Consider the following 72,089-nt stretch of genomic DNA (forward strand, 5'->3'; position numbering starts at 1 on the left):
GCACACGAGCGTGTGCCTCCTGTTTCCTACAAACCATCATTCTGCCATTTTCAACACTTCATACGGGAAGGTCACACGGGAAGCTTCTTCCTATGTCATGCCTGTGTGACACTCCTGTCCTCAATGGTAGATGCTCATTGGCTAATTTTTCTTGTACTTTGAAGCTAAAATTTCTTCCCATCAAGCAAGCTTGCCAAATACATAAAAAGAAACTGAAAACAAAGTCTGACAAACAAATTAAACTCAATTTAAGGTGAAACCGATGTAAAACAAGCTTAAAAAATAAGTGCTACCAGTACTTATCAAATTCTCCTACACTTGAGCAATTGCTTGTTCTCAAGCAAATTGAATAAAATCAAAAATAAAGAAATGACAAACTCCCTCTCTAATAAATAGATTCAAATAATATCAAAGCTAATCATTCATCTAATTTCAATTTAGAGTTACTTAGCCAGTAGTCGATCCTTAAACAATATACCAACGTCTAGAGTAATCTCATAATAGCAAGTAATGAATATTAAAATGTTAAAATCTAAAGTTAGGAAAATGAGCATTCCTTCTAATTAACCCAAAATTTTAAAGAAAATAGAGATAAAGATTTTTCCTCTAAGCACAAAACAAATTCTCATGAAACTTGATAGCCAAATTTTCTTGCTGATTTCAAAGCATCCCATCATTTGAACCTGATTATATAGCAGCTTATTATCTTGGCATTGAAGGCCATGCAATTGCATTTTCAATCAACAAATTTGATGCTCAAATTCTATCGGCTTCTGGTCCTCATCCGTTCGTACAAAATTGTAGGTATCCAATCTTTATAAGGCTCACAGACAGAAGGTGGAGGGTGGAAAAAAGAAGATGATGGCCTATTTCCTTGAGGAGTGGCTAACGTACCCGGAGTATTAGGAGGAAAGATCGGTGTTTCAGTTGGTAGGTCAAAAGTGAAATCATCCTAAGGGGAATGTATGTTCGGTAAAATGCATTTGTCCTTGTCCATCTGCTATAAAGTTTCAAGGCCCATCAACTTAGGCAAACCATTGAGTGTCATTACCGAGAGTCCATCAAAAACCTGCAAATTCTTGGCTAACTTAGTGATATACATTCCACCACATAAACGCCCTTTGTCTAATTTCTTGGCTTGCACCAGAAAATATACTAATAGATATAGAGCCACGTTGCACCAAATACCCTCCTCTAAACACATAATGTAAAATAGGTCTTGTTGAGTGCAATGACCCCCACTCTCCCATCTACCCTTGATTATGGTAGTCAACAAAAAGTGCAAGAAACGCAAGGGAAAGGAATCGAAAGTGGAAGTCTTAGATTTGAAGGTCACATACCGTGTTGCGCTTAGCATCAATTTTGCCCAAACTCCTTACGGAGTGTGATTGCCGAAGAATTTGAAGGGTGCATGTTTATACTCTTCGAACACCACTTCTTCCTCGGTGTATATGCCCATTGCAATTGTGAACTCATTCACCGATATATCAAAATACTTCCTAGCAATCTGAATTTAATCGTCTTACCTGTGCGATCAATCCTTGGTCCTACTTTAAAGCGAAGAGTGCACAAGAATTCAGGGTGATCTCTCGAAATGCTGGTTTTAAAATCTCAAAAAATATTTTCCATGCTATTTGATTAACCCATCCTCTGAGTTCCTCTTCAAATCTAATAAACCTCATAAAATCCCAATCAAAGTGACGGTTGGGCAAAATATTTTTTTGGAAAGATTCTCAAACCTTGCTCGAGAGACATTATTTATGAATTGAACGGAGAAGTGGTTTCTGTCAAAAGAAACCAAAGGAGCAGCCGGAGGAGGATTTGTGATAAAGAACTCCCACTCCTAGACTATATGGTTAGGATTTGGGTGGGAGTTTTCTTCTTAGAAGCATTCTTCTTATGCCGGGTGCCATAGAGAAGAAACAATGGAAAAGATGAAAAGAGTGAAAGTAAAGAAAAAGAAAAAGAAAAAGAACGTGTGGAAGAAATGAGGTAATGTAGGTATATATGCAGCTAGTGAGAAGGGGTGAGAAGAAGTTTTGAAAAATTAGGGTAGAAAGATAGAGAAGGGCGGCTAATATAGGAGAGAAATGGAGTTTAAATAGCAAGTGGTATTCTTAGTGTTCACATGGCATGTGGGGCCTACGTGTGGTTACTTCATGTACACATGATCGACTAGCCACATGGCACAGCGGTCATTCCCTGTCTCGTGACCTGGGTATGGGTATTTCAGAGATTTCATTACACGAGGACATGTGTGTGCCACCTCCCGTGTTTAGAACGAAAGTACAAGGTATTGGTTAGTCCACATGCATGTCTCGTGTGTTGGCTGCGAATCATCTCTCACCAGCCTCTATTCCACATAGGAGGGGCACACGGCTGTGAGGCATAGAGTTTTAATTAATCCCTCGGACTGCCATGCCTTGGAGTTATGAAATCAACTCTCTTATTCCTTATGCACTCAATGGTAATGTGGAAAAAATCAAATAAACCATACAAACATATGTAAAACTCAATTGAAATTCGAAATAGATTGAATTGAATTAATAAGAAAAATAAAAAGAACTAACCAAAACTAAGACAAATAAACTTTAAACCTTAAACAACAACTAAAACTAATCAACTAACTAGCAAACTAGTATAGTACTAGTATTAAAAGATCAACAATCTATTACAATGGTTTCTTTGGTTGCCCTCTTCCTCTCTTAACCTTAGGAGGCTGCTGAACTTTCTTTGGACATCCACGTTCCCTCTTGGGTGTTGAAATAACAAGAATTCACTTCCTAAGATGACCTTGAGGTCTTAGGATAGGTGGGGATGTTGCTCTACCTTCCCAATCACTAGGTTCGTTAGGATCACTCTCTATGCTTGCATCAAAATTTGCATCATTATCCATGGTATAATCTTTATAAAAATATCTTTCTTGGAAAGCTCTCTTACGATGCTCGTTCTTCAATATTTCTTTCAAGGTGTAGACTGGTTCATCGATTTTTAGGTATGCTCTTTGATAAGCTAACATGTCAATAAACTCCTTGGGTCTTGGATCCTATGGCCTTATTTTCCTATAGAATGGTACCCATCTTCTAGAAGAGGATGAATGAGGTAATGGAAAATTCCACTTCACAATCTTATGTGGGTGTGGTATGGATTATCATGATCTACGCTTAGATTTAGGTGGTGATGGTGAAGGTGAGGTTGAAGAAGGAACATCATGTACTTGATTTTCTTGATTGCTCATGGCTAATGGGGAGAGGAAGAATAAAAAATAGTACAGGGTGATAGAGGAGATCCTATTTATAGAGCACTCCTAAGAATTATAATCCTAATTGGATTGATAATGTTTATTGGAATATTATCCGGATTCTAATAAAACTAGACTTTTATTCCTAAAAGAAAAGGAAAATAAAGACAATTCTAATACAACAACTAAGTTAATCCTAATTAACTAGGACTTTAAAACCTGATGGACTATAATTAAGTAAAGATGGTTCAAACACAATAAAAGACCAAACCTAAATCTAATGGGCTTAAAACCTTATTCCTAAAATAAAAGAAAGAAAAGAGAAATAACAATAGTAGAAACATAATTGAACAAGGATGAAAATAACAGTAAAATAAATCAATAAAGAAATAGTAGGTTGCCTCCTACCAAGCGCTTCTTTAATGTCCTGTTAATTAGACAAACTCGTGCCAACTCATGTTGACTCGAGAAGTTGTAATACTTCTTTTTCTTACTCAAACTCCCCTCTAAAATATTGTTTTAATCTATGACCATTAACTTTAAAATCTCCCTTTTCAGGATGAGTTAATTCAACTGTCCCATGTAGAAATACTTGCTTAACAATGAATGGGCCTGACCAACGTGACTTTAACTTAGCTGGAAAAAGCCGAAGTCTTGAGTTGAATAAAAGCACCTGGTCTCCAACTTGAAACTCTCTCCTTATCTTAATCTTAGCATCATGCCACCTCTTCTTGAGCTCCTTAGTTGGACAGGCATTTTCATATGCATGCAGCCTCCATTCATCCAATTCATTAACTTGTAGTTTTCTCCTCAAACTTTCACTTGCTAGATCAAGATTAACTTATTTAATTGCCCGAAAAACCTTGTGCTTAATTTCAACAAGTAAATGACAAGTTTTTCCATAGATTAATCTATAAGGAGTAGTCCCTAGGGCTGTTTTGAGCGCAATCTTGTACGCCCATATAGCATCATCCAATTTAGTGGACCAATCCTTCCTAGATCGTTCTACAGTTTTCTCAAAGATTATTTTCAACTCTTTATTAGTATTCTCTAATTGAACACTAGTTTGAGGGTGATAATGGACGGTAAATTTATGCATGACTCCAACCCTTTTTAACACTTTTTCTAGCTGAGTGTTACAAAAGTGCGTACCCCTATCACTGATAATAGTTTTGGGGATGCCAACCTGTAGAAGATCTTTTTTAAAAATTTCACTACTACTCTTGCATCATTACGAGGTAAAACTTGTGCCTCAACCCATTTAGAGACATAATCAATAGTCATCAATATATATTTTTTACCAAAAAAACTAGAAAAGGGCCCTATGAAATCTATGCCCTACACATCAAAATTTTGCATTCTAATATACCGTGTTGGGGTATTTCATTAGGAAACGAGATATTACATGTACGATGGCAACGATCGCATTCTTGCACAAATAATTGGCTATCCATAATATCCTCCAACTGGCCCACTATGGCAATAGTCGAGAATGCTCATAGTTTCCGACCATGCCACACACCTCCTTATAATCCTATATGCACAAATTTTAAATAGAAAAGGGTCTTCCCAAAAGTAATATTTTAAATCTGCAAAGAATTTCTCTTTTGTTGATAAGAGTATTCTCTCAGGAGTTTCCTTGCAACTAAATAATTGGCAAAGTCAACGTACCATGGTATTGAAGAAGCCACACTACCTGCTAGACCTGCTGCAACATATAACTGTTCATTGGAAAATGATCATTAATGTCCCTTTTATGTAGTTTATCCAGATGGGGGTTCTCAAGGCGTGATAAGTGGTTGGCTGCCAAGTTCTCTACACCTCTTTTATCTTAAATCTTCAAATCAAATTCCTGCAATAGTAAAACCCATCTTATTAATCTTGGTTTCACATCTATTTCAGAAAATAAATACCTCAAAGCTGAATGGTCAGTGTATACTTTCACTTTTAACAAAATCAAGTATGATTAAAATTTATCAAAAGTAAAAATAACTACAAGTAGTTCCTTCTCAGTAGTGGTATAGTTTGCTTGCACGCCAGTCATCGTTCTACTTGCGTAATAAATGGGCTGAAAGTGCTTTCTCTTCCTTAACCAAGGATGGCTTCAACTGCGAAGTCACTCGTATCACACATTAGCTCAAAGGGAACACTCTAATTCGACGCTACCATAATTGGGGCGTTAACTAGTTTGGCCTTTAGAGAGATGAAGGCTACCATACATTCCTCATCAAATATAAATTCAACATCCTTCTCTAAAAGTATAGTAAGAGGTCTAGCTATTTTAGAGAAGTCTTTAATGAACCTACAGTGAAAACCTACATGCCCAAGAAAGCTTCAAATAGTTTTGACAGATGAGGGAGGTGGTAGTTTCTCAATAGTCTCAATCTCGGCTCTATCCACCTCAATTCCTTTACTATAGATTTTATGCCCCAGTTTAATGCCTTCCTGTACTATAAAATGGCATTTCTCCCAATCCAACACCAGGTTGGTCTCCTTATATCTCACCAACACTTTCTCTAAATGCTCCAACTATTCTTCAAATGAATTTCCATGGACAGAAAAGTCATCCATGAAAACTTCTATAATATCCTCAACCAAATTATCGAAGATAGCCATCATGCACCTCTGAAATGTGGCTGGTGCATTACACAATCTGAATGACATTCTTCTATACGCAAAAGTCTCATAGGGGCATGTGAATTTGGTGTTTTCCTGATTTGAAGGGCTATTGGAATATGAAAATATCTTGATAAACCATCTAGAAAACAGTAGTACTCATGCCCGACAATCTCTCTAGCATTTGATCAACGAATGGTAAAGGGAAATGATATTTTTTTCTCGTGGCATTATTCAGCTTCCTATAGTCAATGCACACTCTTCATCTTGTCATAGTTCTTGTTGGGATTAGCTCATTATTTTCATTTACCACAACTGTCATGCCTCCCTTCTTTGGCACTACTTGTATTGAGCTTACCCAAAAACTGTCCAAAATGCGATAGATAATCCCGACATCAAGAAGTTTAATCATCTACTTCTTCACTACTTTCTTCATGTTAGGATTGAGACGCCTTTGACGTCGCACCACTGTATTGAACTCTTCTTCTATGAGAATTTTATATATGCAAAAAGAAGGACTGATTCCCTTTATATATGCTATCTTCAAAGCTATTGCCCTCGGCAGCCTTCTCAAGACTTCCAATAAGGCCTATTGATAATTTAGTAATGCAAAACTGATTATTACTGGAAGCTTGGATCCTTACATTTAAAAGGCGTACTCTAAGTGTTTAGGAAGCTGTTTGAGTTCTAAAGAAGGAGGATCTTCAATGGAAGGCTTAATTCTTTCCTCCTTGGGCATCTCTATAGGCTCAAAAAACTACTTTCTCATTGGCTTTGCTGCCTCAAGGTAGGCTAGCTGCTCCAGAGCTCCTGGCATCTCACATTTCTTTTGTTCCTATACCAAACATAACTCCAAAGGATCTTTAGTAATAATAAACAAAATATAATTTACAGTCTCACGTTCAACTCTATCATTACTAACATCCATGTCATAAAGTACAAGTGGATGTTTCATGGCATTAGGGATCTGAAATGTCACTTGCTCTTCCCCTACCCTAATAATGAGCTTACCATCATGAACATCAATGATGGCTCTAGCTGTAGCAAGGAAGGGTCTTTCTAAAATAAGGGAGACATCAATAGATTCATCCATATCCATAACTACAAAATCCACAGAAAAAATAACCCCCTGAACCTTAACCAATAAGTCCTCAATGATACCCCTAGGGTATACAATAGATTTATCAGCTACTTGAATGCTCATGAGTGTTGGTTTAGGTTCTCCCATCCATAATTTCTTGAACAATTTATAAGGCATAACACTAATGCTAGCCCCCAAATCGGCTAGTACATTATCAACATTTAGATTACCAATAAAGTAAGGAATAGTAAAAATTCTTAGGTCTTTTAATTTCTTTGGTAATCTTCTTTGAATGATTGTTGAACTCTTTTCTAACAATTGCACCATTGACATTTCCTCAAGCTTCCTCTTGTTAGAAAGGGGTTCTTTTAAGAATTTAGCATACTTGGGCATCTGCGATAGAGCTTCCACAAAAAGTATGTTAATATGTAATTGGTTAAAAAGTTTAAAAAACTTACTAAACTGTGCATCCAGTTTGTCCTTCTGAAGGCGAGCTAGAAAGGGTATTCTAGGTTGATATTCCTTCAAAAAAAGGGTAGGCTTTGCTTATACTTTATCCTCAATTTCAGCCTGTGTACCCTCTTTTTCATCATCAACCTTCTCAGTTATAATAGATGTTTTATCTATTTCATTCAACTTAGACTTTAGTTCTTTGCCAGTACACAATATAATAATCTTAAGCTCCCCCTTAGGGTTAGCTTATGTGTTGCTCGGCAGACTTTCTTGAGGTCTTTCACTCAAAAGCTTTGCGATCTGCCCCACTTTATTTGGAGGCATTCAAGAGGCGATTTAGGGTTCATCAATCAGATTTGGGGATTTTGAAATGTTCATCCAATTTGAAGGAAAAGGGTGTATCTATTTCATTTTCTTTATTCTTTCATTATAATTGATTTCCTAGTTGTTTTAAACATGAACATGAGTAGCTAGATCAATTAAATCCATTGGGATTTCTTTACTATGTTGGCTTAGTATTGAATTGTTGGATTGTTTGAGTTTAGTTTTGTATCCTTCTTGCTTTCGGTATTAATAAGATTATGCATTATTCATGAGACATTATGAATTTTGGTGTTTAGATTGCTTTGTATGATTGAGAAGTTCATTTGGCAGTTGGAAATTTGAATAGTAAGAACTGGTTAATAATCACATAGAGATAAGGATAATTAACTAGCCGGATTAAGAATTAACAAAGCTTAATAGAGGCAAATTAAAGCTTAATGCTAATTTAAGGATCAATCGTTAGGAAGAGATTCCAAGTTTAGGTTCTTGAGTTTAGGAATTCGGTTATCTCGAGAGAGAAACCGAATTCAGTAAAGAATTCATCCACGGGTAGCATAATTGGATTCATCAATCTGTTATCTTTTGTTTGATTGCCAACTAGTTTAGGTTCCCTTTGGGTTTGCTTTCTTGTCTTGGTTGTTTCATTTATCCATTCATTTTTGCATCTCACTTAGAACTCAGCTTGTAGTTATTATTAAATTTAGAAATTATTCATCATTCATTTTAGGCTAATATAACAGAGAACAAAGTAGTAATTCTGGGCTTTCACTTTTCCGAAGGATACGACCTTGATACTCGCCATTAGTGCTAAACTGCATCGATAGGTTCACTGCCTTAGATTGTAGCTGCATAAATAGCCTATCAAGTTTTTGGTGCCATTGCCGCGAAATGTTTGAAAACTAGAGTGAAATTTACTATTTGTTACTTTAGCCATTTTTATTCTATTTTATTTTATTTTATTTTATTTTTGTACATATTTATTTAGTTTAATTTTATTATTCAAGTAGTGAATGATAAAGGGGTTCAATGCTAAATTCAAACTCTTTGTATGATGCATTGGAAAATGGGATCAGGAACCAAGAGAGTGCTAAAAATTGGGATACCTGTCCAGCCTTAGAAGCTCGAGTGGAATCATTTTGCAGGGCGACCGATCAACTCTCCACTCTTATCCTTTCATCTCAAGTTTTTTTTGTGAAATTTGTTGTGGTTTACATTTGAGTAATGATTGTCCATTGTGTGGTGATTTGGCTCATTGTTCTTATAATTGTGAACAGGTGAATTATATGGGAAGCTGGCTAAATAACTCGTATGAAAGCACCTACAATCAATAATGGAGCACTCGTTCACCCTTTGGATGGAGCTTAGATGACCAAGAACCATCAGGACTTCAACAACTACATCAGCAGCCTAATCTTGCACCTTCAACTCAAGATGAAAAGTTAGTTTTAGAGGAGCTGATGATGAGGCTCTTTTCAAGTCTTGAGGACAGATTCCAACAAGTAGAGAGCGTACTTGAAAGTCAATAAGCCTCGATTGAGAACATAGGGCATCAAGTAGACTTGATCTTCAAGTTACTAGCTGTAGAACAATTGGGAACTCCATCAAACACCACTGAATCCGAGGAACATATGAGCGCCGTCACTTTACGTTCAGGTGAGAAATTTTCTAGTTTATCTACTATGTTTGACGATGATGCTTATGTGCAGGACAACTCCTTGAACATGGAGATAGAACTAGAAAAGGATGAAGCAAACATGATTCCTCTGCAAGACTACCAACCAGAACGTACAGTTGATGATGCTGAGTTGCAGTTATAGGAATTTTTAGTGGATTTTCCATAAGTTCCTTCGATGATGGAAGATGAACACGAGTTATCCAATGAAGAAGTCTTGGAGCAGCTCGAGTTTCTTCTAGCAAGTGAACCAAGCCAAGGACTGGAGAAAACCATTGACATTCCTGAAGAAATTGCCCAACCGTTTATCCTTCTAATTGGTGAAACTTCAGCTTTTAAATTGGAAGAGCCCCTAGAGCATCATGACTACATGCAACTATGTGAGGAACAAGTTTTACCCATCATATTGGCAGCTTGCGTAACAGTCGAGAGGAGAAAATTAACAATTCTCCCTCTAAGTGGATACTTAAAGCCATTTGCTTGGAAGAAGGATGGATGGTCGTCGATCACACCCGTTTTCTTTTTACCAAGAGTCTAGCTAAAAAGACTCGTCACATAAAAAAGAAGCACTTTTGGGAGGCACCCCAAATTTTATTTTTCATTTTTAATATTCTAACCTTTCGTTTTGAAACATTTTATTAGTTTTAGTTTTCATATTATATTTAATTTTTATTTTCAATTTCTATTACTTATTTATTTTTCAATTTCAGCTCTTGCCGAGGACCCACCGAATTTCCACTCCTTTAACCTCAACGGATGATCAGGGTAGCCCTCCTAGAACTTCTTTTTATTTTTTGCATTGATTTACTTTATTTATCATACATGTCATCTACCTAGATACTATTGATTTTGCTTTGTTCATTTGTACATCCCATGCGGGGTACCCACTTCGTTTTACACTGAGGACAGTGTGTTCTTTAAGTGTGGGGTGGGTGTGGGTAAACCGTATGTTCTCTTCTCTTTCCCATGACTTTTGGATGTGTCTGAAATTGCTATCACTGGTGTTGTCTATTTTTAAGATGTTAAGACCTATATTCTTCATGTCGTTTAAGCTTAGTTTGTTCTTTTGTAATTAATAATTTAATTCACATACTTGAAATTGGTTATCCCTCTTGAATTTTATTATTGGAAAGCAATTTCACTGTGTTTAATATGTCACTTTGGCCGGGTTAAACCGGTGTTGCTTGAATTCTTTGCAAATTTTCAGCCTTTATCTTTGAATTTTGATTATGCCAATCTCTTATACCATTTATATGATGATTCAATTGATAAGTCTGGGAATCAATTGCAAATTTATAGCCACATCAAACGTGAGTTTTTGAACCAAAATTTGAGTATCCATTGCAAATTATGCTTATGATTTTTCTTATTTGAGTGTGCGCTGTACTTACTGTTATTTCTAGAACTTGCTCTGTAATACTTGTTGAGGTTACATGAACTTTTGAATAACTTAAGAATTTACCACATATGGCCAAAAGCCTACCCTTTGTTTCTATTAGTTAGCCAGTTTTGAGCCTTAACCTTTTCTTCATAATTTGCACCTATACACTACACATATACTATTCTATATATTTATCTTTTCTTTCACCCTGTATACTGAATAATTATGTTTTATGCTTCTTCTTTTATGGAATCATGGTGCCTAATTTTGTTATAAATTCACTTAGTCTTTTTAATCATTCTTTGATGCTCCCTTCAATCCAAATTGGATAACTATTCTTATTGTTTATGTCACTAATCATGTAGCCCCTCTGTAAGCTGTTGTGGTATATATATATATGCTAAAAAAAAATTCAGACTTATTTCTTGGCTCTTTCCTCTTTTGGATTTAATTCTTGTGAGCATCCTTTACTTCAAATAAGGCTTAGTGAGTATTTTTGTTGATTTGGCATTCAGCTCCTGAAGCATTCATTCTAAATAATTACATGATTTTTCAGTATACTTTACACTTCTATCCAAATATTCTGACCTTTACCTTAGCCACATTTCAACCTTTGTAAAGACCCTTTGATTTTGGTATTCATTTATTCGCAGTAGCGAAGATGAGATTTATGAGCAAGCTTATGTTAAACAGGTTTTGTGCAGCTGCATTGAGGGAATTTTCTTATTTACCTGTAAACACTATGAGTGATTTGAGAGATTCCTGTAAGGCAATGGTTCCTAGTCTTTAATGCTGAGTTATTATATAAGCTGTACTTCGAGATGGTTTTACTATAGTTCTTCTTTGAAGGTGTATAATTTGTTTAGCTACTTGAGTTTCATTCTTTACATGTTGAATAAGGTTAAGTTGTGAACTTTAGCATGGATTTTGAGGGGTGATTGTTGCTTGTCATATATGCATTGAGTTATGATTGCGAGGAGCAAAAGCAAAAGCTTAAGTATGGGGTGATTTGATATGCATTGTTTTACACATGTTTATATGCTCAATTACTTCCATTTTTGTGCATAGTTATCTTGTTTTATGCCAGAATCACCTCCTTTCATGTTTCGCGGATGATGTATCAAGATTCAAGTAATGTTGATGAACCATCATCTGCATTAATGTAATCCATAAAAATTGAGCGAGCAAAGAGCTAGCATTTCAAGGTCGAAAGACCCGACCTGGACTCCACGTATGAACCATTAACATTTTACCCACAAAAGTGACCGCACAGCACACTATCACTATCATGCGGTGTGGTGGCTCAAAGACCTGCGTACCGGGGCGAAGAGAGAAGAGGTTGATTTTCGGACCTTGGAGGTTCAAGATCTATTCTTCGTCTTGTACCAAAGATTAGACGACAAGACAAAGCATTATTGGGAATAGCACTAAGACTACATATGTCACCATGTCAAACATTTATATAGGCAAAATTGAGTTCTTTTGAAGGTGGTTCGATTTTCTGACTTGATTTCACATATACATGCATAAGCCATCTTTTCCTCAACTTCAATACTCGACTTCAAGAGACTATTTCATCTATTGAAGGAAGGATTACATTGGTTTTAACATCTAAATTGAAGATCAAGAGGAGATTTGGAGGCATTCAAGAGGCAATTTAGGGTTCATCAATCAGATTTGGGGATTTTGAGGTGTTCATCCAATTCGAAGGAAAAAGGCTGTATCTATTTCATTTTCTTTATTCTTTCATTATAATTGGTTTCCTAGTTGTTTTAAACATGAACATGAGTAGCTAGATCGATTAAATCCATTGGGATTTCTTTACTATGTTGGCTTAGTATTGAATTGTCGGATTGTTTGAGTTTAGTTTTGTATCCTTCTTGCTTTCGGTATTAATAAGATAATACATTAGTCATGAGACGTTATGAATTGTGGTGTTTAGATTGCTTTGTGTGAATGAGAAGTTCATTTGGCAGTTGGAAATTTGAATAGTAAGAACTGGTTAATAATCACTTAGAGATAAGGATAATTAACTAGCCGGATTAAGAATTAACAAAGCTTAATAGAGGCGGATTAAAGCTTAATGCTAATTTAAGGATCAATCGTTAGAAAGAGATTCCAACTTTAGGTTCTTGAGTTTAGGAATTCGGTTATCTCGAGAGAGAAACCGAATTCAGTAAAGAATTCATCCACGGGTAGCATAATTGGATTCATCAATCTGTTATCTTTTGTTTGATTGCCAACTAGTTTAGGTTCCCTTTGGGTTTGCTTTCTTGTCTTGGTTGTTTCATTTATCCATTCATTCCTACATCTCACTTAGAACTCAGCTTGTAGTTATTATTAAATTTACAAATTATTCATCATTCATTTTAGGCTAATATAACAGAGAACAAAGTAGTAACTTTGGGCTTTCACTTTCCTGAGGGATACTGTTAAGAACCTCCAAGGATTAGAACCACGAACCCTAATGATTATGAACCCGTGAATTACTATCTTAGAAACCCAAGAACAAATTGAGTTTCAAAACCCAAGAACCGCTTAAATCAGATTGCAAGATATGGTTGATCAAGATCAGAACCTAAAGAAAACTAAGTTCTTTAAACCCTAACCCTTAACACGCCACAAGGATAGATCAATTCCTTGATAAGTGGTTTATGCATTCAACAAGAATTCAAGAATTCAAGCAAATATGCAAAGGAAACAACTACTATAATTTTATCAAAATTCTAATTTTCAAAACACAACTTAAGGGGCGTTTTTATAGCCACCTAACATAATAAACCCTAGTAAAACTATTAACCCTAGTCACGGCCATAAGAAAAATAGGCAATAACATTGTTCGAACTTAAAGAAGAGATTTCAAACCCAAATATTAGCCCACATTAGTCTTCATGTATTTGGACTTGCAAAACATTAAATAAAGCCCTTCGGATGTGTCTTTACTTGGGCCTATCCTAGCATGACCAATTGAGCTTCCTTGACTAGCCCAATCTTGCATATAGCCAATTAAGGCTTCTTGTAGCTTCTTGGACCTTGACCTTGTAATTGGGCCTTGTAGCATGCTCAATAGATCCTTAGCTTTATCTTTGGTTTTCGTTGCTTCTGTTCTCTCCATCAAGTCCATCTTAAGCTAAGCTTGGCCATGTCCATATCGACACCTATAGATGAATTGCTAAACGCATTGCAGCAGATTGCCTTAGATGTCATGAAATAGCCTCTCAATTATCCACACACGACAAAGTGCACCGATCGTATCAAGTAATATAATGATGAATAAAAGTATCATTCCATTGGGGACCTAATTATGAGTACTACCTTCAATCATATACTAATGTTTAGCAATAAAAGTGTTGTTTGGGTGTAGTAATATTTAAAAATAAAAAAATATTGAAAATAAAAATTTAAACAATTGGTAAATTTATCAAGGTTAAAGCCTATTTAGGTAGTGAATCCCCCTAATAAGTTAAGTATTTCATGAAACAAATAGCAATTAATTCAAATCAAGAGTTGAGTTGGCATTCTACAAAATTAGGTTTAAACCTGTCTTAAGTGATTAAACCCGTAATTCCTAAGAGGAGGGAGATGGATCTCTTCTCCAACCCACTCACTTAGGTCATGCATTAAGATTAAGAAACTATTGAACCAAAGGATCTTGTAGATCTATCTCTAGTATCCCAATCAATCCTTAATCCTTAAGATGTGATCAATTCATAAAAAGTTATCTCTAATCAGTTATAAAAATAAATCCCAACCAATATGTCGACTTATCAATTAAAATATATAATTAAGCGATCAAAGGAACAAAGCAATTCATGAGGAAGATTAATTGCATTAACTTTAAATCAATTCATATAAAATAAATTAGGTTTCATTGAAACCCAAATAGCAAGAACATTAGTTCATGGACATTACAATAAAAAAATAAAGATTAGGAAAAGAAGATCTCAAACTAGTCATGAAAGAGTAGAAATGAAAATCTTCAATCTTGAATCCTCAATATTCAAAATCAATAAAGGAAATGATGTTCTTCTTTTAGAAAATACCAATAAAAATCTTAAGAAATGAAAGTAGATTAAGTTGTCTAATTATTTCTCTCTCTAGACGGAACTCTCTCAAAAAAACCTAAAAGTTCGCTTAAATAGTGTGTTTTTAAGAATCGCATGGGGGCCACACGGCAGTGTGGCGTCCTTGACCAAAATCCACACTTGAAGATATCCTTTATCCAGATAGGAAGGGCACACGGGGGTGTGCCTCCCGTGTCATTCCTTGAACAATCTACTATTTTATGCTAACTCACATGGGAAGGCCACAAGGGCATGTGCCTCCCGTGCCCTGTAAACCATAATTCTGCCATTTTTAACACTTCACATGAGAAGGTTACATGGGAAGCTTCTCCCCGTGTCATGCCCGTGTGACACTCCTGTCCTCAATGGTAGGTGCTCCTTAATTGATTTTTCTTTTACTTTGAAGATAAAACTTCCTCCTATCAAGCAAGCTTGCCAAATACCTAAAAAGCAATTAAGAACAAAGTTTGACAAATAAATTATACTTAATTGAAGGTGAAATCGAGGTAAAACAAGCTTCAAAAGTAAGTGCTACCATATCAACAGGCCAAATGATGGTATTTTAGGGTTTTTATAAAAACTAACACCAGATAGACGTATACTTACCTTTTCAAAGCCTTTTTGCATGCATGTGATGTTTAAATACTTGACTTTTACCTACCAGGGTGATGTGGTATCGATCCCCTACAAAGGTGCGTGAGTGGTTTGATGAGCCGCCTAGAGCGTGATTTAGGACACCAACTTTGTCATTATGGCCATTAGCGCTGCTCGATAGAGGCACTCTGCCCACTGAGGTGATGGATGACACACACATACACACACCACATTGGTATTGGTAATCTGTGTTCGACTCTTTTCGCCGGCGTTTACCATCATCATTGGCATTTTCTGAAGCACGCGCCTGTGCCGCGGTGCGCGATTCACCATCGTGATGCTGGGGCGCTTCATTATCAACATACTCGAGTTCTTGTCGAGGCTCAAGAATCGCAACGCGCGTATTGCTCATACAATGCATCCTCTCTCACTACTAGGCCTTCCATTCCTCAAAAATGCTCGGGAGTTGATGGATAACGATAACAAGATAACTTTTCTGACCATCTCGCCGCACCCGCTAAAGTGACTCGGGGAACTCGCTAAGCTTTTATTATCTAGCTCCTCTCCTTTGACTGATAGGTCTCTTTTACGACTCACGTATCTTTATGATTAAATGGATGTCATCATTTGCAATAGTAAGAGGATTTATAGCTTCTGGCATGTGATCCACGTAATTTGCTCTAACTTTTTTTCTTTAGTTCCTTTCTTTTATACTACGTGTACGTGCATGCATCTTTGTTTTGAGTTGTGCCTTGATGTTCCATGTACTGGGGTTAAAGGGGCTCATAACCCATATGTACTTCACGGGCTTTTCAGTTTCGCCAGTAGGGCTCGAGTAGGACTATCGTGTTTAGAGTAGTTCTGAGTACTCCGTGATGATGATGTGGATCACGACTGACTTAGGACATAGTAAATATAATTCATTAGTTATATTCATGCTTTATTTATATTGTTACTTACCTTACTTTAAGTTTTGTTGATCGGTCGATGCCAACGGGAGCCTTTATATGTTGCCGTCTGACGACTCCTGAGGAGTAGAGGGTGGTACTACTAACAAGGCTTGCTTGTCGGGCTTGGTATCTCGATGAGAGGATTTATGGCTGGGAGCAAGGTCCTAACAAGCATTGAGTCCTTTTATCTCCTCCACTTTCCATGTTCTAGACGATGGATCTTGCCGAAGAGGAGCTAGCGAAGTGCCTGAATGGGTATGAAGAGCTCGAAGACTTCACCATCTGATCACAGCTGACGAATTACACCTTGTTCATCCTTCAATTGTTGGGGACTCTTGGCAATGACGCCATTGTCCAAGTATTTTCTTAGATTCACTTGGAGTTCTCTCTCTTTTTTATCATATACTACTCTTTTTATTCATTCATTCACAGCTTGTCCACTAGGCTTATGCTACTCGCGAGCCGATTGAAGGATGGTCCTCTCGATGCTCTAGGCCTTCCCATGTTGCAGGCTCATCTGCCAATGTGACTTCTGAGGCATCTCCTACGGTTGTGTCTTATTCCCCCCTAATCCGATGGTCTCATATTGGAGCCCACTTGGTGTGTTGGAGCACCGACTCGCTATGGAGCAGTATTATACTCCGGAGTTCATTTTGAGCACTTGCACCCATGTAAGCTTTTTCTTTGCTTCTTTATTTTCACATTTTAGTTTTCCTAAAAAGGTTAATAACATATATATAAATATACGTGCAGAGGGATCAGTTCGAGCATGTATATCGACTCGTCGGGGCTGCAAGGAGACAATTCTTCATTCTCGGGACCTAGGGACCCATAGTGCGAAGTCTGCGAGGTCGAAGTGTCGCCTTGATGCTTAACAACATCAGATCAATACATTGACCCTTCAGCTATCGGCCTTGCAAATCTAAATGGATACTGAATCGGATGACGAGATGGTTTAATTACCTAATCATAATGGCAAAATAAATCTAAGATATTAATCCTACAACATATTTCTAATTAAATCTAAAACCCTAATTAGCAAAATATCATATTTCAAAATCCTAAGTTCTTATTATCATATTCAAAACCCTATTAACATGCATATTCATAAAAAAACTAATCTAACCATATTAATCATAAATTAAAACCCTAATCATATTTCTAAAAGCAAATAATAAAATAAAAGAAAAGAAAAGAACGAAGAAACCAATTATGATGATGTTGGGTGAATGATGGAGGGAACCCTCAAGCTGTCACCGTGAATGTTGGATCTGCGAGCCTTAGGCGATGAGGATGTAGTTGAGTCAAAGATTGACTAGGAATCCAGCGTTGGATCTGGCTTAGAGAAACCTTGTGTTGATTTAAAAAAAAGTTTCCAAAAGTGATCTTTCTTCAATGGCTTGTTTTCTAAAATTGTTCTTTCTTCAGTGGCTTAGATCTTCTAAGAACGATAATTTTTTTTCTTTTTTCTCTGAATTTTCTCTCTATTTCTTCTTTCTCAGTGTCTCTCAAGTCTTAATCTCACTTACGGCTAATTTTCAGTTCTCGATCCTATCCCCAAATCCTAAACACCTCTTTCTATTTATAGAGGTAGGGTTTCAAAGGAAACCCTAGAAAAAGCGATAGATTTTTAGAAAAATCAATAAATATCTCATTTTATTTTTAAAACTTAAATAATTATCGATTAAAAGGATGATTATCATTAAGGAAACCTTCTAGAATATGTATCTAGACGTGAAATTGTCACAAAAAACCACGTCGGAGTGCAAAAATCTCAATTGGCTCTATGTAGAGTCGATTGGCTCTATATAGAGGGAGCTAGAAAAGTTCAATTAGGTTTCTAAATTTATAAAAACTATCATTTTGACCCTCAAACTTAATTGTTTATCACAACTAGATCCAAATTGATTTCAAAAAGATAATTCCAACTGGATTAACCTCAACCGTAGCCTCAGATTCGCCTTTCCTTCACCTCCCGAGACCCGAGATGATAGTAACTTTCATCATAGGATTTTCTGTTCTTCCCTCGATATTTAGATCCAGAAAAAGGGTGGTGACAGCAAGAAATTTTTAATTTTTTTAATTTCTTTTTTCATGGGAATCGCCCAATTATTTTTTCAAACATGTCAAATAGTAGTTCTAATAAGAAAGTATCTTTGTTATTGCAGAAATTTTCTGTTAGGTTTTCCTACACAGTAACACTAGGAGCAAAACCAAATTATTCTACTGAGACATTTTACAAGGTAATTTCCTATCTTTATGTCCTTTTATTCTTTTCCTTTTTTTGCTTCTTACAACTTACTCAATAGCATTGTTATGTATCATATGTTGTTGATTTGTTGCAAATTGACTAGATATTAACTTGTTTAACTATAATATTTTTAGCATTCATCGCAGTAGGCTTCATTAAGATACTTTGGAAGTATTAATGTGTTTACAAAATTGTATATGGGCAAGTGTTGAAGGTAATAAGAAAATTCATTTCATGTTAATTTTTTAAATTAATTTATACAAGATATTTACCTATCATCCTTATTTTTATTTTTAGGATCTTGTTTATGTTCAATTAAAGAAGATGTTGAATTATGATGTTTATTTCCATGAAATTGTTATTGAGTAAGTGTTATTTAAATATTTTTTATAATAATAATAATAAATAAATCTATTGTTTAATATTTAATATACTAATTATTTTTTTTTTCCAAAGGTGGCAGATAAGACTATTAAATATGGAGTTGGAAGATATACAAGTAGTAACAGACATTGCATCTTATTTGGATTTTATTATTTAGAATATTATTCTAAATTTTATTGAATATTTACTTGGGTTGTATTAATATATTAAACATTTAATGTTTGATTATATTTTGTCATGCTGTTGTTTTTATTAATTTTTGTTGATATATTTTTAAAATTGAATTATTCTTAAATGGGTTCAGTAAACGGGTACATTTAATTACCCAAATGTTCATATAAACGGATATTTAATGTGTAGAGTACTCACTGCCCATTTAATTACCCAAATATTCATAGTAGTAACGCGGTATTTAATCATATAAGATTCGTCGGTGTCCTATTGTAATGAACAATATAATGATAATTTTCGTGATTTGGGGACAGACAATTCAAATATTTGTCTTTTAATTGGGTTCAATGTTATGGATAGATCAAGCTTAAAGCATAAAGATAATGGGCTTGATGAAGAGGACCAACAAACAAGGAAGGCTAGGATTGTCAATGATGGGATGGACTTGCCACAAGGTCCAATAGCAAGGTCTAAAGCCGAGAAGCTACAATAAGCCTTAAATAGCTTCTTCCAAGCATAGGCCAATAAAGAAAGTCCATTTGAAGGTCCAAGGTCCACAACCATTGGAGAGCATCAAGATTAGACCTTATACAATCTTATTAAGGTCCAAATCCAAAGCGAACAGGGCAAGACCGAAATCCACGACCCATGAACTTAAAAATAGAATGAACTTTGTTTAGTGAAGGGATATTTTAGTCTTTTCATGTTTAAGTTGTCTTCTAAGGTTTTGTTTTAGTCTACAAAAACAAACCCTAGAAGAATTGATTGAGAATGATAATTAAATTGATATTTGTTTATTCAATCTTGCTTGAATTCTTGTATTCTTATTGAATGCATTTAACACTTATCAAAGATTTGATCCATCTTTGTGGCATGTTAGGATTAGGTTTTAAAGGCTTGATTTCCTTTAAGTTTTAATTCCTAATTGATCATTCATAATCTGATTTAGAGTTGATCCTAGGGTTTGAATTCAATTTGCTATAAGGTTTGTATGTTAGTATTATATGGGTTCATAATTGAAAAGGGGTTCGTATAGTCTACTCATATAGGTTCATAACATTTGGTATTAGATTTGGGCTATTCAAATCAGATTGCGTATCGTTATTTTCATGTTCTTTCATTAGTTTGTTGTTCTTATTCATTGAATTTCAGATTTCAATTTCTATAAAAAAAATAAAAAACAAAGAAAAAGAGAAATCTGAAATCTTGAACAAATTCTGATATCTTATTCGTTTTCTTGAAGTTCTTGTTATTGAATCCGAATTTGTGGATGTTTGATTGTTGATTTCATTTGTGCAAGTAAAGTGGAGTGTTTCTAGGCTAAAATCAAGGGAACTCTTTTTTTTAAGGGGTTATTAGTTGGCAAATCAGGTTAGGACTTGGATTTTCTAATCTAAAGGGGATTTGAATTGATTTTGAGGCTGTTTTAAGATATTTAATTAGGGAATACGAATTTGAAAGGAATTAACACCATATATATTCTATTTAAATCAGATCTAATAATTCAAAACCTAATTATTATCCCTCTTTATCTTATTTCTCTCTTACAAGTGTTCTTGGGCAGATTTCAAGCAACTCAATGCACACAGAGCATACTCAATCCTAAAACGAATTTTGTTGTTGCAATTGATTGCCAAACTGATCTATTATTGATGATACACTATTATCCTTTGGATTCACTAGCCCCACCCTCCCCAAGTCAAATTTCATCATCTACTAAGATTTTTGTGGTTACTTTTGTATTTTCGGTAATAATTCTCTTTTATCTTTGAGCTGTTTCGGGTTTGTTCTTCATATGTCCTTTATTCTTTAGTTGTTTTCTAGGTGTTTTAAGGTATTACAAGTAGGTTTTGTGTCTTTTTGATTGCTGGTCACATTACTTCTTACCTTTTTTATTGTTTCCTTTAACATTAATTTTTGTATCTAATTATTTTCTTTCACTTGTCCTTTGCTTCGCTTTGAGTTTTTGTTCATTAACTTATGATTTTCTTTCAAGCGCACCATACACTTACAATTTCTTCAATATATATGGTTTTGCCTTAATTAAGTGTTTGAATTTTGATTCTAGTGTGTTGCAATGACTGTGATTAGATTTTTTGTGCAGTGTTATTTAATTTAATCAGAATATTTGAAAACAAACTTGAGTGATGTGAGGTTAACCCGTGTGTGTATTTATTGTTTATGTGAAACACGAGTGACTACTTTCATTTTTTAGAGCAAACACGTGAGGGAGTGTGTGAGGTCCATTAAGTTTGTATTTTCTTGTGTTTTCTAACCCTTGTTGTGGGTATGTCATTCGGTTCTAATACTCATTATGAGACTAGAGTAACACATGATGGTATTCCATTAGCACAAATGCAAGCTAATGAGAGGACACAAAGGAACATTGCAAACCTTAATGACCGAATGGAAAGATTAGAGGTGGAGTTATGCAATGAAACTAGGAAAATTAAAAATAAGATGACTAGAACTTTGGAAGCTAATCAAAGAGCTTTGCTTGAAAAATTTACGACATTGAATAGAAACATGGGGAATAGGCAAGATGTTAAGGCTGAAGCACCGAATGTGGGTGTGAATGCATAAAATTTAGGTGTGCACAATCATAGGCAGCCCAAACACATACGGTATAATGAGTACTTTGATCAGGAGGATGATGAGTTTGGTATGGGCGTAGGTGCTAGAAGAAACCCTACTTTTGGTAGATATGGAGGCAATTATAATCGGAATGATACAACAATGATCATGTGGACCAAAATTTAGGTAGCATCACATTTATTGTTCTGAACTTTACTGGTAGAACTGACCCTGAAGCCTATCTAGAGTAGGAGAAAATGGTAGATCTCATATTTGATTGCCATAATTTTTCTAATGAGAAGCAACTGAAGTTAATGGTTAGCCATTTTACAGAGTATGCAATTTTATGGTATGACCAGATGGTAGTGAGTAGGAAAAGAAATGGGGAAGAGCCTATCAATAGTTTGGTGGCTCTTAAGTTTGTCATGAATAGGAGATTTGTACTTGTACATCACCAAAAGGAGTTGTATTAAAAACTCCAATACTTGAGACAAGGTATAAAAAGAATAGAGAATTATTTCAAGGAGATGGACATGTTGATGGCTAGATTAGATTTACAGGAGGAGATGGAGGCCACAATGTCATGTTTTCTTAGGGGCATGAACAAGGAGATTGTTGATCGCATTGAGTTACAAAATTATGTGGAGATTGATAAGATGGTACACCTTGCTATAAAGGTGGAAAGACAACTTAAAACGAGGTGGACAGTAAAGGGAGAGTCTAAATCGAATTGGTCTTCAAATTTAGGTCCAAAACGAAATTGGGGAACTAATTCCAATACCAAACTGAACTGGAGCAATAACACCAAAGGAGGTAAATTTGATGCTAAAAAGTCTGTTTTGCAGGATACCAAGTAAAAAGGAGTGATGATCCAAGGGGAACTATAAGACTGAGCCACATAAGCAAATAAACTGAGACATCAAGTGTTTTAAGTGCTTAGGTAGCAAACACATTGCATCTCAATATCCAAACAGAAGGACAATGATTGCTTCAGATTATGGAGATATTGAGACTGAAGGTGAGAGCGAAGGGGAAAAGATACCACAAGAGCAAGAGAGTAGTAATGATGGCATTGAAATGCCCATGAAAGGAGAGCTCTTAATGGAAAGATGTACACTTAATACACATATGAAGGATAAAGATGATATGGAGCAGCAAAAAGACAACATATTTCACACTAAATGACATGTATAAGGTAAGACTTGCAACATTATTATAGTGGTAGATGCACAAATGTTTCTAGTGTGTCTATGGTTGAAAAATTGGATTTGAAATTGATTCCTCATCCTAGGCCTTATAGATTGTTTTCGTTAAATAATTATGGTGAAATGTAAGTAAATAAACAGGTTATAGTGTCATTTCAAATTGGTAGATACGCTGATGAGGTGCTATGTAATGTAGTACCAATGCATGCTGGATATATCCTGTTAGGTAGACCATGACAATTTGATAGGAAAGTCTCACATGATGGCTTTCTTAATAGATATTCATTTGTGAAAGATGGGAGGAAAGTGACCCTAACAACTCTTTCTCCCAAGGAAGTGTGTGATGATAAATGTAAGATTGAAAAAGAGAGAGTAGAGGCTAAAAATGCAAAGAACATACTTGTACCACCTAAAAGTGGTAAGGGTAGTTCATTGAGCCTAGTGAGAAACCCAATGTGAAAAAGGATAGTTTCTTGGCTAGGGAAAGTGATATTAGGCATGCATTACATACTAATAGAGTAGTATTTTTGATTACTTGTAAAGATGTTTGTTTGAACACTACTAATGCACTTGATCTTGCCTTGTCAAGAGAGTTTGTTGATTTATTGCAGGAGTTTGGTGATGTGTTCCTGGAGAGATGCCGAGTGGTTTACCACCTGAAAGAGGAATAGAACATCAAATAGACTTCGTGCTAGGGGTTGTCATACCAAATAGACTTTGTGCTAGGGGTTGTCATACCAAATAGACTAGCCTATAAAAGCAATCCAGAGAAGACAAAGGAGCTTCAAAGACAAGTCGATGAGCTGATCTTGAAAGGGTATGTGAGGGAAAGCTTGAGTCCATGTGTGGTTCCAGTAATTTTGGTACCCAAGAAAGATAAGACATGGAGAATATGTATGGACTGTCATGCAATCAATAAAATAACGGTAAAGTATTGTTATCCTATTCCTAGGTTAGATGATATGCTTGATGAGTTCCATGGTGCATATGTGTTTACTAAGATTGATTTGCGTAGTGGATAACATCAAATTAAAATGAAATCAGGTGATGAATGGAAAACGACATTTAAGACCAAGTATGGGTTAATTGAGTGGTTGATCATGCCATTTGGACTTACAAATGCACCTAGTACTTTCATGAGATTAATGAATCATATCCTGCGTAAGTTTTTTGGTAAATATGTGGTTTTATATTTTGATGACATTTTAATTTATTCTAGGTCATTAAATGAACATGTCATGCATGTTAGGGCTGTTTTAGATGTTCTTCGAAAAGAGAAGCTTTATACTAATCTTAAAAAGTGTAGTTTTTGTTTAAATAGCATCAATTTTCTTGGTTTTATTATTAGTATGCATGGTGTGAAGGTGGATAGTGAAAAGGTAAAGGCTATTCAAGAATGGCCGAAACCTACTAATGTGAGTCAAGTGAGGAGTTTTCATGGTTTGGCTAGTTTCTACAAGAGGTTTATTAAGGACTTTAGCACCATTGCTGCGCCTTTGAATGAACTAGTAAAAAAGAATGTTGTATTCCATTGGGGTGATGCGCAAGAACATGCTTTTAATTTGCTTAAGGATAAATTGTGCAATGCATCTTTGCTAGTTTTGCCTAACTTTGATAAGACTTTTGAGATTGAATGTGATGCTAGTTGTGTTGGAATTTGGAATGTTGGGGTACTTGTTTGAGAATTGTCAACCTATATGTTTCTTTAGTGAGAAATTGAATGGAGCAGCCTTGAACTATCCTACATACGACAAGGAGTTGTTTGCTTTGGTTCATGCACTTTAAACATGGCAGCATTATTTGTGGCTAAAAGAGGTTATTATACACACGGATCATGAATCCTTGAATCATCTAAGAGGGCAAGATAAGCTTAATAGAAGACATGCAAAGTGGATAGAATTCATAGAAATATTTCTATATGTGATCAAGTACAAGAAAGATAAGGATAATATGGTTGCTGATACACTTTCGTAAAGGTATGCATTTTTTAATACTTTTGATTCTAAGTTATTGGGTTTTGAGTATATAAAAGAGTTGTATATAGATGATGTTGATTTTGGTAAAGTGTATGGTACTTGTGTTGATGGGAATGCATTTGATGTCTTTTATATCTTTAATGGGTATTTGTTTAAAAGGAACAGGTTGTGTGTGCCTCGCTATTCTTTACGTGTTTTGTTGATTAATGAGGCACATAGGGGTGGTTTGATGGGTCACTTTGGGGTTGATAAGACTTATTCTATTCTATGTGATAATTTCTTTTGGCCTGGTATGAAACGCAATGTTCAAAATATTTATAGCAAATGTATTGTTTGCATGCAGGCTAAATTTAAATTAAAACCCCATGGTTTGTATGCACCTTTACCTATTCCTGAAATGCCATTGGTTGACTTATTTATAGATTTTGTGCTTGGATTGCTTAGAACTAGGAAAGGTAGAGATAGCATTTTTGTCATAAAACAGATGATGCATGCCATATTGCTGATTTATTCTTTTAAAAAGTTGTGCATTTGCATGGTATACCTAGAACTATTATTAGTGATAGGGATGTGAAGTTTTTGAGTCATTTTTGGCGTGATCTTTGGGCTAAATTAGGTACTAAGTTGATGTTTTCTACTACTTGTCATCCAAACGGAGATGGCCAACCGAGAGGTAGTTAATAGAACTATACTGTTTAGCCGTGCTTTAATTTCTAAGAATCTTAAGTTTTGGGAGGATTTATTACCATATGTTGAGTTTGCATATAATAGGGTTGTTCATAGCACTACACATACTTCACCATTTTAGGTAGTCTATGGTTTTAATCCTTTGACTCCTATTGATTTAATTCCTTTTCTTAATAACAATCTTGTGAGTGATGATGGTAAGATTGGTTAAAGAGACCTGCACGTAAAGTAAAGGAGGATTGATAAACATAAAGAGAGGAGGGTGAACAAGGAGGCAAGTGTTTAAGCCTGGTGATTGGGTTTGGGTTCATTTTCGAAAGGAAAGGTTTCCAGATTAAAGGAAGTCGAAGTTGAGTCCAAAGGGTGCTGGTTCATTTCAAGTGGTGGAAGAATCAATGATAATGCCTAGAAGATTGATTTACAAGGTAAGTATAATGTAAGTGGTACATTCAATGTGGCTGATTTAACTCCTTTTGATGTAGGTGATGAGATTGAGCTTAATTTAAGGACGAATCATCCTAATGAAGGAGGGAATATTATGGATAGATCAAGCTTAAAGCATAAAGATAATGGGCTTAATGAAGAGGACCAACAAACAAGGAAGGCTAGGATTGTTAATGATGGGTGGACTTGCCACAAGGTCCAATAACAAGGTTTAGAGCCAAGAAGTTACAACAAGCCTTAAATGGCTTCTTTCAAGCACGAGCTAACAAAGAAAGTCCATTTGAAGGTCTAAGGTCCACAACCATTGGAGAGCATCAAGATTGGACCTTATATAATCTTATTAAGGTCCAAATCCAAAGAGGACAGGGCAAGGCCGAAATCCATGGCCCATGAACTTAAAATAGAATGAACTTTGTTTAGTGAAAGAACATTTTAGTCTTTTCATGTTTAAGTTGTCTTCTGGGATTTTTTTTAGTTTACAAAAATAAACCCTAGCTAAATTAATTTAGAATGATAATTAAATTGATGTTTGTTTATTCAACCTTGCTTGAATTCTTGTATTATTGTTGAATGCATTTAACACTTATCAAGAATTTGATCCATCTTTGTGGCGTGCTAGGATTAGGGTTTAAAGACTTGATTTTCTTTAGGTTCTAATTCCTAATTGATCATTCATAATCTGATTTAGAGTTTATCCTAGAGTTTGGATTCAATTTGCTATAAGGTTTGTATGTTAGTGTTATACGGGTTCATAATTGAAAAGGGGTTCGTATAATCTATTCATATAGGTTCATAATATTCGAGTTCAGATATCTCTAAATGGGCGAGTACCCTACCCATCTTGGAGTTAAAGCCTTGCTGAGATAGGCTATTGGATGGGATTCCTGCATTAAAACTGCTCATATGCCCACATCACAAGCATATATCTCAAGGATGAATTGCTTATCAAGATATGGCAAAGCAAAGACATGAGCTAAAGTTAAAGCTCTTTAAGGTTTTAAAAGATTGTTGAGCCTTATAAGACCAAGAAAGGCATCTTTCTTTATAGAGATTAGTTAAGAGCTTGCTTAGAACTCCATAGCTCCTAATAAACCTCCTATAATATCCAATAATCGTGTAGACCACCACACACTAAATCAAGTCCCTCTAAATACTCAACTGAATCACTTTCAGAGGTGCACTTTCTCCTCTTTGCAAATAATTAGCTCTCTTGAAGTTTAACAAATATTACTCTCAAATGTTATGAATATGACTGCAAATATTTACTATGCACCAAAATATCATTAAAATAATACCAAAACAGAGCTTTTAAAATAGGGCTTAAAAACAACAATCATCAGACTTTAGAAAGTTGAAGGTGCATTTGTCAAGTTAAAGGGCATGACTATAAACTTATAATGGCCCTTATGAGTTTGAAATGTTGTTTTGTGAATGTCTGAAGGGAACATTCTAATATGGTAATATCCAAATATGGATCAGTTCTATATTAGATGGTGGTTGTATGCAACTCATCTAGCAGCTCTTCAATGATAGGTATAGGGAACATGTCCTTAATGTTTTGCTATTTACTCCTCAATCCTATAAAATGCCAATTAATCTTTTCTTCAAGCTACTTAAAGAGAATGTGGGCTCACACTTGGTTGAATAGTTTAGCAGCTCGCACCATTTTCTCTATTATGTGATCTTCTTTGTCTTCTACTGCTCGATGGTGCGGTCGGCTGCAGTCTTTGATAACTAGTTTGGTAACTAGATTTGGTGAAACAAAAGATTGAACATTAAGCGAAGAATAGTAAAATTAACTCTAAGCTAACTAGGCTCAATGTGAATAGTCTTTGTAGTTATAGTATAGAACTATGCAATATAAGTAGGTGAAGAACTATACTTAATCATCTTTAATATATTGCCCTTCGAGATCAACTTAATAATAGTGGTGTTAATCCTTTGTAACTTTGCTATACCACCTTCACTACATAAGCGGGTTTGAAAGTTCTAAGTGATGTCTCAGAGTTGCAAGTGGAATGCTAGTCAGACCATTTCTGGAATGCTAGAAAGTCTATGGAAAATTCATATCCTTACACCTTCCATCTAAACTGTTGACACAAGTGAGTACAGATTATTTCTTGTCCATTGAACATTTTTATATAAATGGGGTCAATTAGCTTAAGTGAGCACCCTAAGCCCTTAACCACTACTATATCGAGGAAGTTATGAATGCTTTCTAAGTCTATGAGAATATGGATTGGCTTCTCCTTGAACTTACATATTACTGTTATAGTTTGATAGATATATAATCCTTCCCAGAGCATGTAATGAAATAGTAGTTACAACCATTGAATCATCACGATCCTAGAAGTAATTTGCATCCTTCGCTCGTCTGAAGTTTATATATCAATCATTTGAAATGCTTGACTACTATGGCTGCATAAGAAGCACAAGTTTTTAGCCCTCTTTTCATTAATCTTAACATCTCAATCCCCTAGTTCTAGGTTGAAAGGTTAATTTTGGTAGAAATGGAAGGTGTTGGTAATAAGGGTGGCTTATTCTGGTGAGTATTAGGAACTTGGGTTGTAGTAGGTATGTTGTAATAAGTTTTATTGGCCCTTGTAGTAGTAAGATACAATTCATGTATCCTTGCGAGTGCATATACTTATTGCAGGGATTTAGGGCTAAACATCCTAAGTGGAATACATACCTCATCCTTGAGTCTGTTGAGAAAGCAGCTCAGTGAATAGTGTTCAAAGAAAGTGACCTTTTGTGATAAGATATCGAACTCCTCCAAATACTCGTGTAATGTCCCTATTTGTACCAACCCCTTCAAATCGGCCATGGGATCTTCATATATTCTTTCCCCAAATCTTCCCTTTAATGCCTCCACATATTCTTCCCATGGTGGTTCCTCAACCTTAAATCTATTTTTGAGATATGATTAATGCCATTTTAACGCCCTACCCTCCATGTGAATGGCAACCAGTTTCAGCTTGGCATTAGCAGGGGTATAGTCCATTTGAAAGAATCTATCACGATAAGACAATCAACCTTATAAATCTGTTTCATTAAACCTTAGAAACTCGATCTTTCTGAATCTGATAGCAAGCTAGTAGCTGGTGTTAGTATTTTGTGTTCCTGAGTGAGTCTAATTCAGGTCAACAAATGGGTTTGGTGATTGAATGAGATTATTTAGGTTAATAAATAGGTTGGGTGGATTGTTATGGGTGTCTAAATTTTGTTAATTCAAGTTGGTAGGTGAGGAAAAAAAGGAAGAGAATTGATTACTAGTTTGTAAGCTGGAGAATAAAGCTTTGAGCTCACTGGTCATAGTAGCTTGTTACATATTTCTACCGAGGTATGTTCCTATTTGTCATTATGCTCATATAACATTCCTTTCACCATATTCTTATTAGATTCTTCAAACTTCGTCATTTCTTACAATCAAGTGTTCTCAACGATGGCCATGATGGGTAGAGTTCTTTGGATTTGTCAAAGAAAATGAGAAATATCAAAATTACTCTGATACTAATTAAAAAGTAAAGACTCATTAATGTAACATAAAAGTTTTAAAAGGAAAATAATAATAATTTATTTAATTTTTATCTAGTCAATTGAATAGCAATCTTATCCTTTTAATCTAGCTATAAGATTAACGGAAAAACTAATCAAAAGAGCATATCATTACAAACTAAAAGAGAGGTTTAGAATAATATTTAAAAGTGAAGTCCTTTGTTAGAAAAAACTTCAGGTGGCAAATCGTAATTATCCCTAACTAAATAATAACTCTCCCTAATATTTTCGTCTCTGGAATTCTTGCCGCTCCTTTCTATATGTTTCTGAAGAACTGAGCCCTAATTTTTAATTTTTTTTTTTTTTTTTTTGAAGTGTTTCATAATCAAATTTTGCAATTGTAAATTGGTTTCGCATCTTCAACTGGATAAAGGTCTCAGTATCCCTTCGTCAAACACTTATAAAAGGTACTTTCCTTTCCTTTCCTTTCTATTCAAGTTATAAACCTTTTTTTCTCTTCTTAGAAACTTCAATAAGAATCTGAAATTGATTTTTTTTTTAATCTTATATTAATTAAACAAACAATACCCAATAACCTAAAATTTAGAATTTTGCTATATCAGTATATCAGCTTATTGTTTCTTCAGGTTTATATTTTTATTTTGTCACTGACACTTGGAAAATATCTAAGCTTCCGGTTTTTCGGAAGAAGCCACTTTCTTCTCCCTTCTTCATTGATCTGGGGGAAAAGGAACCGTCTACCAGTTGGGATTGTTCCGGTGTAATTAATACAAAACTTTTGATTTTTTTTTTCCTGTTGCAATAACTGAACATGGCAGATTCAGGTCAATCTGAACAACCTGAACCTGGTACTGTTATATATCTTTGTTTGCATTCCTTTCAAATTCTTTTGTTTCTTGTTGTTTTCTAAAATTTGCTGACAGTTTTTGTTGTTTGACATTTGCCAGTGTGCAACTTTTTTAGAAAGCCTTTAAAGAACAAGAACATTAGAAAGAGAACAATTAAGATGAAGAGGATGACAATTCAAAAACCGAGAGCTCTTTATTGCATAACCAGAAGAAAGCCCCAAAGCCTGACAATAAGCTTTACTTTTCAACTGGACCCTCCAAGAATTCTTTGTCGGCTGCCGAATCAGTTGTGGAATCTGATAGACCAGTATTTCAATTTGAGTCTTCAAAGGAAATTCAAGTTCAACATGATAGTAGAGCAACTGCAACACTAGAGACTGAGACGGAGTTCTCCAAAGATGCTCGAGCTATTCGTGAGAGAGCTTTGAATCAAGCAGAGGAGGCTTTGAAGGGTAAAACACCGAGCTCTGGTGATGCAAAGTTATATAAAGGAATTCATGGGTATACTGATCATAAGGCTGGTTTTCGAAGAGAGCAAACAATTTCGAGTGAAAAAGCAGGTGGGTCACATGGGCCTCTTAGGGCTTCTGCTCACATTAGGGTGTCAGCGAGGTTTGATTATCAGCCGGATATATGTAAGGATTACAAAGAGACAGGTTATTGTGGGTATGGAGATTCATGTAAGTTCATGCATGATAGAGGAGATTATAAATCTGGTTGGCAGCTAGAGAAGGAGTGGGATGAGGCAGAAAAGATAAGGAAGAGAAATTTGGCTTTAGGAGAGCTTGAGGGTGGCACAGGCGAGAATGAAGAAGAAGATGATGACGACGAAGATGAATTGCCATTTGCGTGTTTCATTTGTAGGCAGCCTTTTGTGGATCCTGTTATGACTAAATGCAAGCACTAGTTTTGTGAGCATTGTGCTTTAAAGGTAAGCAGTATTATGAGCATTCGACATTTAATTGCTGGATCTATAAGTCTATGTGCATCTGTTTTCCATATGAGTTACAATTAGCAAATTAGGATTAACGGAGAGGTTTATTTCTCTTGTCTTGAGCACTGCCTCTCCTTGACCTATTTGTGTGCTTATTTACTTGTTCTTTGCTCCTGGTGCATGCTGTATAAAATTTGATGGAATGTAACAGCATAAGGTTCTTAGTCTTGCATTTTCTTTCCGTTGCATATTGTTGTGCTAGATTTGTAGGAGTAACTATCATTAGGCAAACTAGGTTAGTTGATATAAAGGTAATTAGTTGAACTTTTTATGTTGTGCTTAGCCAAAATTTATCCTCTTGCTTAACTAAACAGTGCTGTCTTATTCATTCCAATTTATATTTTGTATTCTTAAGGTTGATTTTAACTAATCAATTTTCCTCCATTCTGGTTCACAGCATCATGCAAAGAACAAGAAGTGTTTTGTGTGCAACCAACCTACACTGGGCATTTTCAACACAGCTCATGAAATTCGTAAAATGATGGCTGAAGATCATAAATGATATATCTTTTGACCTGGAGATCATGCTGGTATGACCAAATCCTCCAGACTCAGTAGTATGCGAACATCTTGTCTTTTCACCGGGTAATGTTGAAGAGGAAGTTTATTTTTCAGTGATACCATAGTGCTGTTTGTACTCTTAGTGTTAGGATTTGCAACATGTTAGTACTTTTTGTACTATCTTTTTCAGGTAATGTAATCTAACCATTTAAGTGATTACTTTTATTTGTGTCATGAATGTTAGAATCCAGATACTATTATCCATTGTAGCATGTGTGGTCTGCTTAGTAAATGCCACATGTTAGTATGCTGTGATTTTTATACATATTTTTTCAAGAAATGTAATTAACCATTTGGTGCGATCATTTTTAATTTTCTTGTGCTGTTAATGTTAGAATGTATACAGTGGCATCCTTTGTAGTATGTGTTGTCTGTTTATTTTGATACTTTAATTTCATTGTTAATAGATAGTAGAGATGGGGAAACTTGCTTCTATGAGTTACAATAATAAACTAAGGATGATAGCTGTCTTCTCCATAACTTTGTATGTAGTTTACTTTGACTGCGTTAAATCAGGTTTGGTGATCATACTTGTATTTGATTCTAGCACGATGAAGAACATGAATTTCTCTTATGCACAATTTAATTCTTGCATACATCTGTAGCAATATCTTTGCTGCAAGAAACCCTAGGTCTTAATTAAGGTGTTGGCGAGTGCTGAATAGCAGCATAGTTGCAGAGTTTACTAGTTGATCAGATGTTCATATGAAAGAGATATACAGCAGAATGATGAAAGAAAAAAAGTAAACAAATATACACCAGAGTCATATTTATAACAGTTAGTGAACCCCCAAGAGACAGGTTCATACAGTCATTGTCTCTTTGATTGTTAACATGCAGATTTTCGAGTAGAAATGTTAGGTCTTCATTAAGGCGTTGGTCAGTTGGGAGCAGAATAAATCTAAGCAGAAACATGATGGGAAGTGAACAAGAAGCTCGGACTAATCTCCCCGTTACGGTTCTGAAATAGTTGAATAGAAGCAAGTAAAATGTCCTGTTAAGAAAGTAATTTGAGTATGTAGTAGAATTTATTTGATACCTCTTGACGTTGAGAAAGTACTTTGAGTGTGCTGAGTTAGAATTGAGACTCTGAATGAATAAACACTTGCATTTTATATCAGAATAGGGTGTCATCTATTAACCTTTGGACTTCCCCTATTTGTTTTTGATAGTTGGGGAAGAAAGTTCTTGGAACAGTATCATTATCACAGAACGGTATCATTTGTTTCTGACCCTGAGTTTAGTTTCCGTTAAACACGATGCCAGCATATTTAAAAATATAAAGGACCTTTAACATATTGTTATTTCTTCTTGTTTCATATCATATTCATCATTATTGTCATCATCCTCATCATCCGAACACCAAAATGCTACTTCGTGAAAGCTCGCTGAGGTTGCCTGCCCAGAAATTCAAGCCCAAATTTTGTGTCTCGATGTTTAACAAGAAGCTGTCGCATTTGCAGCAGGCAATCCTCCTTGTTTAGATAATGAAGATCCTTGTTGATGTTGGGTGTGGCAATTCTTCATCAGTTGCCCTTGAACAAGTATGATGAACACAGAAGGGTGGTTTTACCATCCATTTACACAAATTTCCAGTGGAAGGAAGATAAGAATTATCTTCCACAGTTAAAAGGAATGATCACGTGACACATAAACGTTCAAATAGCTTGAACTATGGAAAAGTCTACAACCTGAAATTAAGCATTATCATGTGCTTGTGCTGCTGGATTCAAATTGCTTTAACTTTGCAAATATTAACACAGGAATATGGAGACATTTTCTTTAGTCATCCTAATGATGTTTGCTATATTATATTGCAACAAAATAATAAGCAAAGGTATTAAACAAAATTTGGCAAAGTAAACGCAAAGTTCGTCATTTTTTGTCTTCCCATAAAAAAGATGTTCATAAATTCTTTTTCTTACTGTTAAAAAGTAACAGTAATAAGATAACATCTATAATACAATTAAGAAAATAAGGAAATATAATTATGTATAAAACAGCCATTCCACTTCTTCCCTTCCTAACTTCATTTTCTGTGGATACAAATCTACCTCTTAAAAGAAAGTTTAAAAAAATAATAATAATAAGGCAGAGCTTGAGGATTTGGGTAACATTTGCAGGTAAAAGCAAGATGCCATATAGAATGAGGCCAATGGCAGCTCCATTGATTGTTCACTGGCCTCAATGTTGTTACTCCACTCTACCATTTTGTTTCCTTTTTCCCTTACTGGGAAACAACACAAGGGTAGTTCCCTGTTCATCCTTTTGCCATGAAAACTAAATCTAATTCAAAATCAGCAATACTAGTCAAGTGGCTGATGGTTCTGCCTTTTTGTTGGTCAAGAATGATGGCTAGTTTGTATGTTGTTATGTTAATCTTTAATGAGCTAGCTGCACTATAGATTATTAGTTATGATCCTTTTACAAGGTCTTTTTAGAAATTTTATTTGTGATGCATTCAGTTTATCGATTCTCCAATAAGCAGATTATTTGTTGTCTACTTTTCATCCAAATGACCTGATGATGGATTCTCTGTATAAGTTGAATGGATTAATAACAGCCAAAGAAAAAAAAGAAGAATACATGAGTTGCAGAAGGAATGATGAAAAATTGTCTCCTGTGACTAACTGACATATGTGTCTGGCTGTTAATGATCATCTTCTTGTATACTAATTTTCTATTTTAGCTCCATTTTTTCGAGAGGGAATGCCATCGTCAAGAATGTGAAGCTGCTTTAAAGAGTTCCACCTGAACAGGTGAACTTTTGTGGTAAGAGTTATACAATGGCTAGTTAAACCCTAATTAATCTTAACAAGCTTTTGCATGTTAATAAGTGAAGCCTATTTATTTCTCAATTGTTAATTTTATTACTGGACAAGTTTGAATTTGTTAGAGATCCTTAGGATTGTGAAGCCAACTTTTCTTATATGGTCACCTTAAATTGAATTAATGATTATCCTTAGAATTGTTAAACTTTTATGTCTCTCTTTCATTCAATTGGGAAGCATTGAATAAGCATTATCCTCTTACATGCTATATTATAAGATATATCTTTTAAGGAAAGAGCTACATACTAAAATTTCTGAATGTGAATTGTCAGGTTTAACGACATCAGTTCAAGCATATTGGCCGTGTAACTGCTCTACTATGCTCTGTCAATTCTTCGTTCTGCTCCGCATTCTCAGCTTGATTACCAGCAGCCTGAGATTTTTGTTGAGACAATTCAGTATACACTTTAAATGAAATAAATGATGGAAATTAAGCACCATTTCAGCATATTACTTAATTTAGTTCGTCTCTTTGGCACAGTGATCAATATTCCCATAGTTTTCTTTATTACTTGGAAGTTTAATGAGTTCACTTCTTGATAGCTTCAGAGTAGTAAAAGTTCTGGTAGCTGGGGAGGAACTGCTGAAGAAATCTCTTCCATAACAATTGGGTTCTTGGCTTCTTGCATATACCAACCTCATGCGCTCAAATCATTTGCTTGATATGAACGAAGATACAATATGCAGCTTCTGTATGTGATTCTATCTTGTCTGGCCTTTACATCATTAGATAGTAAAATACCTTATCTTACTGTCTGTTTGTTGAATAATAGGTGCCTGCTAGCTTTTCTACACAATTGTAGAAAGATTAATCAGAATCAAGGATAAACTGGATAGGGAGTACTAGACACCAAGAAACTGATTTTCAAGACTGACAGTCGCAAAAGCAATCAGGTTTGTTTAGTTAAGGATTTTCAAGGCATTTGAGCATGTTATGCAAGCTTATCTGGGAGCTTGGTGTTTTTCTCAAGAATAAATTGTCTGTTAGGGTAGCTGTGGAGCCTGAGGGATGTGTTGTAATACCACATGCAGAGAGGGATTATTATCAAGTACAATATAGGTAATGTAGACTCCCGCAGTCTCTTTTATGTCTTCTGGAATTATTTTATAACATCCCTTCCAGATATAGTGGTCAACCATTTCCTCTTCTACCAGTTATTTCGTCTACAACTAATGATTCTATCCCTTTAAAATCTTCATTTGCTATTGTATGTGCTATACACTGCTGTGTGTATATATATTTCATTTTTCGTCTCTCTTGTTAGCCAAGGGGTTCTGATTTCTGCATTGTACTTTTGCAGCGACAGTCCTGTGGTGATGTGCTGTGTAATCTCATCTTAAATGTTCATTGTCCAGTTGTTTTGAAGTTATTCTGATCCGGAAAATCATTATATGCAGTCTATTAATTCGTAAGATCTGTATTTGTTGTCCTTATAATAATATCCACTAATATCAACCATATAAGTGCAGTATATCAGCGCATGCTCCTGTTTCATAAATATGCTTTAGGGGACTCTAAGCAACCCTATAGTTGATGGAAAATATTATAGTTACTGGTTCTATTCAATCACCTTTGATTTGTACATTCATTGTCTTCATATTTCTTATGCAGTAAAGAAGCAGAATGCAATATGAATATAGTGAAAACCAGTGGTAATGTTCATAATTTTCAGCACCTAGCCAAGTTCCTGACAATTCTACTCATCCATATAACTGAAGGTTTTAAAAGCATTAGAAACTCTGGAAATCCTGCAATCTCTGCCTGAAAAATAAAATGCACATAATAACTTGCTGCCAGTGTAACTGCATTTTTCATTTTCCTATTCATTTTGGAGTTGTTGTTTCGGTAACAATAATAGATTTGTTTTGTACATTTTTTTTCATTTTTCCTTTTGTGCTTTCAGTGTGCACTGATTTTCCACGTGCTTACTTGTACATTTGTGCAAGCACACATGTTTTGCCTTGTCCAAATATTTATTAATTTTTATTACATAATCCATTCAAGAGTACATGTTAAGAATGATTTGTTTTAAAATAGTAATACAAACTTAGGAAACTCTAATTAAATTATTTGTGCTTTTACATACTATCCTTTTAAACTTGTATACTTGGTCACCATTTGCAGCATGGAGTAAAGTGGCATGGTATCCAGGTATGTTCTATAACAGGTGGTAAGTTGCTGGTGGTGGTGCTCTTCTTGTTTCTCAAACACTAGCAAAATGTTTGATCCACAAGCCTATTTTCAAAGTGAAGTATTACGAGTTATAAAAAGATCTCAAAAATCAGAATATCGCATTTGAATCTTCTTACAGCGGAGCATTTTTGTTCTACTATGTCTTCTGCAGTTTTAATGGGTTTATTAATCAGCAGATAGACTATCCAATTTAACATTTTTAAGGTGAGCCTTTGCGAGGTTGCTCCTTCGTTACCTGCAGGGTTATGGATTTGATTTGTGGAAAGAGTTTCTGCTGAAAAATCAAGTGGAAGGCTGCGTTAACAATTGTGCCTACATTGGTAAGACCAACTTACAAAGCCACTTTTTGAAATTTCTAGTTCTTAATTTGGATATTTTACTCAATTCTTCAATTCACAAGAGCATCCATACATACTGATAAAGAGTCTGAGTTAGGAATACATTATACAACATTAATTGAAGCAGTAAACAATGAATACCTAATTACTGACTTGTGGAGACTACCTAGGACCATCAATCATTGACTGGGACAAGCTTCGACTCGAAGTCATCATCGTCATTGGAAGGACAGTCCTCTTCACTGGGGAAATGTGTAGAACTCGCAGGAAATATATAATTTGATGAAACATCTATTTCGCTGCACTCATGTGGTTCTCTGTGTACTGCCGTTCGTTGTAACTGCAGTGCATATTCCAAGTCCCAGCATACATCAAGCATTGTAGGCCTGTCAGCTCCTTCTATTTTCAAACACCTTTCAGTTATTTCGCCAAACTTTCTCAGTGAATTAGGATTAATCTGACCAGCCAATAGAGGATCAACAATTTTTTCTAGTTGCCCTTTCTTGTGCCAAAACATCCCCCATTCAGCTAAGTTTATTTCCTCCCCCCTAGATGAGTTTATTATAGGTGCACGAGCACAAAGCACTTCAAGAAGTACTACGCCGAAGGAGTACACATCAGACTTATAAGTTAACTGAAGAGTTCTGACATATTCAGGATCAAGATATCCAAAACTACCAATAAGATGCATGTTGCTATGATCTGCATCAGGTGGACCTGATTGTGAAAGACCGAAATCAGCAACTTTGGCAACATAATGTTCATCAAGCAATATGTTTGTTGACTTAACATCACGATGAATAATTCCCCAGTCTGAACCAGTATGAAGGTAATGAAGACCCTTTGCTGCACCTATGCAAATTTCAAGCCTTTGGTTCCAAGTCAATTGTGGTATTGTAGATGCATTCTCTGAAGTTTCTTTCCAGATATATAGGTGGTCCCTTAGAGTCCCCTTTTCCATAAACTCATAAACCAATATCATCTCAGATCCTTCATTGGAGTACCCAATTAATGAAACCAGATGGCGATGACGAATTTTGGATAGAACTGTAACCTCAGTTTGGAATTCTGGAAGACCTTGGCCATGACTTGAATCGCTTCGTTTCACAGCTACTTCCATGCCATCTGAAAGAGTTCCTTTGTAAACTTGACCAAATCCACCTTCACCAATCAACAACTTGATGTCAAAGTTGCTAGTAGCAGCTAGAATTTCAGATAATGGCATCTTTAATTTGAGGTTCAAATTAGGAAGAGGGGAGGTAGAGTTGTCATTTGTTGCTGTTATCCAACTGCGAGTCCTACCTCTTTCGTGAGGATCCTCATCCCTAAGAACCAAAGTTGTTTCAGGCTTAGCTCTCCTACGTCTCAAAACAAACAGGAGCAAGATTATCAGAATGAACAATAAAACGACACCCCCTACCGATAAGCCAATCATCAGACCAGTATCTTTGCCTGGATGTCCATCTATAGAATCCTCTAATTCTAGAGTTGTATTTGTCAGGAATTCCATAATCTCCAATCCATTTAGAAAAGCATCTTTAGTTTCAAAACTGCTGCTAGGACCTATACTAATTTTCATATACCCAGAATCATCAGAATCAACCACAAAATCAAGGATGTATGGAGTTTCCAGATGAGTAGTTATAGGAGAATCAAAAGCAATCTTATAACTGAAATTTGAATAAATATAAAGTTCAAACTCCGAAGTACCAATTGCCTTGCTGATAATATCGCAGAAATGATAGCGAACAAAATGCTTAACTTTCTTTTTGACATTGAATTGCCAAGTTATGATTGCAATGTTCGAGTTCATATGTTTGCAAGTCTTGTACACGAAAGATGGGGCAAAAGCTTTAATTCTGGCGCCATTTTGCTCCTTAAGACTGCCAGGAAAATATCCAGAGTTTTTTGCAGAAGCCCCTGAAACTAGGTACTGATCATCCCCAACCCACTCCCTCCAGAGTGGGGGATCATCATCATTTCTATGAACCACTTCACCTCCAACATTGATCCTGTAAAGTATTTGTAAAGAGCTTGACAACAAACCATAGAAAAAGCCATTCACAGTAGCTAAGGGAGGGACTGCAATGACTTCATCATTGATGAAATCCTGTGGAAGAAGGATGATTTCAATGGCGTTTACAAAAGCAAATGATGTTTCTTTAGCAGGTATGAAGTAGATTCTGAACTTTCCAGCAGTTATAGTCAGAAAATACTCCTTGATTACTGGAAAATCGCTAGCGTTTCTGACGCTAAAGAGCAAGAATTTTGAAGAAGTTGAAACATTAAACAAAGCATCAGAAAGATTCATCTCTTTAGAGATGAATGGAAAGAAATGAAGACGTACTAAGTATGTTCCACTAGCGGTGATTTCAAGCTCATATGAAGACTGTTGCCTGTAAATTCTTGCTGTTTGATAAAGAGGAGAGGTGCCTGCAGGCAATACTGAGCTATTCTTGCCAGTTTTGCTTCCCCCTACCTTAAAAAAATCAGAATTCCGGTCATCCCCAACAAAAGTCCGGCCTCCTACAATAACATCAGACTTTGATCCACAGTTTATGAAGTAAGGATCAGTTGCTGAAGTGTAAACTAATGATGAAAGAAGTAGAAGACAAAGGAATTGGATGAGAAAGAGGGGATAAAGAAGAGACTGAAGGTAAACCTTTCCCATGGAAATTTTGTGGGTATTTGATGTTTCTATCAGTAAGAAACAGGGAAGTAAAGGAAGATATAGAGGTAAATATGTACAGCAGTAGCTGAGGAAGAAGTGAATGGCAATAAAAAAAGCTTCGCCAGCCGCCCAACCAACTTGCAGTGTACTAAAAAAGACAAAGACTTCATGTTGACTTGTATTTTTGTTAGGTTTTGTATTAAAGAATGTGATATGAAATCTCTTTCCATTTTAAAACATTTTCTGTGATGTTGGCCAAATTATGATTTCTAATTAGTGTAATTTAAAATTAATTTAGAGTTGAAAAGATAAGAAAGAGAAAGAGAAGAGATGAATAAAAAAAGAAAGTGATGAGAGCAGTTTTATCTTAACAAAAGAAAAAGAATAATAATCTCATAAGTTTATAATCCATTTAAATTCTTTTATTAAATTTGATAAAATCTAACTTAATTATATGCAATTTAAAGGATTAAATAAAATAAAATTTAAATAAATTTTTATTTACATTAAAATTCATATAAGTCTTTAAATTTTTATTTTGAATCTCAATTACGTGCTTATTCTTTTACTTGTCTTGTTTAAGCTTTTAATTTAAAAAAAATAGTTGAGTTTTTTATGAAAATATTTTTTTATAACCATAATAATATTTTTATTTCTAGGTGCGAGTTTCTTTTTTAATATTATATATTATTATATATATATATATATATTATTTTTTATAAGAAAAAATATTTACTTAATTATTTATATATTACTTTTGTTTACAACATGTATTTTTTATTGTAAAAGAATTAAATTTCTTATTAAAAAAACTTTAATATTTTCCATCCTATGTAAGTACTTTAATAGAATTTTCTGTTTTCTTTCTTTTAATTACAAGATGTGAATAATAAGTTTTTTAAAAGAATGAAGATTATTAATGTGAAAAAATTGAAATTTAACTTTTAATATTTCTAACACAATGTTTTTTAATATTTTAAAATTTATTCAACAAATAAATAACAAGTAAAAGAATTGAAAATAAATCTTCATAGATCTAAGAATTAACAAGACATCTACTAAAATAATTTAAGCACAAAATAAAAGACATCAAATCAGAATAATTTTTTTACGTAAATCTGAAAATTAACCATACATCAACTAAATTAACAAAACTATTTAGTTATAAAAAATTAAATAAATAAATAATAAATAATAAATTAAAATTAATGAATAAAATTAAAATCTAAATAAATATGAATTAGACAATAAATTTTTTCTTATTTCTGTTATAAGTTTATTACAAAAAAATTATTTTTAGGGACGAAAAGAAACTGAAATAGAGACTAAAACAAAAATAGAATTAGTGTAATGGAAAAAATTAAAGATATTTTTTCATAAATAAAAAAATCAACTGAACATCAACCCAACACAACTTAATTTCAAACAAACATCAACAAAAAAAAAGTTATTCAAAACTATGTAATTTTTTAATAATTAAAATAACTATGTTATGTCCTAAACTTTTTCGAATTATTATATTTACAAGACTTTATTTCCAAAATAAAAAATAATAATAAATTTGAGAAAGAATAATTTAGCAATAACATCATCTTCAATTACGAATTTTTTCATATATAACTAAATTAAACAATTAATATAGAACTTAACAACATTAATGAAAATGGAATATATAATTTTGTACTATTACAAAATTATTTTTAGGTATGGTCAGTATTAAATTATGATAATAATTTGTGTAAGTAATTTATTTGAATTTATTTGACCAAATAAAAGGAGTAACTATATTAAATTAATATTTAAACCATAAATGAATAACAGTGGTATAAATTTAATTTTATGGTTATTGGCTTAGTGCCTTCATAATCATATATCAAGTTAATTAGTTCAGATAATTCTTTAAATCACTATATGTTAGAGATTTCATGTCATTTAAAAAATCCAATAAAGGTTTAATTAATTAAATGGTGAGCTGTAGTCATTTTGATATCTTTTAGAATTAACTTCAATTCCATTAGTCAACTCTACATTGACCCGATTTATTTATTTTTTAATTTTTTTATCAGGATGGATGTTTAGCTCCTTAATTTCTCAGTTGTCTTCTTTGAATGACTATTTAATCTCAGTAGCTTGGTACGGTAGTATATCAACGTTTCAAATAATCTCATATTTTAGAGAGAGGATAACAATTTAAATGACAATTTGAGTAGCAAAATCAAATGTCTTTGATGTACAGTGAAATTTTCATATTACTAAATGATAAAATATAAAATTAATTTATAAAAATGCTAAGGTCCAATCTATCAAATGCCTAGTTTTAGTCATTTTAGTATCAATTAACACGCTTTACTTTGCACTCATTTACTTAACTTTTCATTTATAAAATTATTCAAATTTCTATTTTATAAATATTTTGTCTAACAACACTCATTAAAAATTCTCCTCAAACTAAATTAACATGTTAATGGGTATTCTTATTTTTGTTTATAACGAGAAAAGAATAAATAACTTTTAAATTAAAATTAAATAAAAATATTTTGAAATTTATTTTAATTTCTTATAAAAAAATATTTTATTAAGGATAAGTTGATCAGCCAGAAATGATTGGTAAGAAGAGAATATGAATGTCAGCTTCATGAGTGTGGAACGATTACTCCACCAAAATAAACTGCCATCTTAAAACAAGATGTAAAAAAAAAAAAAAAACTGAAAGTGTAAAAATGTAATAGTTAAACAAGAATTTATTTTTATAATTATTTCTAAAAATGAGATACATAGAGTAAAATTTTCAAAATAGTTTAATTACCTTTCCAGCTAACTCCTTTAAATTTCTATTAGCTGGAAAGATGTTTTGAACAGCAACGGAGGAGTTGGACTTGATCTTGATGAGTCGACATTCCCATGGACAATGGCTACAAATTAATAAATTTGTAACTGAGCAAGATCAAATTACAGAGAGGCTAGAGCAGTTAATATTCAAAAAATTTAAATAGTGAACTAGAAAGAGTGATGGAGTGACTAGGAATAGAAAAGGCAGATCAATTGGTGCGTGTGTAAGCTGTTGTTGCTGTTGTAAATGAGTGAGGTTGGAAGAGAGTGAGAGATGATGAATTGGATTCAATGCTTAAAAGAGAAAAGAAAGACGTGAACTATCCACGTGACTGAGAGCTTTCACAGTCTAAGTACAATGATGCAATTATCAGGGCATGCTCTACCACTGAGCTAATAACTCGTCGTGCGGGCCTCCTGTCGGGATATGCTACGCCAAAAGAGAGAGAGATTTCTCTCTTATTTTCTGGTCTCCATATTGCTACTTAATGAAAATAATAGAGTAAAGAGAAAAATATTTTAGTTGAAAAAAAAATTATCACGATCATACGACGAAGTGAATATGAATAGTGGATATAAAAATTTGAAAAATGCTTTTGGTTTTAAAGAACAAGGATCACTAACAACAACAAGCAAATAAAAGAAAATGAAAAGAGGAAGGGATTTTGACGATGGCATTACTGCAAGAGTTTTAGTTTGTAGAATTTTTTAACAAATAACTATTTGGTGCTTTTAATTCTTCATTTCCTTTTTTAGACTTTTTCCATGAACTTCTCTTTCTAACAACTCCTTCGCAATACTTCTATATTCTTCTTTATAATCTCAACTTCACTTACTCATTAATTTATTATTTTAGCATTATTTATCTTAAATGTTAAATTAATTTCTTTATTTATTTAATTTAATCATTTTGACCCACTAAATTTTAGATTATCTTGTTATTTTTATTTTTATTATTTAATATTATTAATTTCTAAACCCTTTCAAGTAATTTTTATATTTATTGTTACCTTTGGAAAAAAAAAATATAAATGCTCACTGAACTTTACACTTAATTTCATTTTGATTAAAAAAATTTTATTTTATTTTATTTCAATCATTCAACTTTCGTTTTGGTTGCAATTTAGTCACAATACTAACAAAAAATTGACATGTCACATTTTTCTCTTTCAATTACTTTTTTTTTTTTTTTTTGGCCACGAGCCAATCTTTTATTTGTAAAATGACTAAATTAAAATAAAATTAAAAATTGGATGATTGATATAAAATAAATTAAAATTTTATAATTAAAATAAAACTAAGTATAAAGTTGAATGATCATTTATATATTTTTTGTAACTCAAGGAGCATAGGAACTGAATCTATTACAAATCCGAGTTGTCCCAACACCAATATTGTCCCGGAACATAACTCCCTAACACCATCAGGAGGAAGATAAAAAAAAGTGACAGCCGAGAGAAAGACCATAGCTCAGGTTAGCCGTCCAATCGGCACTCTGATTGGCCTCGCAATAAATATTGCAAATGTTAACTTCCGTTTATAACTCATGCATCCTGAAGATCTCCAGAGGCTGCGGTAATACAAGGGAGGAGTAGACTTTCTAAGGAGCATACTAATTAGACATTGGTTATCCATTTCAAAAGAATATGTCTGAAACCTTTATTGCATGCTAGGCGAAGCCCATGGAGCACTCCTCAGCTCTTAGTCCCAAGGACACTGCAAATGCTAATATTGACAGCACCCAAATCCCAAGATGAGATATAATAGTACCACCAGCTCCTGCACGTCCATTACAGGGTTTAATTGAGCCATCTGTGTTAAGTTTAACCCATCCTTCAGGGGGTGCTTCCAACCAATTAAGCTTTCACCATATGAACTAGTTGGGCTCCTGTTTGCATGCATACAAAGATCCACCTCCAGAAAACCCTTCGCTTTAGTAACAATTGCAGAAATAGGATTATGAGAGTAGCAGAAAGTACTGTAAAATATGTGGCCATTCCACCAAATAACACAGGCCAGTCCACCGAAGTGTTAATAATCAAACTATTTATGAGATTCAAGACTAACCAAGTGTCCAAAGGTAATGTGAAGAAAACACTCCAATTACTAGGGTGCACAAGGCTACACCAAATCGACATAGAGAAGTCACAGTCCCTCAAAGCATGAAGGACAGTCTCAACACCATTAGAGCATCTCTGATAGACATCATGATCCACAAGATGGCGCTGCTTCCTTTCAGCAGTGGTTAAGAGCCTATTATGCATATATAACCAAAGAAAACTGCGAATGCACTCTAGGTAATTAAGACGCCAAACTAACTTCCACTTCTTATCCTTAGAATTCCATGTGTTCTTGGAAATGTACGCTTAAGCGGATTTGACAATAAAATCTCCACTAGACGAATAAAGCCAAAAGGGAACATTAGAGCCATCTTTAAGATTTGGAGGTTAAATTGCAGTAATATGGTTCAGAACATGTGCATGAAAGTATTCTTGCAAATACAATCATTTCCAATTCCCAGAATTATCCACATAGTTCGAGACATATAATTGAATATCATCAGAAGGAATAGGCTGAATAGCGAGAGATTCAACAGAGTTATCAACACCTGCCCAGTTGTCCAGCCAAAACTTTACTGAATTACCATCACCAATGGACCAACCCATGTCTCTTCTAACCACACAATCCAATTCACAGCTCGCCAAAGAGGAGGACAAGCCTTATATACCGAGACATACGCTTTCAAGACACGACACCAAACATCATTAGAGACAGAAAGATTAAACTTCATCAACATAGCATCATTGAAAGATTTGCACGTTCGAATACCCAGGGCCTCATTGTGCCAAGGTTGACACACTTGGTCCCAACTAACCAAATTAACCTTGTGCTTGTCCTTCTTTGATTCTCAGAGAAATACTGGATTACACAAAGATATGGGGATTTCAACTGTTTGCATCAAGAAAAAGGGCATGGCCATGAGCACCGACTTAACCAAGGTCAATCGACCAACGAGCGAGAAAAGAGAAGATGACCAACCTGGAGATCCGAGACTCTGCATATCCACCATACTCCCATAAGTATTTTAACAATTCGGCCATGAATGAGGGGGGGACACCCAAATACCTGCCTAGGTTCTCTGCATTGGCTTAAAAGAAAGGATACGACTAACCATCTCAATATTCCTCATATGGGTATTGGGATAGAAAAATAAAGATGATTTGTCAACACTAACAACCTGGCCCGAAGCATTGCAGAACTCATTTAAAACACGATGAATTACATTAGCTTGATTTATAGAGGCATCTCCAAATAACATCAAGTCGTCGGCGAAAGAAAAATATAGGAGAGTGTAGGACTGCTCCTGGACACCTTAAAAGGCATCCAAGTTCTATTATTTACTCAAATATTAAGTTTATGTTTGGTAGAGCATAATGAAATGTAAATGTAATCAACTAAGTAATAAAATTAAAAAAATATGGAATGCAATAGATTCATCATTCCGTTACCATATTTGATTATAATAAAAAATACTATAATATTATGTAATTATAATTTTTATTTTAATATTTAATTTATTTATAATAATTAGTATAAAAATAAAATATTAAAATAAATTACTTAAAAATAATATTAAATTTAATTTTTTTTAAAATAGTCTCTAAAATTTGGTCGTCGGTCTCCAAGATCCGGTTGTCGATCGTCGAAATCTGGTCATCGGTCGTCGATCGCCGAATCCCACACGGTCACGGGAATCCGATGGTTAGAGGTATTTAAATTATATTAATAAAAAAATAAAATAAGTATAAATATATTATAAGTAATCATGATTACATAAATTTTATGTGTATAGGCAGCGGTTTCAGACGCGCACCCAAATGTCTTTAGCGACTGGATACTGCAAGACTTTTCAATGTAATTAAGAACACACTAACTAGTCATAGAGAATAGCGCAGAGATAGGAATCACCGCATGGATAACCAGAACATTTTTTTTCTAATGAGTTACATTTCTCGATTCTATAAGAAAGCTTACGTCACAAATCTAAAGATGGATCCATAAGCCAACTTCCTTATTTGTATACATTTGTCTTTAATTTTATCGTTTAATGGGTTATTCCCTATAAATACAACATTTATATATTACACATCAAGCATTATAGTATGTGAGGTCCTCTTAAATCTAGCCCATTTTATTAAAGTCTAGCCCGTACTCCAAGTTATTAACCTAACTTACTAATTAATTACGTATAAAGCCCACTTAGTCTAGCCCAATTATAAGTTATGCTTTAATTTCCAAACTTTAAGCCTAATGGACTACTTTTATAAAAAATGCCTAATCAAATGATCTTAAATCTAATATGGCTCAATTAATTCAATTAAAGCATTACAAAACCTACTAAGTCTATATGAATTTTAAATTTAGGCCTAATATACCATATCCTTAATCTAATGGACTATAATTTTCATGCCAGGTCTGATTTTAAGGCCTAATATCTATATGTTCAGTTTTAGTTTATAGTCATATAATAGTATCAAGTGTAACACCTCCATTAAAAATAATAACAATAATAAAAACAATTATTAAAATTACATAGAAAGGCTTAGAAGTTAATAATATTATAATAATAGGAATAATAATAATAGAGTAATTTAATTTTTTTATGAATGTTATTATGAAATGTGTCTCCACCTCCTCTATGCGGATCTATGGAAAGGTGAATTTTCTGATCCATTTAACCCCACGAGAGGAATTTTCCATGGCGATCCTATGCCACCATATCCTTTTGTTCTTTGCATGGAGTGTTTATCTCATGCAATTAGACTATGTTTGGTATGATGTAATAAAGCATGTAATGGAATCACCATTACATTACATATTTCATTACTTTGTTTGATTATTAATTTTTTTAAATAATATAACGATAATTACATAATGTAATCAATTATCCTTAATTTGATGTAATATTCAGTACACACTATCAGCATCCATTTTTCAGATTTAGATATCGAGGGAAATACAGAAAATCCTATAATGAAAGTTATTGCATTTTTTGAGTCTTGAAAGATTGAGGACGGGCGAATCCAAGTTAGGATTGAGAATAATTAAACCAAGATTACTTTTCTAGAATCAATTTGAACCCAATTAGTGGAAAAAATTAAGTTTAACGAGTGAAATGACAGTTTTGCAAGTTGAGGGACTAAATTGCTAATATTTCCTAAATTCTTGCTCACAAAGCCAGTCAGGTCTACGCATAATCAAATCGCCTCTACATAGAGCAGAACTCTGTGTAGAGCCGACCAGTGCCGATTGGCTATTTTTCGAGATTCGACGTTGTTTTTCATACCTTTTTGACTTAAAACGTTGAAATTGATGAAAAAAGGTTTCTATAAGTGATTTATGATAATTATTGGATATTTTTAGTGATAATTATTTGAATATAAAAAATTTATTTTATTTTATTAGATATTAATCTGATAAAAGAAAAAGATAATTAATGATTTTTATTTTAAATAATTAACACTTAACTAATATATCTAGGATTTCCTAATCCTACTGCTATAAATAAAACAATACGCCCTAAGTCTAGGGTTGGCTATATTTATTAAACAACTAGACCTCCATTAATTTAGATGTTCATTTAAGCGAAGAGTTTTAGGAAACAAAGAGAGAAGTCACTAAGAAAGAGCTCTGAATTATGAAAGTTTTTCTTTAGACTGGTAGAATATTTTCTCAAACCTAGACAATAGTAGATTCTCATTTGATCTTCAATTCAACTGCCTCATTATCTTTAGAAACTCGCAGATCAACAATCTACAGTGACAACCTGATAGTTCCTCACATCCAACATCATCAACATCACTTTCCCCTTCAACTAGTTCTTGTGTTTTTATGATTCTAGGAATATGATTGGGATATTTTTTTACTGTTTTCTATGTTTTATATGATTAGATTAGGATTTCTTATGAATTAATATGTTATTTATTTTATTGGATTTTGAATCTGATAATAAGAACATATAGGATTTTAAATTTGATAATATGTTTGCTTTTGGATTTTGAATCTGATGAGTCAAATGATTAGGTTTATAACTTAGATTTGTGTCTTCTTTATAGTCTTGCAATTGAATTAGATTTCTAGGATTGCATGATTGAAATCTAAGATTTGCCATGTGAAGTTTTATTTTCTTTCTATCAGTTTTTCTATTTTTAGGGTTTGTATTGTTTTTATAATTTCTGGCTTAATTTGATTTGTTTGATGAAGGTCACAACAAAATATTTGTATTGGGCATGAGAAATGGTAGGACTAATACCCCAAACATCACTATGGATTATCTCAAAGCTTTGTGCTACCTTCAGATGGAAAGGGTAAAATCTTACTTTTGCCAAGTTTACAAGTTGCACAATCAAGAAACATATTAGGAGAAGAATGCACTTGATTATTCAACAGACCAAATTTCAACAAATAAGATAGAATCCTAGAGTTAGGATGACCAAGACGCTTATGCCAGACTTCATTTGACACTTTAGAGCTATTACAAAGTAAAGCTAATACTGGGGAAGGATAAGTTGTGCGAAATAGATAGTTTCAAAGAAAACAAACGTCCATGCTTAGCCCCCTTTGCTATCAACTGCCCTGACATCTGATTCTGCACGACACAACCATCATGAGTAAAATGGACATCATAATATGTTAGAACTAAAATCAACCTCTAATAAAATATAATTTTATCTTATTTTGACAAAATAATTAATTTTAATGAATTTAATTTTTAATAATAAATTTAAAAATCAAATAACAATTTAGAATTCTCATATTAAATCTTTGAGTACATTGACTTAATAAAAGGAGGGTGATATTAAGTTTTATAAGAATTTAAGAATGTTTTAATATAATAAACGAATACAAAAATTAATTTCTATATTAAATTAAACCTCAAAAGATAAATATAGCATTTAACCATTTTTTGTGAATTGCAAATGAGGGAAGGGGACTCAAACTTGAAACTTTGTTAAGTTGATATATGCACTTACTACCAGAATAAGTCTGTGAATGTGAATTGACTTTAGGGGTAATTTTAACATACCGCTTGTGTTTTCCATATTATATTACTTACTTCTTAACATTTAAAATTTATATTTTTTTATCATTTTATTTTGTAATTTTATATTAAAATTTTTATCTGTCAAAATTTCTGTTAAACAATCGTTAACTAGGTTTAGTTTCATACTATTTGCTCTTGTTTTTAATGTAATATACAAATTGCCTCATATATTTTATTTATTGTACTAAAATCCCTTTGCATTTTGAAAGTCAATGCAATTAAAGAACTAAACTGATAATAAAATATAAATTGATTTTTAAACTTTTTATTAAAGTTAGTGTAACAAAATTAATAATAAAAATAATATTTCTTTTATTTTAATAATTTAAAATTAAATCATATGGATTTTTAGTATTTTGATAGATATAAGTACTCTTAAAATATTTAAAATTTACTAGAATTCAATTATGCTAGAAATTATAGTAATTAAAAATACTAGTTAATTATTTTTGTACAGACACTAAACTTAATATTTGTACATAAATTAGATAAACGGATTCTAGTATAATAAATAAACTATAAGAGGCAATTTATATATTAGATCAAAGATCATAAAATCAAACCTGGTTATTGATTGTTTAACAAAAATTCTAATCAAAAGAATTTTTAATATAAAATTATAAAATAAAAGGATGAAATGTTATTAGAAAGTAGTTAGTACAATATAAAAGAAAATATAGGAAACAAATAGTTAGTTATTAGCTTTGATTTTAACCTAAATATATTTCGAGAATAAGCACACGTTGGAAAAACAGTTATAGTACCTGTCAGTTATGAGAAAGAAGGAAGTCCAGAGTGGAGATTAAGTATTGAAGAAGTCATAAGCATATTCTAATAGTTAACAAAAATGGGGAGGTGGAATAGTTTTAGGGTGCGTCTGGTTCGGGGTTAGAAAGTGTATAGTAATTTCTGTGAAATAAGGAATAATAATTAATGTATTAATAATTGAATATAAATTAATATAAATACTTGTAAGTATTACAACTCTTAGGTGCCGTCTCGTTTAGGGTCGGATCCAAACCAAATCATAGAATCAATTTTATAAGTATTTTTATTAATAATTTATCTTTAGGGTTTTGATATGGACAAAACTGTTTTTTATATTAAGGAAATACTGTATTTTTATTTGTTTAGCATTTTTAGATACATATTATATCTTTACTTATTTTATATTTATTCAATTCGAACCATCATTAAATCATAATTTTATAATATGGTGTCTAAAATACATCATGGAGATTATAAGTATGTTAAAATTTTATTTAAGAAAATCATTCTTTAAACTTAATTAAAATTAAAAAATTTATTTTAATAATTTATTATGATTATAATATATTTAGTCGGATACTAGATTACTTATTTTATTAAAATTTTATATTTATATTAATATTCACAATATAAAAGGTGAAAAAGATACAATGTGTATTTATGAAGTGCTAAAATTAAAATACATATTACTTTCTTAATGCAAATAATATCTTTATCTGTCGAGTATAAAAAAGCTAAACTATATAGAAATCCTTTGAACTTTAACCTCAATTTTATCTAACTCTAATTCCTCTTATCCACAAGTAATATAACCATAACTCAGTCAATTCAAAATTACATTTTACAAATTCAATTTCTTTCACTAATTATAAAAATTTCCGTCCATATTGCAATTCAAATCTCCAATTAATAATTATCGCTTCTTTTATGTGTCTTATTGACCGTTTATTTGAAATTCTAAGCTAAAGTTCTAAAATCAAGATACATGTTTTTCTTTATTTTTCAAGTTTTAGAATTTAATTGTTTACCAATTTATGTATTATTAATTAGCTATTTTAAAATATTTTGTTGACGATTTAGGCTTGGGAATTGATTAATTTTGTGTTTTCTTTAAACATTAACATTAAATTCATGACTCAAAGTTATATTTTTTTAATATGAGATCTGAAAATGGTACCAACTGAATTTTATTAAAAAGAAAAAAAATTATTCAATTCATTATACTGCTAGTTATATTTGGTACAATTTTGATATTTTTAATTTTAGAAAACTTAAAATATCAATAATTTTTTAAAACCAAACTGAAATTATCCAAATCGATCTAAGAATTTAGAATTATTTAAATCCTTTCATATTTTTTAACATTTTCTATTTTAAAAGTCAGACAATCGCATATTCAATTGTATTAAATAAAATGCACGCTTTTAATTTCATCCACATGAATGGACAAACAGGAATACATGTGTATATATAGGGTAAATTGCACAAACAACCCTGAGCTTTGAGTATAAAATCACCATCCTCCCTAACTTTTAATTTGTATCAATAAACTCTTTGAATTTCTATTTGGATATCAGTAAACTCCTTAGCATCCAAAGGCGTTTAATGGGCTAACGACAATATGACGTGGCAGTACACGTGAATAGATTAAAAAAAAAAATTAACACCTCATTAAATCCTTGTCCACCTCATTTAACTTTTCCTCCCACCTCATTTATTAATAAAGTTAAATGGTAACTTTACTCTTATCATTACTCTATCTTCTCTCAAACAGTTCCGCTCCAATTCAAAGTTCTTTTGATTTTCCTAACCTAAAAGCACTTATAACCTGAAACCGAAAATGACCTGCTTTATCCATTTCGTTCTCTGTAATTGAAGAACTTTAGAAGAAGAAATTCATCTGGTAGTAACAACATTGTTTTGTTTTTATATTGAAAACTCATTTTATTATCATTCTTGAAATACACACATAAGGACTTAATAATACAGGAAAAAGTTAGTGGTGGGGCTACAAAGCATAGTTAATAGTTAGAAGAAAAAAGACATTGTTGGTGGATCCTTGAAGATGACATCAGGAGACTCATGTACAGTAAAAAAAAAAAAGAATCTTTCTTTTTAAAGTTAATTTTTGGTTTTAGGGATTGTTGGTTTAGTGTAGTGTTTTATTGACCTAAGGCTCAATTGACCTCTATTTTAATCTTAACACTCAAATTGATAATTGCTAATTGAGTGTTTGATTGTTTATATGATAGCATCAAAAGTGGATAAAGTATGGATTAAAGTGTCTTAAGCTTCTAAATAGTATTTTGGAAATACCCGAAAAGCGCAAAGGCGCTTCAAGTTGTCAAAGTTGACCATCTATGTGAGAAGTCACCTCAGAAGATGACCAACCACTCAAGGACACTTGGTAGTTAACAAGTCTTCTCTATAAGAAGTGCATAGGCGCTTCTAGAGCATGATGGCGGCTCAATTCAAGACAAAAGCAATAAAATGGTAGAAGATTTCGTGGGCTAAAGTGCGAGGACGCTTGTGAGTGCAGACAGGCCAACCGTGATGGTGCTTTTAAGGTGCGAGGGTGGTTTTTACAATTAATGTTGAGTCGGTGACGCTTACAAAGACAACCGCTATTGCAGTGCCATGTGCCTGGAGCTATTAGAGACCCAACATCCACTTTTAGAAAGCACGAGGGCACTTTTCATGCCAAAAGTTATTTTCTGCCAAATTTCCAAGCCTTGCATTTAATGAGTTATGGGACCCTTATAACATCCTTGAGGAATTGGTACAAGTATAAATATCTCTTAAAGATACTAGACATAAGTGAGTAAATTTTAGTATATGCCCAAACTCTTGCAAATTTAGTTCTTGACTTACTCCACTTTTTTCTTTCTCTATATAGTGTTCTAAGTTGAATTCCTTGATTCAACTACATCAAAAGGGTTGTTGTGTGAGCCTAGGTATTAAAAGCGCAAGGAATTGGCTGTTGAGTTTTCACTAAAACTCAAGGGTAAAGGGACTTAGTGATGGATTAATACACTAAGGGAAGAGGTTTAGTGTTAGCCTGCTAAAACACTAAGTTATTAGGTGAGCTTGTAAAACATTAAGGGTTGTAATCAACTTTTGATTATAGTGAAATATTCAAGTGTGATCTTAAGGACTGGATTTAGGGAGGATTGTTATTGAACCATTATAAATTCCTTTGTCTCAATCTTCCTAATCCTAACTCTTTATCTTCTAAATTGTTTTAATTCCTTATGTGACTCTAAAGCAAGCACTTCATCTATTTTTCACGATTTGAAGTCACCAATTCAACTCCCCTTCTTGGCTCCAATGGACAATAAGTGGTATCAGAGCGTGATCACTCATTTCAAGCTTCATTGTGAGTGTAAAGATTAATGGCAACTAATGAAGGAGCTCAACATCTCAAGCTTTAATGGATTCGATTATACTTTTTAGAAGTTTCGAATTGGAATCACTTGGATTCATATAACACTGAGATTTAGGACTATATAGTGAAGGAATAGAAGGCTCCCACTGAAATAAAAAAATGATAAAGAAATGATCATTTCTAGAGAAGAATGGCTTGATACTCACAATAAACAAAATCACAAAAATAAGCAAGTTGTCCATTCTTGTGAGTTGTCTATCTAGAGAAGAATGTGGAAGAATCTAACATTGCACTATGGCTTATCAGATTTGGACTACCTTGGAAAACTATCATCAATGTACAAAACAAGTTAAATTAAGTAAGATCCAAATGTATGTCACCGAACATGAAATGTTCAAGATGAAGCCTAACGAATTCGTCATCGACATGACAAATAGGCTAATAACCTTCATCAACAATATGAGGAAACTAGGCAAGTATTATAAGCCTGTGGATATCAATAAAAAAAATTCTCTGGAGTCTTCCTTTGGATAAATATAGTGCTAGAGTGGCTAGCATAGAAGAAGCAAATGAAGACTTTGGGAAGATTCTAATGGATGTTCTCATAGGTAAACTTCTAACCCATAAGATATCTCTAGTCAAGGATGAGTTTGATAAGAGATAGGGGGAAGAAAAAGGCTCTAACACTTAAGACTAGCACAAGAGCTCAAAATAGGAATGATATCCCAAGTTAGGATGAAGACCAAGAAAAAGCTCAAAGCAAAAGTGATGATATGGCTCTAATCACTAAACATGCTAAGAGGATTCTAGAGGCTAAAAGAAGGAGCAATAGGCCTTTTACAAACAGAAAGTCCTTCTCTAAACCACGACCAAGCAAGGACAAAAAGGATGATGTTACTTGTTATTATATGAAAAGTAAAGATGCATCAAATCGGATTGTCCTAAATAATTGAAGAGAAAGAAGGGAGACCAAAAAAAGAAAAAGGCTTGAAGGCCACATGTAGTGATGCATCCCCAACCTCCAATATGGGAGTGATAGAGATGAAGAGGTCAACCTTTGTTTCATGGTCAACATGGAGGACCTATATGAGGTATGCTCTACTTCTCACTCTTGTAATTCATCTTCTTCTTGTTTATCTAGTCATTCTTTTGGTGATGCTGTGTTGGATGATAAGAATGGACTTTTACAAAATATAATGTCAAAATTAAATTTTTATAAAGTAAATGCTCCAATTTAGAAAAAGATCTTAAGATTCCAAAGGAAGAAGTTATAAGTCTCAAATATTTCATTAAGGACTTAAGGAAATCATTGGATGAAGTTTCAAAAGAAAAGCTTCTTAATAAAATAACTCTTTGAAAATTGAAATTGAGGACCTTAGAAATTAAATTTCCAAATTTTACAAAGGGAATGAGTCTCTTAATACACTAGTAGTATCTCAAAGGCCACCTCTTGTGAGATACGAACTTGGATTTAATTGAGCTTCCTCATTCACATTCATAGACCTCTTTAAGAGCTCATACAAAAATATTCATGAAGGCCATTCAACCTTCAAAGGTTGATAGAACTCCTAAAGAAGCTTCAAAGGCCAAAGCACATACCAAGCCTCCTACTCAAAAGAAGAAAGGGATGGCATCACAAGTTCCAAAGGCTAAGCCAAAAGGAACAAAAAATGCATACATGAGTCAAAAAATCTTGCTCATGCATGTGCAATAACATAGTAAATGCTTTGGGGTTGAAACCTTAAGCAAAAGTGGTAAAGAAGACGAAATCTCAAACTTCTCAAAGGTCACTTGTCACTATCGTATGAGAGTTGGACATATAAATATCAAATAAAAAATAAGAGAGATGCATCTTTTCATGGATGACACTTCTAAAGCTAACTCCCAAGGACCCAACCTTATTTGGATACCTAAAACCAAGTGAATTGACTTTTTCTTATAAATGTGCCTTAAATCCATAAGCACAAATCTTTGGCATGTTGGTAATGGATGTTCAGGCATATGACGGGAGATAAGAGCATCTTTATAGTTGACGTTTTCTTAGTTAATGGATTAAGACACAATTTATTGAATGTAAGTCAATTGCATGACAAAAGTAACAAAGTCACTTTTGATTCTAATGGATGCTATGTCAACACCCTAGTGGATGATAAAGTAGTATTCAAGGGAGAAAAAGTGGCAATACCTACTCAACTGACCTACACAAGATTGCTAAACCAATCCTTCAAGTGTTTTACTTCTAATGGTGATGAATCTTGGCTATGGCATATAATACTTGAACATACAAGTATGGATCTTCTACAAAAGTTAGCCAAAGAGGAGCTAGTGAATGGACTTCGTAAGATGAAGTTCATCCAGATTAAACCTTGTGAACCATGTCAAATGAGAAAATATTATCATCATTCAAATCAAAGAACATTGTAAACACTTCTAGACCTCTCCAACTACTCAATATATATTTGTTTGAAACAACTAGAGTAGCTAGCTTGGATGGAAAGTCATATGCAATTGTTATCGTTGATGACTACTTTAGATTTACTTGGGTTAATTTTCTTGCTTATAAGAATGAAGCTTTTAATGATTTCAAAAGTTTTGTAAAACGTGTTCAAAATGAGAAAAGGTATTTGATTTCCTCAATAATGAGTGATCATGCAAAAGAATTTGAAAATGACCTATTTGAATCATTTTGCAATGAAATTGGCATTTCTCATCATTTTTCATCTTCCAGAATACGCAACAAAATGGAGTTATGGAGAGGAAAAATAGAACTTTAGTAGAAACGGATAGAACAGTGCTCAATGAATATAAACTTCCTTCTTACTTTTGGGCGGAAGCTGTTAACACTAGTTGTTATGTTGCAAATAGAGTCTTCAAAAGACCTTTATTAAATAAACATTTTATGAGCTTTGGAATGGAAGAAAGCCTAAAGTCTCAAATTTTAGAGTATTTGGATGCAAATGCTATATGTTAAATACTAAGGGAAATCTTAGCAAATTTGACTCTAAAACCAATATAGGAATCTTCCTAGGCTATTACATATCAAGGAAAGTTTATAGAGTCTTTAACAAACGTACTTTAGTAGTTAAAGAGTCTATGAATGTTGTATTTTAATGAACTAAGTAAGCTTGATCTTGGGAAATGTATTTGTGTGAATGATCTTGTAGGTGTATTTGAAGAGCTCAATGTCAATCTTGATGACCCATCAACAGGGATTGAAGAACCCATTGAGGCTAATTAAAAAAACCAATTGAATCATGATACAACTCAAGAAGCTCAAACCATTAAGAGTTTATAAAGTCTTCCCAATAAATAGAATTTTAAGAAGGATCATCCTCCTACTCAAGTTATTTGAGATTTATCAAAAGGTGTAAGTACTCATTTTAAACTTGTGGTAATGAATAATCTAGATTTTGTTTCTCAATTTGAGCCAAGGACTATTGATGAGGCTCTAAGTGATGAAAGTTTGGTGATTGCTATGCAAGATGAGCTTAACCAATTTGAGAGAAATAAAGTATGAGAACTTGTTCTTAGACTTAAAGACCACCAAATTATTGAGTGCAAATGGATATTTAGAAATAAGTTAGATAAGCAAGACTTAATTACTAAGAACAAAGCTAGATTAGTGGCAAAAAAGATTACAACCAAAAGGAAGGTATTGATTATTATGAGATCTTTGCTTTTATTACTATATTAGAAGCCATTAGAATTCTCTTAGCTTATGCATGTCACATGAATTTTAAATAATTTCAAATGGATGTGAAAAATGCCTTTTTAAATTGTTTCATTGAGGAGGAACTATATATTGAACAACCTTTAGAATTTGAAAATTATAAGTTTTCAAATCATGTCTTTAGTTAACTAAGGCCTTGTATTGTTTAAAACAAGCTCCTAGAGCCTGGTATGAAAGACTTAGTTCCTTTTTAATAGAAAATGATTTTTCTAAAGAAAAGTTGACACTACTTTATTTTTCTAAGTGTCTGACTAGGGAATTTAAGATGAGCATGATAAGAGAGCTCCAATTCTTCCTTGGTCTTCCAATTAAGCAAATGATGGAATATTCATCAACCATTCTAAGTATATAAAAAAGCTCCTAAAGAAATTTAAGATGGATGATTGCAAAGTAGCAAAAACACCTATGATTGTCTCAATAAAATTGGACAAAGATGAGAATGGTAAGAGTGTGAATGAAAAGCTCTAAAGTGGTATGATCGGCTCTCTTTCATATTTAACTGCCTCTAAACTTGATATCATGTAAATTGTTTGTATTTGTACTAGATTTCAGTCAAGTTCTAAAGAGTCTTACTTAAATATGGTTAAAAGAATTTTAAAATACTTGCATGGCACATTGTATTTAGGACTTTGGTATCCTAGAAATTCATCTTTTAACATAATTAGTTTTTTGGATGCCGATTATACGAGAAGTATTTTGGATAAGAAGAGCACTTCTGAAACTTGTCATCTTATATGTGAGTGTTTCATCTCTTAGTTTAGCAAGAAACAAGTTTTGGTTGCTCTCTCCATCATGAAAGCTAAATATGTGGTGATGGGATGTTGTTGCACTCAAATCTTATAGATGAAGAACCAACTAAGAGATTATGGGAAAAAGGTTGATCACATTCCTATTAATATGACTAATGTTATAGATCTTTCAAAGAATCCCATTCAACATTATAGGAATAAGCATATAGATATTGGACACCATTTTTTGAGAGATCATGTGTAAAATAGTAATATTGTATTGGAATTCATTGATATAATAAATCAACTTATTGATATCTTCACAAAACCCCTAAATGATGAGAGATTAAATTACATTAAGAGAGAGTTAGTATGATTAATGGAAGCACATTAGATTAACCTTGCATTTTTTCATTTTACATGCATTAAATTATCTCATTAATGGATATGATATGCATTACTCTCTCCACTTGTGTGAAATTGCATCTCTCACTTGAATCTCTATTTTGTTAAATTGGGTATTACTTTTTTTGGAAATATAAGCTACTTAATAGCTTATTGTCCCTCTTCATATCCAATAAAATTAAAACCTTATGATCATAGCATGATCTTGAATTTATATTTTATAAAACAGTCAAAAGGGCGCCTGCACCTTAGAAGCACGCTCAAGTTTTACAAGTCCCCAATATATTGGAAACAGACCTTAAAGTGCACCCACGATTCTGGAGCATGACCGTGGTCTTTCTCAAAACTAGCCCTTGTGACTTATCTTCAAATTACATGACCGCGCCTAACAAGCGCGCTTGCACTTTTGCTTAAAACTGTCAAAAAAATATAGTCATTACTCACAACTTGAAAATGCAATTTAAGTCAACCTAGCTATTTTTAAACATTATAAACCCCCTCCAAGGCTATATAAAGTCCATTTTTGAGTTTTTAGTAATTTTTGATAACCTTTACTTTTTAAAATTCAAAAAAAAAATCCATTCTTTTTCTTTCAAATTAGTCTTCTTCTACTTTTTCTCTCACATAACCAAAATATCAAACACCTCAAACTCCTCACCTCTCTCAATAAGACCTATCTAACTCCACCATTTCCCCAATCTATCTAGATCTTTCCTTCTTTAAGCATATAGAGTCATTAGACTAAGTCCTAAATGGAAAGTTGATAGAGAATCTGTTTTACTAATTGAGGAGTATATGGATGATAAAAAGAAGAGGAAGAAGGACCATAGGATTTCTAGTGAACCCAATCCTTCCACCTTCTAGGATCAAGCTTTCCTATCTCTTAAAGAGAAGATCCTTAAGAAAATGGAAAGAATATAGAACTATCTTCACCACTTGCATGAAAATCTTATAGAAATTCAAGAATTTATCATATGCCATATTAAAGATTGGGAGAGGAAGAGGAAGAGGAAGAGAAAGAAGAGTAAGCCCCTACTACTACTCACATTAGATCTAGTAATGGTGTCATAGGGAAGGCTCCCATGGTTGAAGAAGAAGAAGATGAAGAAGAGGATGGCTATTTTTTTCACTCTCCTTTCTTATTTTTATTATTTTCATTTCTCTTTTCAAATATTTTTTTCTTTATATTTTATCTTTCTAATGCATACTCTTATGTTTTAATCAAATATCCATTGTACATGTTCTATTACTCTATGTAATTCAATTCTCTTTGCTTTCTTTATTTTCTTATGGCCTTTATATATATAGGTACAGAAAGCCCCTCAAAACTAATTTCCAAAATTTTCCCTTCAGGATGGTACTTCAAACCCTGGAATATATCAAAGCATCAATCTTACTACCAGTCTATCCTTGAGGTAACTGGTTCTGCAAAGTTCAAACACTTCAAAAAGCATAAAGACCACAAAGGCCATGCATATTCCACATGCACCATCCAAAGAATCCTCCACCCTACAGATTGGGGAATGGATTTACATTCACCAAGATCTTTTCCAACCTCCCTTCAAAGAACCTACCCATCAAGCTTAAACACTTCATTCAACTATTGGGATTACCAACAAGCTTGGTTTAATACCTTTCTTTTTCAAAACGAAGGACAAAGCCATTCTTGGCTTTTGTATTTCGACACAAGCGCAATCCAAACTCCAAAATTACCATATTGGTTTAAACAATGGTGGAAACAATAATAGCGTGAGACTAACAAGTTTTTGGTGTGCAGGATCCTCAGACGAGGCAAGCATAGAGCATACACTTGTTCAGTCTTAAAAGAAAAGAAAAATAAAAAAATAAAATAAAATAACAAGCTTTTGATTATTGATGAATGAACAAATATACAAACTTTGAAAAAATAAAAGCAGAATGAAGTTTTTGAAGAAGATATTTTTTGTTTGGAATTGGGTATCTAATCCACTTTAGAGCTTCATTCAATGGTTTATAATTAATCACCAACCTAGGTGTTCCTCTTTCTATCTCACTATTTTTGTTGACATAGAAAGCTGCACACGACTAGGGGGATCTGGATTTGGTAATCAAACCCTTTTGCTCTAAATCTTTTATTTCTATTCTACAATGGCTTTCTAGGGTTTCATTCATCTGGATGGGTCTTACTTTGGTGGAAATTTATTTATCACAAAAATCTTTTTCATATGGTAAATCTACCATATGCTATTTTCTTTTCCAAAAGGCATTAGAAAGATTAGAACAAACTTCATTTTCAATCTTCTTTTGCAAATCAGAGATTTTTCTTTGGATAAAATCATTTTGCATTTGACTTTGGATTCTTTTCAAACCCATATCTTGTTTTAGGTGAAAAAGTTGGGTTTGTTTTCCTTTAATCAAAGCATTTATCTCAAAATTATAAATTGAGTGGGCTTTTATAAGATTGAGATTTCTCTTCTTGGGTTTTTCTATAAAAGGGTAAACAATCTTTGAATCTTTAGCTTTAAAAATGATACCAGCAGTAATTACTTTGAAAGGAGTAATTAAATTGATAAAAGGAGTTCCCAAAGTAACTGTTTGATGTAAATCCTTTGTGAGAATAAAAATATTTTTTAAAGCAATATTGTTATTAGAATTGCAGCTTCAGTTTTACCCGCAATTCTAATCTTTTAACTATTGGCTGAGGTAAGCCTTTCTTTTGTTTCTTGATGATACCTTTTAGGAACCAGCTCATAATTGATACAGTTGAGGTCTGCTCCTGTATCAAATAAAGCGATAGTTTCTATTTGGAAATCACCAGGGAAAATGAGTTTTCTTTGGATCAAATATTTTCTTGAGGTAAATTCTTTTAAAACATTAATGAAGTTTTCTGAAATATTTTCAGAAACCTCAAGATTTTGAAAATTATTTTCTTCGTCAGAATTAGAATCACTATTCTGTTTAAGAATTAAGCTTTGGAGCAAAACATAATCAGTTTGTTGTTTTTCTTTCAAATCTTTGAGCTCCGTTTTGATGGCTTTGATTTCTTTCTGAAGTTCTTGGACGGTAGGAAGAGGGTTTTTTAACTTTTTCCCTTTATCCAAGATCATAGTAAGATCATAAGTGTTCTTACTAGAAGAGGGACAAGGATTTCAGTTTTTAGGATTTCTTTCAAAACTTATTTTTGGATTTGGGGGTCATTAATATGCTTGACGGCTTCAAGAAGAGCTTCTTGTTGCCTAGTGAGCATATTAATATTCTTTGAAATATCATCAGAATCTGTTTCAAAATAATCGGATGAGGTTTTGATTTCATCAATTTGAAACTCTTCCTCACTACTCGAAAATTCTGATTCAGAGGAATCAATAAGAAGAGCTGAAATTTTACTCAAAATTTCATCTTCTATTTGGAGCTCATGAAGTTTTTTAGAAAACTTGCAATACTTTGAAGTGTGACCCTTTTTCCCACATTTATAGCAAGTAATTTTGCTAAAATATTTTTTGGAATTTTGTTTTGAAAATTTAGAAGAGGATGGCTTTTTGTAGAAATTCTCTTTGTTTTTGGGAGTTCTCCTATTTTTGAAAAATCGTTTTTTCTTAAAAGATTTGGAAAAATCTTCTTTGCATTTTCCTTCACAGGTAGGGGAAGGTTCTATGGGATTATACTCAAACTGGTTGCAAAAACTACCCAGTTCTTGCCTAGTCTTCTTCATTTCCCATTTGAGTTGTCTTTGGAGTTTAAGGTCATGGAAAATCTTCAATCCTTCTTTCTGGGTAAGGCTAACTAATTCTCCATAAGTGTAGAAATCATAAGGGATCTGGCCATTATGGGTTTCTCTTATGGTATTCCTAACTCTTTCACCTAGTATCTTAGGTAAACCAGCTAAGAATTTTTCTTTCCAGAAAGGTTGGTTTGAATCTTCCCTAAGCATGACTCTGGTCAGGAAAGTATCTTTATAAGCTTGGAAATTGCTAAGCTTTTTACAGGTTAGATTGCTAAGAAGCTCAGCATTCTTATCTTTTAGAAGAAAAGGGTCTCCTATGAAGTGGAGGAAAATCGTCAAAATTAAGGTTGACACTGCATCCTCAATAGGATTTCCTAACTCATCTAAGATGGGGGTCCCTTCTATGGTGGTTTGGATGGCACCTAATATTTGGAGTTGTTGTGCTTATGTGAGATGGTAATCCCACCATCCTTTAAACTGGCTAGAAAATCCAGCTATAAGGAGCTCAGCAATGGCTCTTCAGAGGTACCACTTTGGGTTTTATAAGCATTGGCTGCCATGGTCATCTGTTGTAAGAGACCAAGGATGTTGTATTCTGACATACCATTTATTTCCATTCATAGACAGAAAAGGCATTGAATCTAGATTGGGAAGTCCCGTCTGGTGTAAGGGCAGCAAATCTGGTGGCTTAGTTCATGTTTGTTTAGAAAGTTATCCTGGTTTATTTTAAAATGAATTTAGAACCTTTTTTCTGTAGATCTTCTTCTTTCTCAAACTCTTCTACCTCTGAGTCTTCAAGATCTAAAGGTTTTGTAAATAGTGAGAAAATCACTATTGAAGATTTTTCAAAGCATATTGATGATTGGGAAATACCCAAGGTTCAAAAGAAGAAAATCTATAAGTTTTCAAAGTTTTCTCTCTTCAAAACTGATTTTACTATCAAAACTGAAGAAAGAGAGATTCAAATTTCAAAGCCTTTTGAAGAAATCTATCTTTTGAATCTAAAGACCCTCTAGAAGCATAAAGAAAAAGACTATAAGTACATTCATATAGGCCTTGTCCAGGTAGGAATAAAGCCCCTTACCAGAGAAGGTTTAGATATTTCCATCTTAGCAGTCCTTAGAGATGCTAGGTTTATAAATTTCTATGATTTTTTATTAGGTACTGTTGAGTAAAGAATAGCTTCTTGCCACCTCCGAAAGAACAGACCACTTTCCTGGCGCAGAAGTCCTTCATTATTCCAAAGCTAGCGGTGGCCCAAACAAAAGAAGATTTCTCACAATTGATCAAACAGTTATTAGAAACAATTTCTTCCAAAGGAAAATATAAAGCTTCATCTTCCTCTTCTAGCACCAGCTCAGCAGCAATTGATCTGGATGGAGACTCGAACGAAGATTACTGTTTTGGGATATTTAAGCCCATCAAATAATATTCTTGTAAAGCCCTTAGATTGAAAACCAAAAATGGCAGCCCAAAATATTTATGTAATGGGCCAAATACCCAAATAAAATTTTAAAAAAAAAGTCATTTAAAAGAAAAGAAAGAAGACAAGAGACTCTGCACCTTTATTTTTTTTAAAGTAAAAGATTCCTCACTACTGAAGCGTGGCAGGCAACTTCTGCAAAAGTCATAGAGCCTTTCACTCCATTATCAAAAGCATCCAAAAGACGTGGAGCCCCTGATTCCACTATAAAAAGCATCCAAAGCATCAATTATGAGGCTTGAAGGCTGAAGACCTCTATAAATAGAGGAGTTTTCCAAAGAAGAAGGCAGACTGAAAAATAACAAGAAACTCTTGTATTCTTCAAGTCATACTATTAGAAATATAGTGAGAAAAGAGAGTGTGAGAGTAAGAGTGAAATACCATTTTCCTCTTGTATTCACCGACTCTTGTAAGTTATATTTCTTTTGTTTAAAACTTTCATTTTAAAACTTTTATTTCAAAGTTTGTATATATATATATATTATATATAAAGAGGGAGAGAAGAGTATATTGATAAAAGAGTACATTAAAAGACAAAGTCTAAATATTAAATTTAGAGGGAGAGAGAAGTGACTCAATATTTAAATAATTGAAACTCTTAAAAATTAAAGGAAAAGGAGAAAAAAGTGAAAAGAATAATTGAATTATTAAAATATTACAATAATAATAAAAAATTATCTAATTAGAAGAGAGTATTCATCTCTTGAACTTATCCATTGCTCATGCAATTTCATTTATATTCACTTAATTTTATCTTCAAAATCAATTTGGTTGTCAAAATCAAAAAGGGGAAGATTATTGACTTAATGGTTAATTGATCTCTATTTTGATCTTAACACCCAAATTGAGAAGTACTAATGGAGTGCTTATATGATAGCATCAAAAGTGGACAAAGTATAGACTAAAGTCTCTTAAGCTTCTAAAAGTATTTAGGGAATATCCAAAAAATGTGAGAACACTTAAGAAGCGCAAGGGTGCTTCTTCAAGTGGTCAAAGTTGACCATCTACGTGGAAAGTCATCTCAAAAGACAGCCAACCACTCAAGAACACCCGGTAGTCAACAAGTCTTCTATATAAGAAGCCCGAAGGCGCTTCTAAGCACGGACATGATAGTCGTGATGATGCTTCTAAGGTGTGAGGGTAGTTTTTGTAATTAACGTTGAATCGGTGATCATTATGAAGTCAACTGCTATTGCAGTGCCACGTGTTTGGAGCCATTAGAGATCCAACGTCTACTTTCAGAAAGCGTGAGGGCACTTTTCAAGCAGAAAGTTACTCTTTTCCAAATCATCAAGTCTTGCATTTAATAAGTTATGGGACACTAGACATGAGTGAATGAATTTTAGTATGCCTAAACTCTTGCAAATTTAATTCTCGACTTACTACACTTATTTCTTTCTTTGTATAGTGTTCTAAATCGAATTCCTTTATTCAACTATATCAAAAAGGTTTATTGCGTGAGCCTAGATATTAAAAATACAAGAAATTAGTTGAGTTTCATTAACACTCAAGGATAAATGGACTTAGTGAGGGACTAATACACTAAGGGAAGAGGTTTGTGTTAGCCTGCTAAAATACCAAGTTGTTGGATGAGCTTGTAAAAACTCAAGAGTTGTAATCAATTTTTGATTATAGTGAAATACCCAAGTATGATTTTAAAGAGAGCACGTAGGGAAGATTGTTCCCAAACCACTATAAATCTCTTTGTCTCAATCTTCCTAACTCTAACTCTTTACCTTCCTAAATTATTTTAATTCCTCGTGTGACTCTAGAGCTAGCACTTCATCTATTTTCCGTGATCTGAAGTCACCAATTTAACCCCCTTCTTGGTTCCAAGGGATAACATATTTTATATTATTCTTATAATAAAATACATGAATGTTTTAGGTTTATAAAAGTTAATTTGTTTACTGTTTAATAAAAATCTTCCATTTGGATTTGAATATGATAGTATAAAATATTATTGGTTATGCTTTTAGAGTTAACATAGCCTATGCTCAAGTCATTTCATGAATGTGTCTCAGAAATTAAATCAAATTATGCTTGTATACACTATTTACACGATCATTCCATTGTGAGAGTTATACTATAGCTTCACATCATGGTGGTAAGTTTAGAGAATATGGCTATTATGATGGTGAAGTAGACTATAAAGAGTTTGAGGTAGATATCATTTCTTTAGTTAGAATAGATGTTTGGGTAAAAGAATTAGGATATTATATAGCTCTCATGTATTGTTGGAGGTTGTCACATGAAGACTTTATTTCTGGTTTGAAGGTGTTAGAAAATGATGCTTGTATATTTGAAATAGCCTTAATGGCAGTTAATGGAGGGGAGGGTCAGATAGATGTATATGTGAAGCATATAAGTTATGGAGAGGTTAAGGATGTAGTTAATCCTTACTATCAAAAGAAAACCAGTGTTATTATAGAAGAAATTGAGAAAGTTAAGGAGAAAATGAAGATGCATGGGCTTCTACCATTCAGGAAAAAGTCTCAACTAAAGTAATTGATAATTTTGAGGGGATTGTTCATTTCGGGAACGATGATGAAGGTGTTGAGGTTAAGGTTGAGGTTGAAGTAGGTATGAATGATGAGCAAGCATATTATATAATGTTTAGCATTTTTTAATAAAATCCATATAGTTGGATTTGATTTCATTTTACATTTAGAAAGTAAAAAAAGAAAGAAAATTTTATATGTCTAGGCTTTGTTCAAAAAATTTACTTTTATGACCTTTTAATTCTATTTTTATGATTTATTTAAAAAATTTATTTGTACCATTTTTTATTTTTTAAAAGAAATTTATCGAAAAAAATAATAAAAACATATATAAATTATATTGAAAGAATATCATTTAATTTGCATCATTGTTAAACTAATCAAGTGAGATATATTTATCGCCGTTTATTTTGTATCTTTATGCTTGATATCTATGAATTGAAGAATATTACATGTATCTTATAGCATCTAGTATGTTTTGATGACAATGAAGAAGTGTGTTTCAAAAAATATACCATAATATGTAAAAAAAATATATACTAAAATACAGTTAAAAATATAAAAAGATAAAATTATAATAAAATTAAAAAAATCATTTAAGAGTACTAAGAAGAATAGTATTTTTATGTCTATAGCAGTTATTTAGATTTTTTTATGATATGAAAATATAGATAACGATGAAGATGATGCCGTTATAATTTGGTGAAAACCATAATTGGGCCGTTGATTTTATAAATTTTTTGTAATCAGGTCCCTATTGTTTAAATCGATGAAATTAAGCCCTTGTACTATTACCGTTGGTGTAAAGAGGCCCCTAGTTAAATAGTCGTTAGCGCATATATAGTAGTTTCTTAGTGCCATCACGTGAAACACGTTATCCTCTTTTTAATTCTCTAATTTTTTATCTATCCATGAAACACAAAATGCATCATTTTATTTTTTTTAATCAATGTAAGAATACTTAATGATGGGTAAAAAAATATAAATGATACTGTAATTATGTCACTTATATCCATTTAGTACCTCAACTCAATAATCATAGAAAATGGTATTCTAAGTCATCATTAATGAGTCAAACGAGGGTACCTTTATACTTTTCGGCCATTTTGTGTTGATGTGGCAACCTAATTCTTTCTCTAGCTTCATATCATCATTGACATGTACCTAATTAATCTTATTCTCCTAACACAATTGCGAGATATATATTCAAGTTAGAGGAGCTGAGAGAATGTTTAACATCTAATTAGAATTAGTTGTGTCCAAATAAAAGTTTATGTGGTAGTTAGTAAGAGAATCTGGTTGTGACATTATTACATAATGACTGGAAAATATAACATGATTCAGTGTTGGACAATTAGGGTTTCATTTTTTGTGATTATTGAGTTGAGATACCAAATGGATATAATAGCCATAGTTACAGTACCATTTATGCATTTTATACCTGTAATGACAAAGTAAATCCCTAACTAAAACAATAAGACCACGATTGTTTAGTTCTAACACCTAGTCATAACAATTTTAACACAAGTTAATTTTAAGAACCTCTCTAAATCCAACAATCTTTTCTTTTCTTTTCTCTCTTTCTTGAATCTTGAACAATCTTGTAATATATGATTATAAGAATAATACATAGCTCGCTTTATAAGAATGCTTGCAAGCATTGACTTTACTCCCATGGCTGACTGACCGCAATCTGTGAATATTGAGTTAAATGTAATAGTGATATTGGCAGCCTTTTTATGTGCATTAATATGTGTGGTAAGACTCATTGCAATGGTTCAATTTGCCTGGTTTTGTCACACTGTTAGTGCTTCTAGTTATCCATCTCAGGCTGCTGCTAATAAAGGGCCTAAAGAAGAAGATCCTAAAGTCTCTTTCTAAGTTTACCTATGGCTTTGCAACTGTTGCTATAACAGGTTCATGTAGTATGCATCCCTATAGGCGGCAATTTTGGGCACGCACCCAAGTGTCTCTAGCAACTACAGCAGTGCAAGAGGCTTGTCAACCTAATTGGGAACACACTAACTAATCACGAAGACTAGCGCGGAGATGGAAATCGCCATCCGAGTAATTCTTTGGGACACTTTTACTAATTGAGTAACTAGATTCCATAAGGAAGCTTCGCCACATCCAAAGATGGATCCGGAAGCTATCTTCCTTAATTGTATATCTTAGTCTTTAATTGTATTATTTAACAGACTATTCCTTATAAATGTGATAGTTTATATTTTATAAGCATCCATTATAGCATGTGTAGTCCTCTTAAGTCTACCGTTAAGCCCAACCCATGCTTGATTAGCCTACTTTACTATTCAATTATGTACAAGGCCCACTTAATCTAGCCCAATTACAAATTATGCATTTAACTTTAGCCTTTAAGCCTAAATGGACTACCTTTTATGCTCATGCCAAGTTGAGTGATCTTAAATCTAATATAGCCTAATTTAATTTAATTAAAGCATGACAAAACCCACTGAGTCTATATGGATTTTAAACTTAAGCCTGTTTTGCCATCCTTTAACCTACTGGACTACTTTTTTCATGTTAAGGTCCAATTTTTAATCTAAAGTCTTCGTATCTAGTTTTTATCAAATAATCACATAGCAGGTATTTGGCATCCATCAAACATAGAACAAAAATAAAGTGCAGGAATTTAAATCTAACTATTACAATCCTTCTATAACTAATAAATTGAAATAAAAATACCTAAAACTAAGCTAAAATGAAGCAAAATGCACATAAATCCAAAATTAGGGCAAATATGGCTGATGAATCAATTGGCTCTAGGGCTTTGATTTGGTTGTTTTGTAATTTTTTTTAAAGTTTTTATGTCCTAGAGCCAATTTTACATGCACAGAAGGTTAAAAAATGATAAAAAAATACAAAATAATAAAATTAAAACATAGAAAACAAATTAAATAGACTAATACACATAGAAAATAACATAAACAGAAAAAAAGAACAAACTAGCAGAAGGCTAAAACATCTTGTATGGCAGGTTCTAGATTTGAACATACATCCCTAGAACTTTCATGTAATCATATAATAGTTCATAAAACAAGATACATATCTCTAATCCTTCTAATCATTAGATTCAAAATCTAGCACATTCATATTATCATATTCAATTTTCAAGACATATCATATTATCATACTCAATTCCTAACATGATGAAAGCATGTTAATCATAAGAACCTAAATCTAATCATATAAATCATGTAAATCATACAAGAATAACTAAAGAAACCCATTCCTAATCATGTTTTTAAAACATAAAATAAAAGAACAAGTTTGTGAAGATGGGATGTTGATGATACTAGATTTGGGGAACCCTTAGGTTGTCACTGTTGAATGCTGTTCTTCGAGTCTCTAGAGATGATGAGGTGGTTGAGTCGAAGTTTGGTTGAGAATCCAGTATTGCTTGGGTTTGGGAAATCTTCTGTCATTCAAAAAATAAAGTTTCCAAATCTCTAGTTCTTACTTAGTGACTTTTCCTTTTGTTTCCTAAAAATCACTTTGTTTAATGAACGTATGACAATTCCTCTAGGTTAATAGCAGTCTGTTACTTAATGAATGTAGCTCTAATAATTAATGAGTGCAACTAACCCTAAATCTAGGCTATCATTTTCTATTTATAGTAGTAAGGTTAAAAAACTCTAGAGGAGCAGATAAATATTTAATTCTTTAAATCGATTATCTTTTTCCTTTATTATATCAATATCCAATAAAATAAAATAAAATCCTTAAAATTCAAATAATTATCACTAAATATATTTTAAAATCCTAATATTTATCACATATATCTTCTAAAAACTTCTTTCTTTTACCAATTTTAGCATTTTAGGTAAAAATGCGAGTGAAATGGCATCAAATTTTGAAAAATAGCAAATCGTTACTATATAGAGCTGATTCAGCTGTACGCAGAGCCGATTGGCTTTTAAGGATAAAAAGTTCTGAAAATTTTGGCAATTTAGTCTCCGAACTTATAAAAACCGTCGTTTCACCCATCAAACTTAATTCTTTTCCGCTAATTGGATCCAAAATCATTCTAAAGAAAGAAATTTTGATTCAATTATTGATAGGAAATCATCATCTTAGCAACCACACACCCCAATAACTAATGAGTTATGATACATATGGAATGCAAGAAAACACCCTCCAATCAAGATGATTCCAAAACCCAAGGATCTCCTCAAGTGAAGTTAGGACAAAAACTAGTTCCAACAATGAAACTAGCACTTGAATTCAACTCCAAACGCCACAAACCAAGTATGATTTGATAAGTTAAGAATCAAACACAAGATTTTGGTTAGAGAACGCCACAAACTAAAAATAGTTTGATAAGTTCAAAGTTCATGCAAGAACTTAAGCAAAAACACTCACAAAGAGCAAACAAAGATTATCATTCAAAAATTCTATGTCTACAAATGAATTTGGCTTTGATATTTATAGCCAAAACAAGACAAAGAAACCTAAATGGATGTCTTTTGAGCTTCCCCACGTTTCCCCCTTTAATTTCCCTTAAAACTTATTAAAAGTGGCTGTTTTTACATTGATGTCACTCATTTTGTAACTCCCAAATGACAACTAATTATGTGCATCCATTTTGCAACTCCAAATTATGACTAATTATGTGCATCTATTTTGTAACTCTAAAAGACAACTAATCACACCATAACTTAAGAAAAACCTAATAAAATGAAAATAAAAAAAAGGCTTCAAATGAATCTTATTGGACCTATGAGTTCAGCCCAAACTTATTGCACTAAATTGATGATTTTGGATCCTTTTGCAATCCTAAATCTTGGATCGAGCCTTGTTGTGTTTGAACACTCCAAATGTCTTTAATTAAGCCCAACAAAGCTTCTTGCATACTTTTGGACTTGGATCTTGTCATTGGACCTCCTTGAAAGCTTAAAGGATCATTTGTAATTCTTGTCTTTATTGCATCATTCCCTCTCTCCCTCGTAAGGATTCGTCCTCGAATCAGCCTCATTGTCAACTTCATCACCTACATCAAATAAAGAAAGATCAGCAACATTAAAAGAAGCACTCACATTGCCATACTCACTTGGCAAATCTATCTTATAGGCATTGTCATTAATTCTTTCAAGAACTTGGAATGGCCCATCCCTCTTGGCATTAATTTAGACTTCCTTTGGCTTGGAAATCTTTCCTTTCTCAAATGTACCCAAACCCAGTCCACCCGGTTCAAATACAACTTTCTTTCTCCCCTTGTTGTGTTGCTTTTGATATTGTTGATTTCTTTTCTCTATTTGAGTACGCACATTCTCATGTAAGCTTTTAACAAATTCAGCTTTTGCTTGCCTTCAAAATTAGCCTTATCAATGGGTAATGGCAATAAATCCATTGGAGTTAATGGATTGAACCCATATACAATCTCAAACGGTGAACAATTTGTTGTACCATG

General features: G+C 33.3%; 2 protein-coding genes and 1 pseudogene across 2 annotated transcripts; 1 reads left to right on the forward strand and 2 right to left on the reverse strand.

Moving 5' to 3' along the window:
* Positions 1–6,614: 6,614 nt before the first annotated feature.
* Positions 6,615–7,331, reverse strand: LOC107261491. The gene is made up of 2 exons (XM_025157904.1): positions 6,750–7,331; positions 6,615–6,692 (listed from the first exon to the last, which is right to left on the reverse strand). The coding sequence occupies exons 1-2, from the start codon at positions 7,329–7,331 to the stop codon at positions 6,615–6,617; spliced, it is 660 nt and encodes a 219-aa protein (XP_025013672.1).
* A 22,733-nt stretch (positions 7,332–30,064) lies between these two features.
* On the forward strand, positions 30,065–32,295 carry LOC8273896 (annotated as a pseudogene).
* A 5,063-nt stretch (positions 32,296–37,358) lies between these two features.
* Positions 37,359–40,187, reverse strand: LOC8273895 (probable receptor-like protein kinase At5g24010). The gene has a single exon (XM_002522136.3). It carries the CDS (start codon positions 40,022–40,024, stop codon positions 37,529–37,531), a length of 2,496 nt encoding a protein of 831 aa, XP_002522182.1. The 5' UTR covers positions 40,025–40,187; the 3' UTR covers positions 37,359–37,528.
* Between the last annotated feature and the right edge of the window lie 31,902 nt (positions 40,188–72,089).

Source organism: Ricinus communis, chromosome 10 (genome assembly GCF_019578655.1).
Source record: "Ricinus communis isolate WT05 ecotype wild-type chromosome 10, ASM1957865v1, whole genome shotgun sequence".
NCBI classification, from domain to species: Eukaryota; Viridiplantae; Streptophyta; class Magnoliopsida; order Malpighiales; family Euphorbiaceae; genus Ricinus; species Ricinus communis.

Bases quoted from the DNA above. Each gene is read 5' to 3' on its own strand.
- LOC107261491 (XM_025157904.1), bottom strand. From the start codon at position 7,331: ATGCCCAAGTATGCTAAATTCTTAAAAGAACCCCTTTCTAACAAGAGG. The intron at 6,693-6,749 runs GTAAATTATATT...TGTTTGGTATAG, and splicing joins ATAGAGTTGAACGTGAGACT to GAACAAAAGAAATGTGAGAT.
- LOC8273895 (XM_002522136.3), bottom strand. From the start codon at position 40,024: ATGGGAAAGGTTTACCTTCAGTCTCTTCTTTATCCCCTCTTTCTCATC.